General features: G+C 36.1%; 1 long non-coding RNA gene across 1 annotated transcript; it reads right to left on the bottom strand.

The window, feature by feature from the left end:
- Window positions 1-35420: 35420 nt before the first annotated feature.
- On the bottom strand, window positions 35421-70880 carry LOC112656137 (uncharacterized). The gene is made up of 3 exons (XR_003134145.2): window positions 70804-70880; window positions 69549-69626; window positions 35421-35792 (listed from the first exon to the last, which is right to left on the bottom strand). It is a non-coding gene; the product is annotated as an uncharacterized LOC112656137 (long non-coding RNA).
- Window positions 70881-72089: the final 1209 nt, after the last annotated feature.

The following is a 72089-nucleotide window of genomic DNA, read 5'->3' as shown; positions in this document are numbered from 1 at the left end:
CATTGTGGTTTGGATTTGTATTTCCCTGAGAGCAAGGGATGAGGAGCATTTTCTCATGTGCTTGTTGGTCATGTCTATGTCTTCCTCTGTGAGATTTCTGTTCATGTCTTTTACCCATTTCATGATTGGATTGTTTGTTTCTTTGCTGAGTTTAAGAAGTTCTTTATAGATCTTCAATATTAGCCCTTTATCTGATATGTCATTTGAAAATATCTTCTCCCATTCTGTGGGTTGTCTTTTAGTTTTGTTGACTGTTTCTTTTGCTGTGCAGAAGGTTTTAATCTTAAGTCCCAATAGTTCATTTTTGCATTTTTTCCCCTTGCTTTCATAGATGTATCTTGCAAGAAGTTGCTGTGGCCAAGTTAAAAAAGGGTGTTGCCTGTGTTCTTCTCTAAGATTTTGATGGATTCCTGTCTCACATTTAGATCTTTCATCCATTTTGAGTTTATCTTTGTGTATGGTGTAAGAGAATGGTCTAGTTTCATTCTTCTGCATGTGACTGTCCAATTTTCCCAGCACCATTATTGAAGAGACTGTCCTTTTACCAGTGGATAGTCTTTCCTGCTTTGTCGAATATTAGTTGACCATAGAGTTGAGGACCCATTTCTGGGTTCTCTATTCTGTTCCATTGATCTATGTGTCTGTTTTTGTGCCAGTACCACACTGTCTTGATGACCACGGCTTTGTTGTACAACTTGAAATCTGGCATTGTGATGCCCTGGGCTCTGGTTTTCTTTTTCAATATTCCCCTGACTATTCAGAGTCTTTTCTGATTCCACACAAATCTTAAGGTTATTTCTTCCAACTCTCTGAAGAAAGTCCATGGTATTTTGATAGGGATTGCATTAAACGTGTAAATTGCCCTGGGTATCATTGACATTTTCACAATATTAATTCTGCCAATCCATGAGCATGGAATATTTTTCCATCTCTTTGTGTCTTCCTCAATTTCTTTCAGAAGTGTCCTATAGTTTTTAGGGTATAGATCCTTTACCTCTTTGGTTAGGTTTATTCCTAGGTACCTTATGCTTTTGGGTGCAATTGTAAATGGGATTGACTCCTTAATTTCTCTTTCTTCAGTCTCATTGCTAGTTTGTTAGTGTATAGAAATGCCACTGATTTCTGGGCATTGATTTTGTATCCTGCCACACTGCCAAATTGCTATATGAGTTCTAGCAATCTTGGGTTGGAGTCTTTTGGGTTTCTATGGACAGTATGTCATCTGCGAAGAGGGAGAGTTTGACTTCTTCTTTGCCAATTTGAATGCCTTTTATTTCTTTCTGTTACCTAATTGCTGAGCCTAAGACTTCTAGTACTATGTTGAATAGCAGTGGTGAGAGTGGACATCCCTGTCTTGTTCCTGATCTAGGGAAAAGGCTCCCAGTATTTCCCCATTGACAATGATATTTGCTGCAATCTTCTTGTAGATGGCTTTTAAGATTCTGAGGAATGTTCCTTCTATCCCTACACTCTGAAGAGTTTTGATCAAGAATGGATTCTGTATATTGTCAAATGCTTTCTCTGCATCTATTGAGAGGATCATATGGTTCTTGGTTTTTCTCTTGCTGATATTATCTATCATGCTGATTGCTTTATGAGTGTGGAACCAGCCTTGCATCCCGGGGATAAATCATACTTGGTCATGGTGAGTAATCCTAATGTATTGTTGGATCCTTTTGGCTAGTATCTTGTTGAGAATTTTTGCATTGGTGTTCATCAGAGATATTGGTCTATAATTCTCCTTTTTGGTGGGGTCTTTGGTCTTGGAATTAAGGTGATGCTGGCCTCATAGAACCAGTTTGAAAGTATTCCATCCCTTTCTATCTTTCAGAACAGCTTTAGTAGAATAGATATTGTTTCTTCTTTAAAGATTTGATAGAATTCCCCTGGAAAGCCATCTGGTCCTGGACTTTTGTGTCTTGGGAGGCTTTTGACAACTGCCTCATTTCCTCCCTGATTATTGGCCTGTTCAGGGTTTCTATTTCTTCCTGTTCCAGTTTTGGTAGTTTGTGGTTTTTCAGAAATGCGTCCATTTCTTCTAGATTGCCTAATTTATTGGCATATAGCTGCTCATAATATGTTTTTAAAATCACTTGTATTTCCTTGGTATTGGTGGTGATATCTCCTTTTTCATTCATGATTTTATTAATTTGAGTCTTTTGTCTTTTGTTTTTAATAAGGCTGGCTTAGGGTTTACTATCTTATTAATTCTTTCAAAAACCAACTCCTGTTTTTGTTGATCTGTTCCACAGTTCTTCTGGTCACTATTTCATTGAGTTCTGCTTGAATCTTTATTAACTCTCTTCATCTGGTTGGTGTACGTTTTATTTGCTGTTCTTTCTCCAGTTGCTTAGGTGTGAGATTAGCATGTGTATTTGAGTTTTTTCCAATTTTTTGAGGGAGGCTTTTATTGCGATGTATTTCCTCCCTAGGACTGCTTTTGCTGTATCCCAAAGATTTTGAACAGTTGCATCTTCATTTTCATTAATTTCCAGAATCTTTTTAATTCTTCTCTAATTTCCTGCTTGACCTTTTCATCTTTTAGCAGGATGCTCTTTAACCTCCACATGTTTGAGTTTCTTCCAAATTTCTTCTTAAGATTGCGTTCGAGTTTCAAAGCATTATGGTCTGAAAATATGCAGGGGACAATCCCAGTCTTTTGGTATTGTTTGAGACCTGATTTGTGACCCAGTATGTGGTCAATTCTGGAGAAGGTTCCATGTGCACTTGAGAAGAATGTGTCTTTTTTATATATATCTTTAAAGATTTTATTTATTTATTCATGATAGACAGAGAGAGAGAGGCAGAGACAGAGGCAGAGGGAGAAGCAGGCTTCATGCCAGGAGTATGACGTGGGACTCGATCCCGGACTCCAGGATCACACCCTGGGCCAAAGGCAGGCGCCAAACTGCTGAGCCACCCAGGAATCCCCAGAATGTGTATTTAGTTGCATTTGGATGTAAAGTTATATTTACAATCTGTGAAATCCATCTGGTCCAGTGTATCATTTAAAGCTCTTGTTTCTTTGGAGATGTTGTGCTTAGAAAATCTGTCATTTGCAGAAAGGGCCGTGTTGAAGTCTCCTAGTATTAGTGTATTATTATCTGAGTATGTCTTTACTTTGGTTATTAATTGATTGATATACTTGGCAGCTCCCACATCAGGGGCATAAATATTCAGGATTGTTAGGTCCTCTTGTTGGATAGACCCTTTAAGTATAATATAGTTTCCCTCTTCATCTCTTATTACAGTCTTTGGGATAAACTTTATCTGATATGAGGATTGCTACCCCTGCTTTCTTTTGAGGACCATTTGAATGGTAAATGGTTCTCCAAACTTTCATTTTCAGGCTGTAGGTGTCCTGAGGTCTAAAATGAGTCTCTTGTAGACAGCAAATAGATGGGTCTTGCTTTTTTAATCCAGTCTGAAAACCTGCGTCTTTTGATGGGATAATTTAGCCCATTCACATTCAGAGTTACTGTTGAAAGATATGAACTTAGTGTCATCATAATACCTATTCAGTCCCTGTTTTTGTGGATTATTTCTTTGGGCTTCCTCTTTATTTAAAGAGTCCCCCTTAATATTTCTTGCAGAGCTGGTTTGGTGGTCACATATTCTTTCAGCTTCTACCTATCATGGAAGCTCTTTATCTCTCCTATTCTGAATGAGAGCCTTGCTGGATAGAGTATTTTTGGCTGCATGTTCTTATCATTTAGGACCCTGAATATATCCTGCCAGCCCTTTCTGACCTACCAAATCTCTGTGGAGAGGTCTGCTGTTTATCTAATACCTCTCCCCATGTAAGTTAGGGATCTCTTGTCTCTTGCTGCTTTAAAGATTTTCACTTTATCTTTGGAATTTGCAAGTTTCACTATTAAATGTCAAAGTGTTGAATGGTTTTTATTGATTTTACAGGGTACCTCTCAATCTCCTGGATCTGAATGCCTGTTTCCCTCCCCAAATTATGGAAGTTCTCAGCTATGATTTGTTCAAATATGCTTTCTGGCCCTCTGGCCCTCTCGGCGCCCTCTGGAACCCAATTATACATAGATTTTTCCTTCTGAGGCTGTCATTTATTTCCCTAATACTTTCCTCATGGTCTTTTAACTTTTTTTTTCTATTTTTTCTTCAGCTTCCTTCCTTGCCATCAACTTGTTATCTATGTTGCTTACTCTTTCTTCTACCTCATTAAACCTCATCATCAGGATCTCCAGTTTGGATTGCATCTCATTTAATTGATTTTTAATTTCGGCCTGATTAGATCTAAATTCCACAGTCATGAAGTCTCTTGAGTCCTTTATGCTTTTTTCCAGGGCCACCAGTAGCTTTATAATTGTGTTTCTGAATTGACTTTCTGACATCTTATTGTAATCCAAATTCTGTAACTCTGTGGCGGAGAGTACTGTTTCTGATTCTTCCTTTTGTGGTGAGTTCTTCTTTCTAGTCATTTTGCTTAGTGCAGAGTGGTTGTATGAGTGGGCTACATCAAGAATATCAACCATGACCTAAGTCAATTTCACCCTAGATTATTCTGCTGATGTCAGAGACCAGAAATTGAAAACAAAGATCAGAATGAAATAAAACAAAAGGACCACTAACGTGAAAAACAAATTTAAAACAATGTAGTACAAAATAAAACGCCAGGAATCCTAAGGAAGAAGAGAAAAAAAAAAAGAAAGAAAGAAAGAAAAAGAAAAAAAGAAAAAAAGAATAAAAAAAGAGAAGGAAAAAAGGGGGGACTGAGAGATTGTGGTGGTGAAGAAGTTGTAGTGGAGGGAGAATGTAGTCTACCTGAGGGGTTCTAGAGAGTGATCCTCTTGTTTCTGAGTATATTAATTTCATTATATTAGAAGACACTCAGTCCCAAATTTATATAATCCAGAAATACTTGTAGAGGGCCCCAACATTGACCACCAAAACATAAATGAGATAAAAGAGGGGGGCAGAATGGGAATGAGGAGTCTCACAGAAGGAACCAGCATGGCATACCACTTGTTTCTGGGTATATAATGTTCATGTTTTAGAAGGTATTAACTTCCACCATTGTAGAACAAAATGAGGCAGAGAAAACAAAACAAACAAAACAAAACAAAACAAAAACAGAAAACAATAAACATATCTTGTATATCTCCCAAAATTAAGTTGAGTATGTTGAAGGGATTCTAGAAGTGGAAAATATATCTAGGACCTGTAATTGTAGAAATATGAAAGTCAGAAAGGAAGAATCTTAAAAATGAAGAGGTAGTAAAATATCGTAGTTAAGGTGGGAAAAGAGAAAAAATACGGAAATTTACAGTCTGATATAAAAATGAGTTGTACTGGAAAAAGGAAGGAAAAAAAAAAGGAGGGGTACTCTCTGGTCCTATGCACTGTAAATCCCTTGCGTTCCCCTGGAGCTTTCCAGCACTGCTCAGTCAAGGACTTGCTCTTCCCCTGTCCTTCCAGCTGGTCTTCTGTGGGAGGGGCTGCTGTGCTGATTCTCAGGTGTGTGCACCTGGGGGAGCTGCCCCTCCCCCGCCCGGTGCGGGGCTCAGTGGGTGCTGTTTACCCCGTAAGGCCCCTGTTCGCTGGCAGCCCTACTCCATCCCAGACACCAGAAGCAACAACACCACTGGCAGCAGCCAGCTCTCCAGCCCTGGAGTCAGCTCCCACAGTAACTACCGCAGCCCCCGTTCCGCACTGGTCTGGATGCTCCCAGGGGCGGAGAAGGGGTAGTGTGGGCTCTGACTTGCACAGCTTGGGGGCGCCCGGCGGCAGGAGTGTCCTCGCTGTCCTGGACCCTCCCTGCCTCCGCCTCTCCCGGGGGCAGCGCAGGATCGTGGGCTGTGTCCCCCAGCACCCTGAGATCTGGGACCTGTGCTGCTGGAATCATGCTCTTGGGCCGTGGCTCCCCAAGGTAGCAGGATGCAGCCCCCTCCGCCCGGAGCCGCCGCCTGAGCTTCCCCCCAGGCCCGCGGGGCGCGCTCCAGCCTTTACCCAGCTGGGCCCGGGGTGTGCGGCGCGCTCTCCCCCCCGGCGCATCACCTCTATTAGTGACTCCGGGAGACTGGAGGCTCCACTGCCCCTCCTGAGGACCTGCCGGAATTCCCTGCTGAGCGCCTTTCTGTCTGAGGAAGAATCCGGAGTGGATTTTTAAAGTTCCCACTTCTGTGAGGCTGGGCTCTCCTGTCCCGGAGGCTCTCGCCCCAGGGCCTTAGCCCGGCTCCTCACAGGGCCCCTCCCCCACTGGATTCTTTTTTATTTTTTCCCCACCTTCCTACCTTGTTAGAAGTGAAAACGCTTCTCTCTGTAGCTTTCCAGCTGTTCTCTCTTTACATCTCAGGTCGAATTCGTAGGTTTCACGATGATTTGAAAGTTATCTAGGTAAGTTGGTGGGGACAGGTGACTTGGGGACCCTACTCCTCCATCTTGCCCCACCCCACTTTGATTTTTTGGAATCCCCACTGATGTATAATTAGAGTGGGTCCACTACAAGTTCACTGGTGTTTGGTTTTCCTACTTGTACCACCACTGCCATTCAGAGGGTCAAAATACCACTTCATTCTCCATTATATTGTGAATAGGGAGAACTTAATAATGTCCTGAGACATTTAAAGAAAGCAAAGGCCATACATGAGCAAAGTGCAGGTGACATACGACAAACATTTCACTGCTCAATTAGGTATCTCCTGCAGGACTAAGTAAGAATCCAAGAGAAGACCTTCCTACCACATCACAGGGTTAGGGCTGATTTTGCTTCTCTGTGCTTGTGGTCCTGTGGGTTCTCCTGAATGGCAAAAACATAGTAGTTACAACTATTATCTCTGCTTCCCGAGGTTCCTCCTTATAGACCAGAAAAGGACCTCCACATTTCTGGATACCAACCATTACCTACCCTTCTGCACATCTAGAGCTCCCTGCAAATCATGTCCTATTTCTACTGCCTCCTCACCCAATTCAGGTAGTCTCCCATCTGTAAACACATAACACTAATCTTGCTTCATTTTCTTTCCAACTTGTTTGTCATTGTTCAAACTTAGGTTAATAGTTAAATGTTGCTTTTTCATTTACTGTTTCACTTTTCAATGTGACAATCCTAATTTTTCAGACAATATCAATGCCTTTAAACCTGTTATCCTATGCAAGCTCAGTTTTTGGAGTTGAGTTCCTTTGTTACAGACCTAAAATAAATTTAACACCAGAAATTATTAACATTGATGTATTCTAAATGACGTACAGAAACCATCTACACACTGTTAAAAGCATTCATTGATATGAGGATCTTTCCCTAGGGCAAACATAGGTAGTTTATTAAATTCAATCTAAAGTGGCTGGTATTTTAAAGACCAAACCATGTAAAAATCAGAGGACTTTAATAGATAGAGTCCCTGAAAATAAAATATTGGTATAATAGAAAAAAAATTAAATATTTTTGTCACCTTCAAATGATGATTTGTTGGAAGACAAATCTAGAAAAAAAATCAGACTTTCATAGAGGAATGAAATATTGTTTTAAAGTTATCATGTTCTGCAAAAAAGAGGAACTGGAGAACTAAGGTTTTATTATGAAGTAATTCTGTACAATGCTTTATATATAATTCTTCCCTTTTTAAAAAATATTTTATTTATTTGAGAGAGAGCATGTGAGAGAGTGAGAGAGAGCATGAATGTGGGAGAGGGGTGAAGGGAAAAGCAGACTCCCACTGAACAGGGAACATGAAGCCTGGCTAGATCTCAGGACCCCTGAGCCAAAGGCAGATGCTTAACCGACTGAGCCACCCAGGCACACCAATTCTCCCCTTTTTGTTGAAACTTCTGTGAACTATACCTATTTAAACCTTTTTATGTATGTTTTTGCACATGTATACCACTTGAGTCTTCAAATTTCACCTACTCAGTTCACAGGACTATTACTGAATGTCTTAGGTGATGATCTTATGTCTGTCGTATCTTACCTTCTATCAGGCAGATGCAGTTATATGAAGCAAAGGTCAAGAGAATGATCAATGATAACTCTTTAAAAGGGTCTTTTCAAACAGATTGCTCATTTTAATTGTGACTTCACTGCTTTTAAAAAGAAAGTTATCTGTTTATTCTCCACGGAGGTAGTACTGTGTTTGTTGCCCTGAAAGAATATAAGGTAATTTAATGTATTTCCCCCTACCTTCCACTTGTAAACACTAACACTTGGGATATTTCATTTATAAGATATAAGAATTTTTCCTCAATCTCTCTACTTATTAGGTTTCTATGTATACTACTATCAGTTGAGCATGCATTTATTTTACTGAAGAATATTGGAAATCACAGGGTATTGTAATTACTGATAAATGTTTTTTTATTTTTCTCTGCCTGAAAGCCTTCTCTTGTACTAATCAGTTATTTCAATGGCTGTTTCCTTACCTCCTCAGGACTTCTCAAATGTAATTTTGTCATTGACACATTTCCTGATCGCTCAACTTAAAATGACTAACTTCTATAATGAAATGTTCTGAAAAATGTCTTTTTTTCTGTGGTTTTGTTGGTCAAAAGTTATGATTCCCAAATAAACTCCATACTCCATTGAGACACAAGCCCTTCATCAAACAAAAGCTTCCTCCTTAGAGTCTTTTTCCAAATTGGTATTAATGGTGTTCACCACCTCTTTGGAGTTTGCCCCATATGGAGGATAAGCCATGAGTGGATGGGAGATGTCAGCTGCTACTCATCAGGAAAGCTCTAATGTTTCATTTACCATGGATGTGTAGCCAAGTTACATGTACTTTGTACGTTTATTGGATGGGAAAAAAAAATGAGGTTCTAGTCTCTCTTTGACTTGATACAAATAATACTTCTGTTATGCCAACATGCTCTGTGGACACATTCTTCTACTCATCACCAGTCTTTCAATGTTCATAGTGTGAATGAAAGAAGTAAGCCAAGTTTATGTTGTATGTATATATGTATCACATATATGTATGTGAATGGATATACACATATATATCACCAGAAAAGAGCCCAATAGAAAGTCTCACAAATAACTTCAAAGATGTTGTTTTCTTACGTATATTGATTCACTCGTTGTTTTTATTTCTTTTTTTAATAAAGATTTCATGTAAATTTGAAAAGAAAATACATTTCTCAGAAGCCACATTTAAAGAAGGAAAGATGTTTCCCCCTGCCAAAACTGTCAGGAAGGCATCCTGTGTGAGATGAATTTTGAATATCATTTTGAAAGAAGTATTAGGAGAATTTTAATGCTAATCTTCAAATACTTTCATATTTCATCCTGAGCTTGCCAAGCAGACAATTACATACATTGACCAATGTGTCTGGAATGTTACCCAGACAGACATGAACTTGCCTTTGGATTCCAGTGATCAAAACTCTATCAAATCTCTTATGTCAGCTATTTTATTTTGTTTTAGTCTCATATTTCCTGAAGATTTTGTCTTTTGTAGATAAACTAGAATGTCCTCAAAAAGGAATAACTTGATACCTGATTAACTGTTTTACATACAAAACCAACCCAATAAGTGATTTTAATTATTTCATCTATAGTATATTTAAAACCACTGGTAAGCTAAAAAATAAAAATAAAAAATAAAATAAAATCACTGGTAAGCCTTGATGAAGTTCACATTTCCAGGCACCTATGTCTACACACTTATGTATATTCTGTCAACTGTTATTCATGTGTATCATACAATATTATTTGAGTTATTTTCTTGTTTGCATTATTTCTGTATGAAGTTCATAAAATCAGAGCAACTCTGAGGTTTTGAAATTTGTACATCTTAAAATGTCCTAATAATTTCTCTTTCTGTACCAAAATATACACTTTGCAAAAGAACATAAAAGATAAAAATAATTCCTTAGTCTAGAAACTTAATATATGTGTAGTGGTACTCAAAAACAAACAAACAAACAAACAAACAAACAAACCAAAATCAGGGAAAAAGAGATAAGACCTGTGACAATAATATTGAGAAAACATTTTTAAAAATTTTTTTATAAGAAAATAACTCCAGAAAAAATGACTAATTATGAGATGTTTAATTCATTTCACAATGCTTTTTAGCTTTAGTCCTCTGTGAGATTTCTCCTTTCCTCTAAAAAAAATAGCGTCCAGTTCCAACAACTGTAATATATAGCTTTCAATGGTAAAAAAACAAAACACAATTCTTAACATGGCACCACTATTAAGATTAAAGAATTGATTAAAATATATATTTTCAATATTTTATGCTTCATGTATATAATGAATAATAATTTGGAATTATTTTGGTCACATTTGTTGTCATGAGATTTTTTTTTTTTTTTTTTTACTAAAACTTTAAATCAATGCAGAAAACAAAGGAAAAGATAAACACTTGGAATCAATACAGGCAGAATTGAGGGATTAGGAGCCAGACAGATTTGATTCAAAGCATCCTTCAAATGTTGGCTGATGCCAAATTATTTAACAATTTTTAAAAAATAATTCTACAGCCAGCGAGGGGCTTGAACTCACAACCCTGAGATACTCTACCAACTAAGCTAGCCAGACACCTCCAACATAATAAATTTCTTAGTTTGTCTGTGGTAGGACATGGCCAAGACTGCTGTATACTCAATGTGGTAGCAAACAATTGAAAAGAGAAGAGTTAAACTCTGACCCAAAAGAGATACCCTCATAGGATAATAGGATTGATACTTGAGTCTGGATGTGGGCTCTCCAGCAGCCCTAAAAGTTCACTCTACTGGAAGATTATCGTCATCCATATAGACTGCCAAACTTAGGACAGGCATCTGGGAGGGGCAAACATCAGGGAGTCTTGTGAGTATATTCTTAATTATGAATATATATGTTACACTACCATTTATTTGGTTGGTAGTAAATCGACTGAAAACAGGTCCAGTTGACCATTTCCTTCAATTTTCAAGACTGGACAAATCTATCTCACTCTCAAAACTTCATACTAAAATGGTGGCAATGATTCTTTTCTCATAGTGTGAAAATGAAGGTTAAATGAGATACTATATTTCTAAAGCTTTGTTTAGCTCATACATATCACCATTATTGATTACCTAAACCAATTCAGCAAAATATTATAGTGAAATTGTTCCTTTGTGTTAAAAATTAGTTAGTGAAAGAGTGTAAAAGTTAGTAAGAGAATGTAAAAAAATTAGCAAGAGAATATAATGGCAGATGTATAGCCACTCTTCCAATTTTCTAAATAATAATTTTAAGAGAAGCACACAATTATCTTTTCCCCCAAAAACTCTTAATTTTCTCTTGCAACTTAAATAGCAAATATGGAAATAGTTATGCTCCATTGTTCTGAAACATAAAATTGGATTAATTTAATTTAATCTAAATGAGTAGGAAATTTGATTCAATTCTAATTACTGGGACCCATTTTTTGCAAAGCACTCTTATTGGCATGGTGGCAAATTAAAAAAAGGAAAATATTTAGTTCCAGCCTTGAAGAGGTGTACATTTTAGAAGTGAAAATGCCCTGTAAAAAGCAAAGGAATATGTTCTGTTATTTTGAGTGAAGCTAACAGAAACAACTTGACTTCTATTGGGTTCTTGCTACTCAATAGTTTTTGAGAACATTTACCAAAATCATGGAGCTGAAAATTAATATAAAAGAGTATCAATTCAATGTCAAGCAGGGTGATATTCTCTCACCTCCCTATCTATCTGTAGAGTCTTCTATCATCCTACTATTGCTCACTCTCTCTCTTTTTCCTGATCTCTGCAAGGGTTTAGATTTGAAATTACACTCCGTGGTTGTGCTTCAGTGGATTTAAAATTGCGGCTTTCATATGTTATGATTTCACATGGTCAGTCCTCTATGGAAAATTAGTTTATCCTCCATTACCTTCAAAGTGAACTTTGACTAAAGTATCCCTAATATAAAATCCAATGTAAAACCACAGCTTTTTCCATTATTTTAAAGAATTGTACCCTCTTACTTTTCTCTTTTAGTTCCTGTTAGTTTAAATGACCTCAATACCATGGTCACAAAGACACTAGCGTCAAAAGAAAAAGAATTTTACTTTTCTTACTAAAATTGGATTCATTTGAACCACTTTGCCATGGGTTAATGGTATTAACCTAACAAGTTTCACTTGATTTTTGAGGTTATTTTACAAAATAAATTCACCTGATTCATATTGTTTAAAACTTTTTGGAGCTGCCCTAACCTCAAGAGTTAATACACCCTAAAATACTCTAAAGATTTTTTTCCTACTTAATGTCACAACTATAAAGCATGCTCTTTCAGAAATGAATTTGGAATCTGTCTTCATAACTTACAGATTGAGAATATGTTGCTATTGATCTATGAAAACTCTTGATTTTGTCAATGTACTATCCGAAAGCAAAATTTCTTCAAAGGTGAATAAAGAAATTTGTAAGTAATAGGTTATTTGGAAAAAATCACTGATGAAGTGTCTTCTCTATATGTGCCATTTAATTATAAAGAACTACATATGAGATGACAAGTATAATGGGTACACTTTTGTAAGGTTAATTTTTATCTCTTTTGCAAGATCAAGTTATTTTATCTTCAGGAGCATAAATTAAGTAAGATGTATCAAGTAGCATCCTTCTCATTTTATCAGCTAACTATAATATGGAAGGTTTAAATAGCCCCACATAAAGTCATAGTTTGGTATAAGGAGGAAGCAAAGGCTGGGTTTTAGGCTTGCTACATAATGGCACCTGCAATTAGGTGCTGAATCAATGTTTTTTGCTGAAGAATCCCAGGCTAAAGCCTTTCCATTAGATGATGGCACTTCTCAATTATAGTGTTCACTCTGTAATCTGACAAATCCTTCTGCCATCTGATAGATTACATCAGTAGCCAATCCCATACCACAACTTCTAAATTCTATTCCTAACTGGTGTCTTTAATATAAACTTATTGATATATTTACACACCATTAGGAATAACTAGGATGCCTGCTATGCCTTGCATGATTTAGTTAGAGCACTGTATCCTGAAATTCATTGTCCTAACAGAGGCATGTCTGGAGGATAAGATCCAGAAGGACAGTTCACTCTTGGGCCATACAGAAAATTTTTGATATGGTTGTGATTTATTTCATCCCAACTATTACCAGACTATCTCACTTTAAGATAAAAACTACAAACTTTTAATGGTAAGACCCTCCATTATCCTTAAAGACTAATCTGGCAGCTGTGAATTTGCGAGTTGATATTGAAATCAAGATATACAGCTGCTGATAACACTGTTGATGATGTTACTGTTTCTGTTGAAATGTGAGGAATGTAAGGCCAATTTCTGTAGAAATATGCAAATATCATTCCATGTTCTCTATACCATTCTCTTCTGTGTACAAGATGTTCTCAGCATCAACTATTATTATGCCATAGCCTACTTGATGTTATTTTTTCCCATTATTTTTACTTAATGTTGTACAGAAACACTAATATCATTAGGTATTTTGTAATATTTAGTAGAATTTCCTGTCCTCAAATTTCGTGAGTCCCTCAGAAAATTGGTTAACAAGTTGTAATGAGAACCATGCAGAGAAAACCAAGGTGGTTCATAAAAGTACAAGTCAGGTCTTCTTTCAATGCATATGTATTGATTAAATTAGGTTTTGAAGTGATGTAAGATTTGGACAGTAAGTTGCCCACTGGTTGTTTGGGACGACTGAATATAAAATAACCTTAGGAAATAACCTTTCAAATAACCTTGAAATCATACTTTTATTTGGAAGAAGAGAAAAACCCAGGTTTTATGAATCAAGAATAGCAGGACAAGCATCTCCAAATGATCAAAGAAAATTGACCAGGAGAGAGCAAGTTGTTGGAAACCAGGATCTGCCCCTCAGAATGGGAACTCAAGACACACAAAAAAGGGTAAGACCTAAATAAATTTCTTTGGAAGAAGGCAGAGAGAGCTTTGGTTGAGTTTGAAACTTTAGTTTTTAAGCAGGAGTTTAGAATTAGACTGGAATTTGGCAATTTAAGATCACTGATTTACTTAAGCAACCTGGGACAACAAAGAAGAATCAGGTAAATTACGACAAAAAAAAAAAATGATCTAACGGTATCACATAGGAAATGAAATGACCAGAGGATAAAAACAGAAAATTCAAAAACACCACCATTTGATGTTTTTAATTTGTGAATGTGGATTTGAGTACTAACTGTGTGTCTGTCACTCATCTAAATTACATCTTTTTCGTATATACACTGGTTATTAAATCAGATTCCATTTACTAAAAAGTCATTTTTACAATAATAGTTTCTTACATGTTGCTATGTAATGAACAAAGTCAAGGAAAGCATGAGTGCCATGTAAGAGTTGTTAGAAGGTAGAATACCTAATAAAAGAAAATTACTGGTAGTAAATAATAAAAAAAATTATTTAAAAGTTCATTCATTTTCTAACGAAAAATGTTTGACAACATAATGTTTTCAATGTGTTTTTTTTCACTTAGCATTCTAGTTTCCCCCCACTTCAATAATTATATATCTACATCAAAACTGTGATAGCCCCATAGTATGTCATTGTATTCCATAATAAATTTAATCATTTTATTATTGAAATATTGGGTTACTTTCCTAGTTTTCATTCTTAAAAGCCACACTGATAAACATTTGGTAGATGTATCCTTATCCACTTACCATATTATTTCATATGGACATGCATTTTAGATGATTTAAGACAACAATCACAACAACATGAATCTCACATGATTATTGTAGTTTTGGCGTTCACTGATTAAGAAAACAGCCTGAAAATATAGGATAGTCTGGTACATAAAAGGAGCTCAATAAGCATTTGCTACGTGGATGAATTAACCCTTAAAATATTTTGACATTAAAGCAGCATATATATATATATATATATATATATGAAAATTATGACCTTTATTTCCCACGTTCTTTTTTATGAATTAATTTTAACAGCTTTACTGAAGTGTGATTGATATACAATGAGTTTCCCATATTCCAGTGTGTACACTTTAATGAGTTTGGACATACGCAAACACCCATGATAGATCACCTGCCTTCTTTTCTGTCTTCATCCTCATGTGAAGAGTTTGTTGTTATTTTTAATAATAACTTGCTAAAGTTTTGCTATGTAAAGAAGTTATTACTGACAAGAGAAAGGTGCTTGTATTACATATGCTACACTCAAGATTCTGAGAACTGACCTTCCTCCTGGAAATACTGTAAGGTACCATTGTGTTTGAGGACTGCCTGTGACCTCCTTTAGTCAAGAATAGTGGTAACCATGCATGAAGTGGCAAATGGGGCAAGACATGGTGGGGAGGAGAAATGTCTAGATACAGAAAGAGGAAGAGACATGAGAATGTTGTACAGCCAGATGCCCATGGAACTCACCAAGTCTGAAATGTGACCTGATGGGCAAATAAACTCTGTACATCAAATGTGTTTATGATTCACTTCTAGTAAATAATGAACTTTTTTTATTTTGTGAATGGAGAGTCTTCATGCCTTTCTAGACAGATCAGAGATGCACAACATACTCTTGTCTATTCTATAACTCCAGCACTTAGAACAGAGGCTAGAGCATAATCAGAAATCAATAGATATCCATTGATTGATTGAACAGATGTACTATTTATTCGATCTGCACGCAATGATATGTGGACGTCTGGATTTGCCACATTGCAATAATTCTAGACTCCTACAGTGAGCCCAGGGTCATGGATGTCAACCACGGGTTTAACATCTTTGGAGACAGTGTTTCCAGATTCTTCTTTACATCATCTTTTAGCCTCTACCCTGCTTCACTTTCCTGGACTGAGCTCAACTTGACACCTTTGTTTTACAAACCTCTAGACCAAGATGAATGATCTGAGACAGAATAACCCCCAGCAAGGCTCTCTATCCAGCTGGCACCATACACACAATAAATTTTAGAATAATAATAGTATCACAACACTCTTACTGTCATGCTACAATGTAGCCTTAATTATTATTAATTGCCACTGGTATGCAATTTCAATGGTACACTGAAAGATCCAATTTGGTCCTAATGTCTCTTGCTTATTTTACTGCTATGTATTAGTATTAGGGTCCCTTAATTAATATTAAAGTCAAATCCAAATATAATTGCTGAACTATTAACACCTAATAATAATTAAACCAATCAGTTTGAATAAGAGAGCATGGTAAAAAGTGCCCTTTAGCTTAGATGACTATTTCTAAAACATAGATCTTTATCTTTCGTGGTCATTTCTTTTCTGTATTATCCCATTTATCTTCCTCGCAAATTAATTTCCATCAATGTTCTGCTCTGAGAATTTCCTCTGACCTTGGCATGTTCTTTTCCTTCACCAGATTGAACCACTATGACCCCAGATGAAAAAATATTGTTGATTTTACAAGCTATGAAAATTGCAGCCTTGCATTTCCTGTGTAATACCTCCTGTAAGCCAAGAATGCACATACTAATAGTTCTCAATAACTTGTTGGTTATATTATCAAAATGATAATGTACACAATAAAAAGGGACTTAGTGAATGAATGACTACTTCCTTTTTTCCAGTAGGTTAACTCTGGTTATTTGATAAGAGTATTTAAGTACTTTACCATGTTACCCCAAACTAAATTAATTTATTTTGATTAAAAAATTTCTAAAGATGCATTAAGAAGAAAAATAAACACCTCAGTGTATCTGGCAATTCTGGTTTTTCTCAACATCACATAAAATAACAAAATTCAATGTTTACTTGGTTGTTTTGTTCAATTTCTGCATAATTAATAAAAGCTTTCATTAATGGTTAAAACTTATTTAATGAAAGTATTTTGGTAAAAATTGTATTCAATATTGTCTGTTTAGGACTATTAGAGCATTAGTACATGCCTAGCATATTTTTTTTTAATTTTCAATATAGTTAAATGGCACCTATGCCTTTTATGCTTAGTAATTATTAATTAAAATGATAATAATTATGAGATTAAGATTTAGTTCTATTAATGATACATTGCAAACTGTTTGCAAAATTCTACAGGCAAAGGAAAACTTTAAATAGGACTATTTAATGAAGTTAGAATGACATTAATTCCTTCTATATATATATACATATATATATATATGGAATTTCATAAGGGAAGAAAATATCTCTGAATTTTTGCAGAAGTTTCTCCTCTGGTAATGCACTGATGGTGGCATTGTGTTTGTTCAAGTTTATACATGTTACTGCAAGCCTGCAAACCCTGGGTGGTGGGCCTGGAGGGGAGCCATCTGCTGCTGAGCACTCATGGTTTGCCTTGGATTTATTCTCCTCCTATCTCCTCCTCCAGTTACTCCACAACTGTAGCCAGCTTTCCCTCGTCCTCATTTTTATATATTTTCATGCTCATATATATGACTCACTCTTCACCTACTTCGAAGCATGTATTACAACATAAAACATTCAGGAATAAAATAGCAGCAAATACATGAAATGAGTTTAGTGCAAAACATAAAATTATTTGCATTGCTGTACTTATTGGGAAGCAAAAGTGCCCGCAAAAAAATAAAAAGAGAGAGAGGGTTAGGAACAAAAGAAAAAAGAAAAAGCAAAAAAAAAAAAAAAAGATAAAAGGAAGAGAGAAATAAAATAAAGGAAGAAAGAGGGAGAGAATGACAGAGACAGAGGGACGGAATGGAAAAAAGAGAGAAAACAGAAAGAATCCCCTGTCTGGTCTGGACACTTTGACTGTGCTGGGCACCCCTTCAACAGTAGCCAGGCCATTGAGGATTATGTCTCATCCCTTACCTCCTGTTTGCACTGAACATAAAAACCATCCAGTGGTGAAAGTGTAGGGTTCCTTGGGTCTTCTCTGGCCTGGGCCCTGCCTGGGCATGCCTGTGCCTTCGCTAAATGCAGGTGTTCAGGAAAGCTTTCATTTCCCAAAAACACCCTCTCCCATTGTTCCTGCCTACATGGTGCTTTCTGTTATTATTTTACCTAAAATCCTTCACCTCAGGCATCAGTGGGGTGAGCCTGTACCTTGCAACATTTTTGAGGATGTCTGCAGCTTTTCTGCCCTGATTGAGTTCCAAATTAAGCAAAAAAAGGCAAGCTCCTTGCGTCAGGCCTTCAAATAGCACCCAGACAGGCTGGAATGCCAGAGAAGCACATTAGAGAGGAAGGGGCTGTTCTGCTCTCCCAGACCCAGGAATCAGGGCCCCATACTGGAAATGTGCCTATTGCCTTTAAGACAACTGCTGGCTCAGGAGCAGGTGCAACAGTGAAGTCATTAGGCCACAAAGCCTTCCTACCATTTCTGAGTTGCTTTTCCTTGATTCATTGATTTTCTTGGTTCTTGAATAGGTTTGACTGCTTTCTTGACAAGTTGATTCTGACAGTTTTTGCTTGATTTTTAAAATTCCTGTAGAAGGATGGGTTTGGGGACTGCTTACTACCTCATTTTTGTTGCCATCACTCTTGCAGGAACAATAAGACACTGTACACATGTACAATTATAGATATATATATATAACATATTTAAGATGTGTGTATATATAATTGAGTATATTTATATGGGTGATTATATATCTATTCAACATTAAGTATTAAACACTCTTTTAGGATATGTAGTTCATAATAATGAAATATTTTATTGCTGAATGAACTAGGGAGACGCTGGGCCCTGAGGCCTTCACTCAGTCCATCCCAAAGATGTTTAAAAGGCTCTTGGTCTCCTCAGGAGAAAGAATTCAAGGACAGACTCAGCATAGCAGATGAGTAGTACAAGCAGTAAATTTTATTAAAGTACACTCTCCAGATGTGAGAGCGAGTGAGCTCAAGAGAGAGAGCATGAACACCTGCATTTAGGCTCCTATCTTTTATTGATAATTGTTAACATGGAGGTGGAATATTCATTACTTGGGGGTGGGGACTTCTAGGAAGCAGAGTTTTGCATTTTTTCTTCCTTATTTCCTGTCATGGCACCTGCCACCTTGGGTCCATTTGGTTTGACCCTGCTTCTGGTGCCTTCACTTTGGAGCACTGCCAGGTCATAGCAAGCCATGACTTCCTCTTTGCTAGCTTTCAGGCATCTTGTTAGAACCTAACCAACTGCCCACTCTAACCATTTGAGATAGGGAGAGAGGTTTATGATTGTGGAACTACAAGTACCAGGGAATTTATGGAAGAAAAATTTCCTTTTGAAATGACACTTCAGTCCAATTGTTCTTTAAAACAGCAGTTATTTATTTTGTCTCCAAACTCTTAGCTTCAAAACATAACAAATGCCGGAAGTCAGAGGACTTGTGTGATAAATTTCAACTTGTCATTGCTCTTTTATACCAGCCATCCTTAGCATTATCTTCTCTTCATTCTTAGCAATAAATAGCAGTATCTTTGCTTCATGGCATAATTTTAAAAGTCCATTAATTCTATTATCAAATATTGAAAACAGTTTCTTCAATAGATTGGCAAATAATGGAGAGAAGCATTATAGGTGCCTGTGATTGCATGACTTCTGGAAATAGAAGAACTAAGTAATGCATTCTGAACAAGCTGCTCCTAGTGGTAATGACTATTCATTTATAAAAAGTGGTACAGAGAATCCTGTGCAACTCATTTAAACCATAAGTAAACTTTCAATAAAGGTCTAGTTTACATAAAGCATTTTAAAATAAACTCCAAAGCAATTTTCTATATGAATCATCTCAGAGGTTTACTTCTCCTTCTTATCATTTTAAAATTTTACTGCTACATCTCTGCTATACATCAGTGAAGCAGTATCTAGCATTAAGAAATAGCGTAAGAAACCAATTTAGTCTTTCATGTCTCTTCATAGACATCCTGTAAAGTGTTCTTTAAATCATATCTCATTTAGAATTATGTTCCAAAAACAACATTCTGAGGTTAAATATTGAATTGAGTTCCCTTAATAATATTAGAAATTATGATAGTCTATTTGAATTCCATTGTTGGAGCATTTTCAAAAACATGCCATAAAAAAATTATGACAGTTGGAAGAAACAGCCAATTAAAATTCTGCACCATCAACAAAAGCATGCAGTATTTATATTAGTAGTATAATAGCAAAATATTTGATTATGAATAGGGCATATGTGTAAACCCTGGCCCATAGTAAATGTTAACAAATGCTCCTGAAAGAATGAATCAATAAATTAAAAATGAATGAACGGATAAATCAATAAATAAAGACAAGAAGTACATAATTCTCACCAAATTACCTTTTTAGTAAAGAAAAATCTACCTTTCTGTATATCCTTTCTTTCTGCTTACTACCCAAAGATAATTTTTATAATTTTTATAGATTGTAAATTATTTCATATTGATTAACTTAAACTGAATTTCTTAAGTAGAGCGGTTTTTATCTACACTATATGTAGAGGGAAAGGATCTACAGTTTGGGAAGTAAGATAACTTCCCCCAAATAAAATATTGAATGTATTATAAGTACACAGGTTTTCTTCTCTATGACAGTTCTATTGTATTCACATAAAATAAACAAAATATTTATGAGACAGCCATTATGTGCTAGTGAGTGTTTCAGCTGCCCTCCTTTAAATGAGAAACTTGCAACAATCTAAGATAAAAATTATTGCCCTCATTATATCATTTTATGAGCCCAGCTACATTAAGGGAATTTCCCAGTGTCATCTAGTTAGTGATTAACCAATATTCAAATGTCTCATACTTTATTAAGAAGGACAACACAGTCTTACAAGAAAAGCTCATATTCTTTCCACTTCAATGAGATGGATGCAGTAACAGAAAAAAAAATACTTTTTCTCTACCTTTAAGAAGTTTTTAGATGAGATCCCCCTATAATGAAAGACAGATTACAAGGAGAAAAAGAATCAAAAGTTCAATAATGTGTATACCTCCTGTGTGCATGAGAGAGACCTGGAAAACTGAGTAACTCCCTGCAATGGCTCAAGCCACCACCTTAAATCCCATGTCCAGCTAGAGACAAAAGTGTTGGAGGGATCAGGAAGCAAGTTGTGAGAGGTGACCAGGAAAGGGAGAGTAAATTGAGGGTAAGGTTGTTCTGCAGATTTAAGTCTTTGCCATCTCTGGGATGCCTGGGTGGCTCAACAGTTGAGTGTCTGCCTTCTGCTCAGGGTGTGACCCTCGGTCAGGGATCAAATCTGACATCAGGCTCCCTGCATGGAGCCTGCTTCTCTGTCTGCCTATGTCTCTGCCTTTCTCTCTGTGTCACGCACGAATAAATAAATAAAATCTTAAAAAAAAAGTCTTTGCCATCTCCATTGACAAAGAGTTTCTAAAGATTCAGTCATCCTTCTCTTTCTGGTACAGAGAGGAGGACACCCTTCCAAATGGAGAGTCCCCTTACAAATGCAAACATCTCTTATAAAATGGTTACATTCATGTGGTTTTCTGACCTTCTTTTGTGCCTGTAGTTTCTTAAAAATAATCAACTCAAGATAATCCTTATGCTAAAGAGATATATTGTAGGGTGTCATATTCTCCTCTTCAGTATTACACATGATGAGAAAGTGTAAGTTAAAGGAATTCCCATGTTAGGAATGAAGGAAATAAAATGAGTATATAACAGGTCAAACTTCAATGTAATTAAGGAAGATTGAGTTGATAAATGGTTAATTCACACTGAGTCTTCTATTCTGGATCTACTATATTTTACACAATTCAATGTGAGTGAGACTTATCAGAACTAAAGGAAAACAATGAAATACTATTTCAATGTGTCAAAGTACTACTTGTTAGATAATATACAAGGAGTATGTAAAACAGAAAAAAGAGGTTTAGAAATATGCTCCCACATGTGTGTCTATCAAATGAAGAATTCACTGAAGCTGGACTCCATCTTGTAGTTCAGATGGAAGAATGAACACTAGAGATCATATCACCCCCAGGTATAGCTGAATGGCACGTTGGCCTAGTCTTAAGGGATAAGAATGCTTGCTTATCATTCAAAGGAACCTATAGCATGAGTAGTTAATCAGCACTACTAAAATCTCTGGTATAGAACAAGGATATTTCTCAGATTCCCAGTCTCTCAAGATAGAATAGACCTCCAGGGGACCAGGCAAAGTGGCACCAGAAGTTATTAAGTAACAGCTGTTAACATGACCTTATAGGCCTCTAATCAATGACATTCATCTCCTCAGGGGACCCTTGTTCCTAAATTTATCCTTAAAAACTCTCACTTGCAAGCCATTGGGGAATTCAGGACTTTAGAGCATTACCTCCTCCATTCTCCTGGTGGCACCACACCAGTTAATAGTCTTTCTTTCTTCTTTGTAAAAGCTGAATGTCTATTTTGTTTTTATTGGCTTGCTGAGTATGAGGTGCATGAATTCTCATTTGGTGCAGTTACTTTACTTCAGTGAAACAGAATCAAAGTTTACATTCAGTTATCTAGAATTTTACTTCTAAAACATTTTTTTGGGGAGTGCTTTTTGCTATTGACTATATTATGCTGGTGTGCTTACCAAGAACTCCATTCATTCACTCGTAGCATAAGATGTATGTTTAGCATTTACTTTGCAAAGAAATTCAGTCACTGGTGCTGGGGCTCTCATCCTGGGTTGAAACCCCTTATAGACTCTCTGACGGGTAGTCCCAATCTTTCTTTGAACGTGGTGAGTCAGTTCTATCACTCGACACCTAACATTGATTTTATATGAATTGATTTTACATGAACATTCTTTTTCATTTATCATTTCTGCCCATTTTCTAGTAGTTTTATGCTGAAGGAGAACATAAAGTATGTCAAAATATGCCACTTTTGCGTGTGGGTTATTTTGAGCCAAAAGCAATCAAGAGTCAACAGACAGACTCAAGAATAACTTTTATCTCTCCCTTAACTACCTAAAAGAATTTAGATAGGGGGCCTGTCTCAGAAAAAAAAAAAAAAAAAAAAGGCTATTACCAGAGATAACTTTTATCTTGATGATCTATCTGTATGGCAGAGCAAACATCTAATACCAAACATCTGCTGTTCTTATTGCGAGTTACACTCTGTCTCTTTGAAGCCCCAGGCCTCAATTCCATTCCTCAGCTCATGATGGCATACAAGCGTCAATCGCTCAACTTGTTTTGGGGTCTCACATTCTTATACACCATACATATGTAATTAAATTTGTTTTTCTCCTGTTAATCTGTTCTGTGTTAATTTGATTACTAGATCAGCCAGAGAATCACGGACAGAGAATTTTTTCCTCCCCAACCACATATGAAAGACATACAATTTCTAAAATAATCCTTTAAAATACTTAAAGTCGGGATCCCTGGGTGGCGCAGCGGTTTGGCGCCTGCCTTTGGCCCAGGGCGTGATCCTGGAGACCCGGGATCGAATCCCATGTCGGGCTCCTGGTGCATGGAGCCTGCATCTCCCTCTGCCTGTCTCTCTGCCTCTCTCTCTCTCTCTGTGTGTGACTATCATAAATAAATAAAAAATAAAATAAAATAAAATAAAATACTTAAAGTCAGTTATGTAAACCTTCTCTTTTCCTTCCTGTTCTCTATATGCATCTAACCATTTCTGCTTCCTTCAAATATTCTTCTGATTCTGGACGCTGTCTTCTAAATTTATTCTAGAAGTTATGACATGTATACCTATGCTAAAATTCCACGGAAAATACTAAGAAAAAAGAAAGGGTCTTTGATCTCAAGGTTTCGAGAATAATTTCTTTTTCTAAAGAGAGATAGGTTTTTTTGTTTTGCTTGCTTTGTTTTGCTTTGTTTTGTTTTGTTTTGTTTTGTTTTAGAGATGTCATTTTTAAGTAATCTCTATACCCAACATGGGGCTCAAACTTACAACCCAAAGATCAATAGTTGCATGCTCTACTGACTGAACCAGTCAGGTGTCCCTTAAGATTTCATTTGTCCTTTTTTCCCTTACTTTTATACTTTTTTCCTCCTGCCTTATTAAAATATAAGCCCCATCCATGCACTCCCACTTTCAATTCTTCAAATACTTGGTCTTAGCACTTCCCATTATCTCAAATAATCTTGTGTTTTTCTTCACTTACTTCTGTGTTTTCTCTCTGATCCCCTTTGGAATATAAACTCTGTATGGGAGATGATCTTATTTCTCTTATTTGTATATATTTAACACCAATAACTCTTCTTGAAACTCATTCAACATAAACACATATTTACTAATTTAATGGATCTACTTAAAATATAAGATATGATCACACACTGCCACAATATAAGAGCTTTTGTATTAGGTACTACAAAGAAAGTAGCAGCATCTTACAATTTTAGTGGAAGGAATGGAGCTGTGCCAGTGGTCAAAATTTCAGGGCCAATTTCAGTGCCAATAGTTTTAATCTGTAAAAGGGTAAAGAACAGTCAACTGAAGCAAAGGAAATAGGTTAGAGACTGTTGCTTAGAAAGGGCAAAATATTTAAGAGTAGCTTCTGTGAAGAAAACAATAAGGTGATAAAGATGTACCCAACAGGAAAGGTGGACAAGAGTAAAAGCTTAGGGGAGCAAATATAGCAAGAATTGGTAGTGAATCCTCTCATTCACTTCTTCAACATTCATTGGACATATCCTTTGTTAGCTGTACCAACCAATTTCCTGTTTCTTTTTCAGGGGTTTAAATCTATATCCAAAGTCCATCTTATTTGTTAGGCAGCCACTCAAAGACTAAAGACTAAGGGTATTGAAAGACTTTATTTTTATGCATAAATATGTAACAGATGCTCTATCATCTCTTTGGAAAAGATTCTGAAACGATGAATGATTACTAAATAATTTTATGCACTGTATTTTTACAAGCATATAAAATTTCACTGAGTTTATTCTCTAAAATACTTCAGAGACTCTAAAGCAGAAACCCTTCTTACGATAATGTGGCTTTATGGTTCTTTCTGTGAACATAGATGTATCTATTTGAAGGCTCCCCTAAAACAAATTTATTGGTATTCTGCTATGTGATGTATATTTACTACTCTGTAACACTTAAGTAAAGAAAAGTTCACTAAGTCTCTCTTGCTCTTGCTCTACCAGGTTCACAAGCTTTAGGAAATCATGATAAAAAGTATATATCGCTTAATATGTATGCTAACAATAAGAATTTGGAAAAGCATTTTAGGGATGCCTGGGTGGCGCAGCAGTTGAGCATCTGCCTTTGGCTCCCGGCATGATCCCGGTCCTGGGATCAAGTCCGACATCAGGCTCCCTGCGAGGAGCCTGTCTCTCCCTCATGTCTCTGTCTCTGTCTCTGTCTCTCTCTCTCTCTCTCTCTCTGTCTCTCATGAATCAATAAATAGAATCTTTTTTTAAAAAAAAGGAAGAGCATTTTAGTAAGAGAAATAGAAACAGGGAGTACAATTTGAAAGGTGACAGGACAGGAGGGCGCAATAGTATGTCAAAATAGAAAGAAAAAGCAGAAAAAAAGAAAAAGAAGAAAGCAAAAGTGCTTCTGGTGGGCAGAGGTAGTCATGTGCGGATACTAAGGAGAGAGGTAAATTTCCTCTCTGAACTCAGATATTCTGATGCTATGTCTTCTCTTAATCGTACATGATTTATTAGCAATTTCAAATTTTATACAATTCTCTGCTACTAAATCTTTTTACAGACCTTGAAAGGAATGCAGAGAGCAATTGTACACAATTGGGTCCTTATTACCTTTGATCACTTCTCTTCCTCTTTTTCAAACCACTCTCAAGCACATTGCCTTCTTGCTATACCTAGTATATGAGAGCCAGGCTGCATAAACTTACTCTACCCTCTGCCTGGAATACTCCCTCTCCCAGTAGCCATATGGATATCTGTAGAGGCTCCTGCTCCTTGAATTTATAATGGCCTTCCAGTGTATTCATCCTATAGTCAATTCCCTGTTTGCCCCTATGTCCTTTCCCCTAAACTGTAAGCATCTTGCTCATTGCTGGAGGCATACAATTAGAATGTATTAGGAAGGAAGGAAGAAATAAATGAATAAGCATCTTCCCCTTTAATCCTCTTGGTGATACATGTGTTACCATTTTGGATGTTCTGGTTATGCCTTAGGGAAGTATGAATAGCAATTGATAGTAAAATCAGGGAAAGTTTCCAGTGTCCTCAAAACAACTGCAAATTATTGTTGAAAATTCATTATATGAATCAAACCCCCAAAATGACAAACTATTAGTAACACAATTCATAATAGTCATTGAAAAGATCCATGAAACGGAATTTCCCTTGTGTTTGATAGGAATAAAATTAAAGCAGACATCTCTTAAACTATAAAGGTCTGTGACATATGTGTATTTATGCAATTATAAAATAGTGATTATTGTGCCATTTAAATGAATGGAGGAAACACAAAAGGAGCTGTTTCATGGAGATAACACATTTTCTTGGCCCAACTGTGAGGAAACCCTACCACATGATATGCTCCTGAAGGAATGCACAGTAGTGGCCCACCATTGGAGGGGTATTTCACAATATCTAGCAGAATGAATTTATTCCTTGGCATAGTAACACCACTTTGAAGTCATAGCTCAACGATATTTTGTCCAAAATGTAAAATGTCCAATGCTTGAGACAATTCTTTGTAATAGTAAAAAATTGGAAACTACCCAACTGTCCTTGACATGTTGAATAAACTGTGGCACATACATAAAATAGAATGCAATGTAGCTGTAAAGACAATGAGAAAAATCTCCTTTTATTCCTATTAAATTTTCTTCAAGATAATTATCGAATTTTAAATGAAAAAAAAGCAAAGTGCAAAATTATGCATAGGATGATTTTATCCAAGAAAGTACTTACATTTTTAAAAACAATTTCTAGATAATTAAATTAATAGAAGTTGCTTAAATGTACATTTCTCTATACACTCTTCAATTCACTATAAAGAACAAGAAAAAGAACCAGTAAAAACCACACAAATTCTGTAGCAAGAAGACGGTGAAACACTACAAATTTAAATTTCCAGAAAACTGTCTCTCATGCTTCTACTGTAACATTTTGCAGAACATGGAATATTTCAGAAAAATTGCATGGAAAAGAGAAAAAAGGATTATGCTAAATCATCCCCAGAAAGTCTACCCTAAGCATAAAAATATTGGAAAGGCTCCTCAGGTGACCACAGCACCAACTGTAGAAAGGGAGGGATACCACACGGACAAGGAAGTGGTCTCCAAAATACAGAACTCCTGGAGGGAAGGTGAAGTAAGGAAAGGGAGAAACTCTGAGCCAGAAGGAGAAATTTAAAATTCTGGAACACAAAAGAAAATAGAAAAAAAATTAAAGGACGCACAACCTTGCCCTCATGCCTACCAGCCTCCAAGGTAAAAAATAAAATAAAATAAAAGCCAATAAAAAAAAAGTCAGGGAGGGCACAAGGATGGAAGTTTGACTTCTCTGAAGGTCATGTATTTGTAGTTTTGCCTTTAGAACCATGAACATGTTTTATATAAGACAAAATTAAATCAGTTTCAAAAAATAATCTGTAAGGGGCAGGGGGCGCCTGGATGGCTCAGTGGATTTTCACTCAGGTTAGGATCTCAGAGCCCTGGGAATGGCACCCAGCATGGATCCTTCTTAAGATTCTCTCTTTCCTTCTCTATTGCCCTTCCCCCTAACCCCTCTTTTAAAAAAAATAAAAAACAAAAACAAAAACAAAAACAAAAAACAAAAAACAAAAACAAAAAAAACAAAAAAAACAAACCAAAAAAACCTTATATATCAAAAGCAAAATAAAACAATTTTGTCCTTTCTTGGGATGTTGGTGTCCTAATCAAACTAAATGATTTCAAAACACAGTATTTCAGCTATATATATATATATATATATATATATATATATATATATATATATATATATATATATATCTGGTGATATGTGTCCCAAGCACAAGTGAATCCAAAGAAATCTTAAGCTTTTTCATCATTGATATCTTATAATGCAGTCCAGGTGATACATAAATGATAGAAGAGGATGGATACATATATGATAGAGCAAATAAGTGTGTAGTTAAAGTATTCTTTAAGTATAAGAAAGAATTGCCCAAATATAAACAATATTTCCTTTTTTTTTTTAGATTTTATTTATTTATTCATGAGAGACACAGAGAAGGAAAGGCAGAGAGCGATATAGGCAGAGGGAGAAGCAGGCTCCCCTCAAGGAGCCCGATGCAGGACCCGATACAGAACCACAGGATCACGTCCTGAGCCAAAGGCCAACGCTCAACAGCCACCCAGGTGTCCCATAAACAGTATTTCCTAGCTCTGCCTAAGGAAAAGACTACAAACAATGACCAGACCAAAAGCAATAGCAATCCTAATGAGTTATAAGTAGAGAACATAGGTAAGTATATGAGATCAATCCCACGATATTTAACTTCAGCCAGCTGAGCTAACTTAAAATCTCAATGTTATATTTCCATCTTAAAATCAATAATGATGAGTTAACTTTATGTAGATTCATTCAGAACTTAATGTATTCTGCATATCTCATTATGAATTTGAACAATTTTCAAATCATATTTGTACAAATGTTTACTAATCAATATCAAGGAGATCAATAGGCAAGTTTCCTAGTGTCAAAGTGCATGATCTTCAGTGTTTTAGATACAATGAACGAGCAAAGACTAAAAAGAAAAGCACACGAGACATATATTGCTGCTTTGGATCTCATTTTTTAACTCGCATTTGTTTCTGTTTTATCAATGAATTCCAGCTGAAGTGTCTGCTAATAGCAATTACCTACAAGATTAATGTTTGTACACTTACAGGACTTATCCATGTTTTCTTTTGTCTTGTTTTTTAGTTTTAATAAATACAAGCTAATGAAGGAAGTGAGAACTTAGTCTGTGCTCTAAACAATGAATCTAATACTGACACAAGCCTAATCCCAATTCGCTTTTAAAATAAGCATTGTCACACAGGAAGCTATATCCTTATTCTAGCATACTGTTGTTGAATAGGACATTTTTGCAATTCCGCTATGGAGTTGATTTTGAAGCTAGTTTATGAGTCATAGAAATTGTTATTATTCCATTGTATATACACATATCATCTTGTTACCCAGAGATATCCTATTGTTCTGCTTTGAAATAAGAAAAGAAAAAAAAAAAACCTTCCATAAATCATAAAGAGATAAAGGACCTTAATATTCCATCTGCTGATAGGCTTACCTACTTCTTGACTTATTTCATGTTATATAAAGGCACGTATTTCTAGCTTCTGTTTAAAAGAAATTGCAAAGGAATCTTTAAAAACTATGAGTAGCAAGCTGAAAAGCTGTATATAAAAACAAAACAGATTGAGAAGCAAATTTAATACTTTTTATAAAAACAGAAGGGATCTTGGGGATCCCTGGATCTTGGCGCCTGCCTTTGGCCCGGGGCATGGTCCTCCAGTCCTGGGATCGAATCCCACATCGGGCTCCCTACTTGGAGTCTGTTTCTCCCTCTGCCTGTGTCTGCCTGTGTGTGTGCATGTGTGTGTCTCTCCTGAGTAAATAAATAAAATCTTAAAAAAAAAAGAAGCAAGTTGAAACACTTTATGTAAGCATACCATAGCTTCAGAAAGTCCACAAGCAAAAAACTAGGCAAGTATTAGATGTCCCTATTATTTAATGACAAGGAGTGGCCACTGACCTTGAGAAAGACTACTTGGATTTGTACCCAGTCTCCAACTCTTGCCAGCTGTGGGACTTTGGGTAAGTAAATTAATCCATTGATACCTTAGTTTCTTAGTTGGTAAGGGGTGCCTTCCCTCTGAGGTATTTCGAAGATTAAGTGAATTAATAATGATACACATAGCAGCACATTTAGAGGACTGTCTACCACGTGGAAAGTATTAAATAGGTTAGAGTCTCCCTTGCTTCCTTTGCTGTGTTGAGCTGCCATGTCTTCATTGGCTCAACTTTGTCCTCCTATTTTCAGGATATGCTGGAGTCATTGATTTTTCTAATTAGAATGCTTCCTAATGAGGGGTAAGAAATCACATGATTTCAATGCTTCTGATGGACTTTTGAGTTTCATGGCAGCAGAGGATCCATAGTTAGCAGTCCGATTTGTTATTAGATTCACCTGAGTTTTGCAGACCAGCAGCATTTCCCTAGAATTGCTCGTCTTCTACTTTGCTGCCTCAGACACACAGCAAATGTTGGCTGATGTTGATGACACCTTCAGTGATCACATTCCCGACTGCTCACAGCCGGTGCCCCTGAGCTCTTTATCAGTCAGCAGAGCCAAGATGGGAGCCGCCTTTTCCAAGGCACACCTGGCACCTGGCCACTCTCCTCCTCACTGACCTATTTCCGAATATATCCTTGACCTTTAAAAATATTGCAGATAACTGCTTTTCCTTTTACATGTATAATAGCATCTAAAAGTTATGCCCTTGTGTTCAATTTTAAGATTCCCTTCTCACTTTTAAGGGCAGTTGATATTTTAATAGATTGCTTTTGTTTTATTACTTTGCTTTAAATCTGCTCGTCCGTCTCTACCTGTTCTTGTTTCTAATTGAGTTTTTCTGCATATTTCCTCCAATTTTTATTATGAATTGAAGACCTTTTTCTTTAACAAGTTATGGTTAAATAAATCTAGAATTGAGAATTAATATCCATGTGGTACTGGCCTCATATACTTGATTCCATAAATTTTATGAGTGTTATATTGTACTTAATGGACGTATACTAATGGCTTCATATACCTGATTCTACACATTTTAATGCAGTATCCTGGGCTTAATGCATTACTGCCAATACACACCTAACAAGCTTTTAAACGGTTTGAATCAATACAGGATTGATCTGTAGGTCTTCAGAATTCAAGTTTCATATATGCTTTCAATGCTATTTCATATCTGAGTGTTATTTTGATAAGCATTTAAAATCCTGTAAAATAACTATTTTCCATTATTTTCTTTAGAATACCATAAACAACAAATCAGTAGAGAGAAATTACAGGAATAGGAGGGCTTATGATCAGTATTTCTTTTTTTTTTAAGATTTTATTTAATTATTCATTAGAGACACACAGAGAGAGAGAGAGGCAGAGACACAGGCAGAGGGAGAAGCAGGCTCCATGCAGGGAGCCTGATGTGGGACTCGATCCCGGGTCTCCAGGATCACACCCCGGGGTGAAGGCAGAGCTAAACTGCTGAGCCACCGGGGCTGCCCCAGTATTTTTTTATAAGCCTGCTATCACTCCTCCAGGAAATAATGAGTGATGTTCAGGAAAAAGAATTAGGGACACACTGGCACATATAAGGTGTTACTTTTTAAAAGATTTTATTTAGTTATTTGAGAGAGAGAGAGACAGAGAGAGAGAGAGAGAACGAGCAGGGGAGATGAAGAAAGGAGAGGGAGAAACAGGCTCTCCACTGAGCAGGAAGCCCAATGCAGAACTCCATCCCAGGATCCTGAGATCATGACTGGAGCCAAAGGCAGACACGTAACTGACGCAGCCACCCAGGAGTCCCTTTAAAGTGTTATTATTAGACCTCACACCTCTCCTTCAGGGGTGTGGAAGGGTCCTTGTGTTGCACCAGACACTGGGAGCAAAGCCACTTCTTTACCTGGTGTTTTCTTCTCTAGGTCTAAGCCAGTGTGTTTGGATTTTAAAACTGGATGCTTACCAGATATATTGCACTCATCACTTTCTTTGTAGGCACAGAATCGGTAAAGCCCTGGTCCTCGGCTTCAGCCCAGAATCTGAATTGCTAAAGTTCTTTGTCTGTTGTCCAGGTTTGAAGGAGTTCCATGGGGAATCCACTCTTCCTTTTTTTTTTTTTTTTTTCCCCCATATTTCCCTGATGTATTTATTTCCTAGGCTGCTGGAACAAAGCACCACAGATGAGTGGCTTTAAAACAGGAGACTTTTTCTCTCACAGTTCTGGAGGCCAGAAGCCCAAAATGAAAGTGTTGGCATGGCCGAAGTCCCTTAAAACCCTCTGCTGAGGATCTTCCCTTGTCCTATGCAGCTTCTGGTAGGCTCCCGTGTTTTGGGGGCTGTGGCTACATGAGTCCAACCTCTGCCTCTGTCATCATTCATCAGTCTGCCTTCCCTGTCTTCCTCTCATCTGTTCCTATACCCAGCATATTGCATTAGAGTCCACCTTAATGACTTGATCTTATTAGTTACCAATTACATCTGCAAAGACTCTACTTCCCAATAAGGTTATAGCCATAGGTCTATGGGTTAGGATCTCAACATCTTTTCAACATATTTAGTACCAGGATACCAATTGATTATTTTATCTCTAGCAGGATTTGAAACTTCTACAACATAAGAAAAGGGTAGCTGTACTTGTTTACCAGTAATCTGATTTCAATGATAATTTGTTTTGTATGGTTTTGTTATATTTATGAAGATGGGTACATTCATTAAATGATATTATTTTATTGATCTCTTATAGGCAAGGTGCTGAGTTGGGTAGTGAAGGTTATACATGTAATTCAGACACAGATCTTTAAAAAAAAGCTTACATTTTAGAAACAGGGAGAGGAAAACAAGCATACAATACTACAAATTCAAGATAGAAAATAATAGTGCTCTAAGAGACAGGGATAAATGCAAGCAGGCAGGCAAATACACAACTCTGAGCTTCTAAGCATCATCTCTGCGTGCATCACAAACTCCTCAACATTGGTGGCCTGGATATGCCCTGACTTAAAGCAATCCTCATCAAGGTGTGACCTGGATCACTGATATTTCTGTTTTGGTTCCATGGTGACACACATTATAGAAAATGTGAGTAAGCAGGAAACCTGGGTGGCTCAGTGGTTGAGTGTCTGCCTTTGGCTCAGAGCATGATCCTGGAGCCTGGGATTGAGTCCTGCATTGGGATCCCCGCAGAGAGCCTGCTTCTCCCTCAGCCTATGTCTCTGCCTCTCTGTGTCTGTCATGAATTAATTAACTAATTAATTTTTTTTTAAAAAAAAGGAAATGTGAGTAAGCATTGTGACAGTTCTAAAGTAACTTTAAACTTTAAGTAAACTTAAAGTAACTTTATGTTTGGTGAATGCAATAACAGAATAATAATAATAATAATAATAATAATAATAAGTGTGTTTGTGTTTTGTATGCTTTTTCTCCCCTTTTCTTATTCTAGTAATTTAGTTTAATTGGATTTTGTAAAAGTGTAGAGCCATGATGTATTGAAATTTTAAAAATTAAACTAATTCTTCTCCTCTCATACTTGAAATTCTCTGAAGTGAGGGCTCTCTCCCGGAGCAGGGTGATTTTGAAATGCCCAGCACAGGGAGGCCTTGGGCCAAGGCTCCTTGTCACCCACTCATCCCACAGACACCTTGCTGCAGAGTTCAGGTGACTAGTAAGAAATTTAATACTCTTTGTTTGGATTCAGACTGGCCTAGATTATCTAGAAAGGTATCCCAGGTATAAAGGTAATTGCCTTTTTAAAGACTGATTCTGTTCTCACAATGCCCAGTTTCACAGCAGCGATGACATGGCTGAAGGAACACTGAGCTATTTGCCAAAACACTGCTTTCCACATTCAACTCTCCCACTTCCAGGAGGAATGCCCTTGAACTCTTCTGCACTCCACTCTCTAGAAATTGCTCTGCATCCGCCAGAATATTTTTGCCACAGAAAGAAAAGATTTGGCATATAAACATTTTCTGCAGTAGTCTGAGTTCTTTATGTATGGAATGAGTTATGATTTTATGGCCAGTTGATTCTCCAGGGATATGCCAGTAAGAAAACTATTGTTTAAGTGAAATCTTAGGGAAAACCAAAAACATGAACTTTTCTTGAGTCTTTCTATAAGGATTTTTTTGGCTAAGACATAATGGAGAATCTTTACAAGGTAACTGTTTTCAGATTTTCAACAGCCTGACTTCAGGATGGACTTAGACATATTCTTCTACCACTCATCAAAGATGAACTGTAAAAACACTCAAATACTTCGATATTCTGAACCTTTTACCTTATTAAAACTAAAGAGAAATTGAACGTGATTATTTTTTTTTCTCAGAAAGGCTTTAAAATAAACATGATACAACTGGTCTGTTTGTAGTTCCTCTCAAAGTAGAAACTCCATAGTAAATATTGACTATAGTAGTTTCTTGTATCTATGAATATGTGTTCGGGTTTGTATAAGTATACTGGTAGATAGCTGAGAAGAATTTTCCTTAATTTTTTTACACTTCTCTCTAAAAACATATAGGATGCTAGCCTAGGTCAACTGAAGACCAAGGACATAAGTCAGCGTAATTCCTATCCCCAAATTAAACAATACTGGCATACTTTCTAATGTTTTCCTATACCAACATCAAGCAAAAATAGCTTATCTTTTTGCTCCTGGAATTACTTGCTCTGGAAGACAAGACCAAAGCAACTACTAACTTATTAAAACTAAGTTTGTGTGAGACTTGCTTCAAGATTTTCACCTCTTTGATGCCCCAGCAAAACCAAAACTGTAAACTATGTCCATTCCCAACTGCTCCCATACCTTGAATTATCCACCTTAAAACTGCCTATCCTGGGTTCTTAAATCATTGACTGGTGTAAAAGTCTATTGGAGTTTGCATAATTTCCTCACTGAGAGACCCTCCTAAGACTCAATGTGATTTTCTTCCTACCTCAAAAGTCTAACCAACAGGTTTTTCTTCAATTGTTTGGGGAAAAGACAGTGAACAAGGTGCACCAAAATAATTTAATTAAAATAGAATTCTAGGTCAACACATAAGATAGTATTTTTCTGTAAACTCTTCTCATATTTCCCCTATATGTCCTTTAAAATCAATATTAGAGACATTGTTTAAGCTGTTTTCTTTGACGTGTTAGTTTTCTCCTGCACTGCATGGACACATAAGTCCCCTTTCTTAGGTGGCTGTGACAGACCTGCATTCAATCCAAGCAACATCATTTATTTCACCACCCTATTCCTCTTCCTATGAAAAGCAAAGGATGCAAGGGACATACATTGTGTCAATACTTGGATGTGGGGGGGGGGGATCCCTGGGTGGCTCAGCAGTTTGGCACCTGCCTTTGGCCCAGGTCGTGATCCTGGAGTCCTGGGATCGAGTCTCGCGTCATGCTCCCGGCATGGAGCCTGCTTCTCTCTCCTCCTGTATCTCTGCCTCTCTTTCTTTCTATGTCTATCATAAATAAATAAATAAATAAATAAATAAATAAATAAATAAATCTTAAAAAAAAAAAACAAAAACTTGGATGTGGTGCTTACGTTGAGCTCAGGCACAAGTCTCCCATAGAAAAAGAACTTTGAGAGTAGTTGTTGGGGATCCAGATTAGGAGCAGCTGCAGATTGAAATAACAAAGTGGGAAGACCCTAACCCCAGAGGCCTAAACCCAGGATACAAGAAGTATATGTTCTTCAAGAAGACTGATTCAGGAATGAAGGCAGCCACTGACTGGTTGGGAGCATTAGTGCCCTCAGGGATAAATATGGCGATTCAGAAGTCAAAAGCCAGTAGTACCACAGAGCAATAGTTTCCTAAGGAGAATGTATCCATGAATCAAGTCCCCAAAGCCAGTTGTATTATTCACCAAAGAAAATTTAAGACCAAACTAATTTCCCAACACAACAACAGAAGTTTATAGCCAAGGAGGTAGCATTATGTTAAGTCTAAGAAAAATTCCCCCATAAAGACTAGGTTGCAAACGATTACAGAAATTAAGGGATCCATATTAATCAACTTGGCATTGCTTTTCTCAGCTTTAGGGAACCAGTAGATTATATGTAGACACAATTTTTTTCATTCCTATCATTACTGTCTCCTTGCACAGAATGATCTGGATGATGAGACCACATTGAGCAGGAAGCAGACTATCTGGGGTCCTTCTGATACTACCGTTATCTTTTGAGATCCAAGGATTTGTTAGTCAGACATTCAAAAAGATGTATCCTCTTGAACCGTGTGCCATTTCCCCTTGTGGAGCCTGTCTGGAAAAAGATTTACACAAAATTAATTGTGGAAGTTACTAAAAGAAAGATCAGTAGATATTATTTAAAGTCACTAAAATTATCATAAATTCAGATTTTTTTTTACATTTGAACTAAACACATTTTAACGTCTAATTTGAACTAAGCAAATATATATATTATATATAAATATATATATTTATATATAATATATATATAGCTTTCATTTTTTTAGTGAAAATTTATGTCTGTCTGGACACTTTAATTTGAGTTACGGTGGAGTAACTCATTATTTTAGGGATTCAAGGACTAGCCTTAGTAAGACAATTAGCCTTATTTATTCTTAAAAAAAAAAAAAACAGAAACAAAAAACTGTTCAATTAATTAAGAACATGGTCTACTAATCTCCAGCTAGGAGAGTTCATTTGAATTTTCCATTAAAAAGGAATCCAAATTCTTGCCAAAATGTTAATTATCCTTAACTCAACATGTAGAATTTTATCAAGGTCAATTAATTCATTAGTTTATTCAAGATTTGTTGAAGCTTATTCTAGATCAAACAGTTTTTACTACCAAAAAATACATAGGTCTAAAGACTGTCTCTGTATTTATGGAATAATAGATGTTTTAGATACCAAATGTGAGAAGTTCACTTATGGCTTAACACATAATTTTATGTATTAACTTAACTGGGCCATGTGGTGCCCAGATATTTAGTCAAACATTATGCTGGGTATTTCTGTCAGGGTGTTTTTGGGTTAAATTAACATTTAAGTCCGTTGACTGAGTGAAGCAGATTATTCTCCTTAGTATGGGCCCCATCTAATCAGTTGAAGGCCTGTCTAGAACAAAAGCTGACCATCCCTCAAATAAGAGGAACTCCTTATACCCAAATGCCTCCAAAGGGATGTTAGCCTCTTTCTTGACTTTGGACTTGAACCGAGACACTGGCTCTTTGGTGTTGATACCCAGCCTTTGGACTGGAACTATACCATCAGCTCTGCTGGGTATTCAACTTGCTGGTTGTAGGCCTTGGTACTTGTCAGACTTCATAATCACATGAGCTAATTCCTTATAATAAATATATATTATATCCTATTGGTTCTGTTTCTCTGGAGAACCCTGACAAATAAAAAGATTTACAGAAGATGTCATGAGATTGTGGAGAAAAGATCACTGAATGAATCATAGAATAATTATAAATGGCTTCTCAATGAATTAAAGTGTACTATGAATTTTTAAATATCTTAGAACTGTGTGCAAATTGTAGTCTTATCAGTACACTTTAGTATCTTCAAATCTTTTTAACACCAGAAATGTCTTTCAAGTAACATTTTATAAAAATGTCCATTGAATAAAACAGGTGCAACTACAGGTGCTCTACTAGATACAGAAATGCTGCTGGGCATCCAGTCTTATCTGCAAACTCTCCAGAATCTTCTTCACAGACCCCTCAGTCTCACATAGTAATTCACAGTTTAAAAATCCTGGCTTGACTTCCTCAGAGAAAATGTGTATAGGGAGAGATCTTCATCTAATTATTTTTGACTAAACATCATACTACAATTTAAACAATCTTACTTTACAACAAATTATAATACCAAAAATTTATAAGATAACATTTTTTGAAGAGTGTTTTTAAGTACAATTACTCCACTTGTGTTTACTGCTGTTATCTATTCCATCTGTGACAGAAGAATTAGATAAAGCAATTAATCATACCTGTTTTTCTCCAGGTTAGTGAGGAAAAATGAAAGGTATTTTGCCCCTAACAGGGGAGATAAGCAGAGATTTATGTCTAGAGGCCGAGAGTGGGGTTTGTTTTTGTATTTATTTATTTATTTATTTTTATTTATTTATTTTTTTTACTTGAAGATACTGTTTTGAAAGACTACATAGAATGATCATGGAAACAAAAGACAGGCTGGTCCAAAAAGTGCAAAGTTTGAAGTGTTGAAAGGGAAGGAATGTTCAAAATATAACATAGGTTGACAGTTCAAATCAATGGGAAAGATGCATTTTCAACAAATGGGGAACTGGGTAGTTATCTAAAGGAAAAATAAAAATTTGGAAATTTATTTCATATCTTCCATTAAAATAAATCCAGATGGATCAAGGATTGAAACAACTGGTTAAAAAAATAGAAATGCACAAAAATAAAGCATGATAGGTAGATTTGTTTTTAAAATTTCATAGGGGGCATGGCATCTCTAAATATAAAACAAAAGACAAAAGACAGCAAATAAAGCACTGATGAATTTTAATAAATGAAAATTTAAGATTCTTCCCAGAAAACTTCATAAAACTAAAGACTAATGTTAATTTGGGTAAATATTTTCATTTCACATCTTAAACAGCAAGAAAATTTTCTTGATATATAACTACTCTTGGGGCATGTGGGTGGCTCTGTTTGTTCATCATCTTACTCTTGATTTCAGTTCAGATTGTTATCTCAGTGTCATGAAACTGAGCTGCCCCATCAGGCTCCATGCTGAGCCCAGAGTCTACTTGAGATTCTCTCTCTCCCTCTCCATCTGCCCCTCCTTACCTTACACTCTAAATAAATAAAATCTTAAAAAAATAGTTTTATAAATCAAGAGGAAAAAGACCAAAAAAAGCATCAAGATAAACAAAGGGTAGTTTGTAGTAAAACAAAAACAAACAAACAAATAAAAACACACAAAGTGTTCTGAAAAATATGTACATTGATGGGAATATACATTTTTATAAGTTCCATGAAAGATGATTAGACAACAACTATCAAAATGCAATGCACATGCTCTGTGACTCAGCGATTCATTTTCTGGAATTGATACTACACTTTTATAAAGTATTGTATGAACAAGAGCATTCTTTGCAGCCACCGTGTGTTATGTAAAACTACTTCTATGCCTACAGAATGGGACAAGTTAAGTATGCTACATTCAAATGATAGGATATCTTACTGTTTCATATAGAATGCAACATCTCTAGGTGCACTGTTAAAATTAAAACTGAATCACATGTCATTTCTTCCTGTGGGAAAAAGAATCCGTATATGGTGCTTGAAAATTCAGAGAAACATCTGGCAGGGCAGTATCAAGAATCATGATTGCATCCAGCGAGGAGTTGTAGCTAGTTGCGCAAGAAGAAGTGTGACAAATTTTCACAGTATTTTTTTTTGTATGTCTTAAAACTTAGTGAATATAAAAATTCTTTGGTAATACATAAATTTTAAAAAAATTGTAATTCCCCAAGTACTTGGAAACAACACTAAACTCATCCTTCGTAATGCATAGGTCAGAGAATAACATAATAAAAACTACAAAATACCTAGAATCAAATGATAACAAAAACAGTTTATAGAAAATGTGGTCAAATACAGCTTTATCCGTACTTATATGAAAATTATAGCCTTAAATGTTTTTATTATAAAACAAGACACATTGAAAATAAGTGTTGACTAAGGAAAATAATTTAGCTTGAAGCACAAGAAAAGATTTTAGTAAATTCAGATAAATGAAGAAAAATATGAATAATACATGAAAAAAATACATAAAACTGAAACAGAATGTAAGCAAACAAACAAAAACTCCAGAAACCATCAACAAAACGAAATAGTCTTTTTGAAATAAGCTCAATAAAATAGACAAAGAAAGAAAAAATAGTAAAAATAAAAAAGGATATTATCTCCTGAGGAAAAAAATATCATGTGAAGAATATTTTTATTGTAGTAACAAGTATAGATTTAAAAATCTAACTTTAATAAGTAAGTGATTTGAAAAGTGCACGTCCAATAGAAAAGTTAATCTAACCACACACACACATTTATGAGCACACACTCACACATGCACACACCCCTGACTAGTCCAGTACATAGTAAAAAAAAATAAAAAATAAAAAAACTCCCCTGTGAATATTCTACACTATCCCCAAAATACAGAAAGTAGAAGCATAGGCTGTTAAACATATGCTTTCTAACTTTCAAGGAACGGGAATAATGAATTTATGCAAACTCTTCTTCAATCTTATGTACTTTCTCCTTGAAAATGAAAAAAGCGGGAAGATTCACAAAGCTTCCAATACCAAAGAGAATAAAAATTTTAACTAAAAATATAGCTATTTATAAGTCAGCAGTATGTTTTTTAAAAATGTATCCTAACCAAATAGCGGCAAGATTATTTTAGAAAATTGAGTAACACAGTGTGCAATTAATAGATAAAAGAAAAAATGTGGTCATCTTAATATATCCAAAATATGTTTTATAAAATTAAAACTTTCACAATAAAAACTTAGCAGAGTGGAATTAGACACGATAATCATTAACCTGGTAAGTGGTATTAGTGAAAAAAATCTTTTTTGGAACTTTATGCATTCCATACAGGGGGGAAAAAAGAAAAAAAAATCTGATAATATCATAATTACACAACATTATACTGGATAACCTAGCCAATAAATAATACAGTAAAAAGAAATACAAACATAAAATGACAGGTCACTAGTGATATCATTGTCAACATTAAAAACTAAAGAAAATGAGTCAAATAAAATCAGGTTTATGAAACCAGACTACAATTTGAAATTTTAGAAACTTTTAGCAAACATAACTAAGTAAAGAATGAAACAGAAAAAGAAAATCCACTCAAAAGTGAAAAAAAGAAACTATAAAATTACCTAGAAAATACATCTATTCAAATGTATAATACCTTTGGTAAAAATTCACAAAATTTAACTGAAGGACATTCAAATGATAAATGCAAATACAGATAAACTCTGAAGGATATGAGAGATAACTTTTTATACAAAATATGCATAACCTCAGATGTCTATATCAGATGCAAATTTCCCACAAGAAATAGTGACAAAGAAGTTCATTCTGGTGGTTCTAGGGGTGTGCTTATAGCTACGATGTGAATGTTTATGACCTGACTTTGAATTAAACAAGTAAAGTTGGTAAAACTGTCCTCTCTTTTTCCATCAAAGGGAAAGGGTAACGTGAGGATGGAGGAACCGCGAAATCTATACCAAGCACAAGCAATATTGGAGTGAAACTCATTGCCACTAACCTACCCTCAGGTGGGGGCCCCCAAAATCATGTATCCTGTGGAAGAGCTCTCATCTCCTAAGTGCAGTTTTTAGTTCCGTATGAGGACACATTACTAATATGAATAGAGACAAGTTGTAGGTATTGTAATATAGGAGAACTATAACATGGGACAAACTCCATGTGCAAGTTCTCAGGGGCCCTGGTGGGGGAAACTGGATTCACAGGGCCACCACTGTAAGAGCTTGGAGACTGATGCCAGCTTTATTGCCCTTGTCACTTCAAGCTCTTTTGAAGGTAGCTGGGTCTATAAAGAAATAGTTGACATAGTATAAGAAATAACTGATCCAAATTCTGCCTTTCAAATTTATTATATTCCCTGAAATGCAGGGCCGAATTCATAACATGGAGCATGTTGCTTTAAATGTCAAACTGACCGATCTGTGCTTGTCCTTTCTGCTTACTCCCTAATCAATGTATTGGTCCCTTAAATTAAAATTTCTGTTTTAGAGAGATTTCTTGTAAACACCCATCTTTACGACAATGAACACATCTCTAAGCTTATCCTCTGTTAGATCTTTCAAGACCCCAGTCTTTGTTCATCAAATACAGAGACCACAAACCTGATTGTTCACAATCAATAGGGGGCAATCCCTAGTCACCATTCCTCATTTCATCCTATAGTCTGCTTGGAAGCATACAAAGAGGTAGGCTATGTATTTAATTCCAGAATCATTGTGGTGTTTCATTTTCGTATTTAGGAAACCCAAACCTTTAAAAACAGTTCATGAATAAATAAGCTATATATCAGGTAAAATGATTTTTTTTTTGAGAGAATAGACTACCCATCTGAGACTTGACCATGCAGAGTTCTAATCTATAACTATTCTGCTGCATGCTGACCAGGTGTTTTCCAAAGGCTGCCAGTTACTCAGGCAATCTCCTATTTCAATTTACAGATGAAAATTAAATCAGTCCTATAAATTTAAATATATAAGGATTCTCTTTCTTCTTCACAAAGGCATTCTTTTTCCTTTCTTTCTAACAAGTTGAAAGATTGAGGACTCCATATTCATTTAGATCCCCCTTCTCTACTGGGTCCTTCCTGCTCACTCCAATTATTTGTGTTGACAGCCAGAACAGTGAGGCTTGTTTTACGGTAATACTCCGACAGTCATATTTTCTCTGGGCTGAGTCATCTGCACACTTTATTCATTCTCTAGCTGCATTTGAAATTTGAATTTTGTCATCCTGCCTTCCAAAGGCAATGGACTGGGAGAAGTCAGGCGTGTTAGATAGTGGAAAGTCTGCTAATCTTTAATAAAAAACTATAATCCTATATAACATGGTGTCAGCCTGCTTTTTTTTATCCCTTCATTTTTAATCTGATGAAGAATGGATCAGCACACTTAACTGACATAACATATTCGTGTGCTTTTTAAAGCATATACCTTGAGTGATAAACACCATAACTTAACCAATATTTTTGGAACATGTGGCAATGAAATCCATTTTTCCCCTTTTGTGTAATTTTGCTCACTCTGTTCCTGGCCTTTTCTCATTTATTATTGACAGAGAGAGTAGCGATTGCTCAGGTGTGTATCTGATTCAGCTGATATGACACCAAAAAAGTAATGTTAATGCTTGTGGTTAGCCCTTCACCTCCTTCCAAAACCTCTGCATTCAATACTGGTATTGAGAAAATATACTCCAAGTTTTAAAAAAGGAAAATGAAAATAAATACCCATTAGTTGTGGATCTAAGTAAAACCTAGAATCTAGAATCCCTAATCTGAATACTATAGCCATCATTACCCTGCTAAGTTCTCAAGTAAGGGGCTAACAATTTAAACAAGACATTATAATTACTAAAAGAAGCTATATTTTCTGTAAGGCCTATCTGGTCTCATATCCTGTTTCATAAATCCAGATCACATATAACCTTTAGTGCTTCTCTTTTCCAGTAGGAGCAGAAAGAGTCTTGGGCTGTCATTTCTTTTTACTATCAGGGATCTTCCCTGTTCATACTCTGCATTTTATAAAGCACCTTACAATCTGGAATAAATTCCAGTTTTCATTTTTCCACATCAGCTACATGAGTTGGAAGAAAAATGTTACATAAAGAAAACAATATTGCACCTGTTCAGTTCAATATATAATAATCTATCTCATTCATAAAAAGATCACCTTTCCATGTGTTGCCTCTCTGTGGACTAGGGAACTCCACTTTGCCCTTGACATCTGGCAGAGCATCTCTTACTTGAGGTGGAGTGGACAATCTGGATGGCATAGCATTTCAGCAACTTATAAATACCAGAGGTTCTCAAGTATGACCCATAGTCCCCCAGAGGGTAGTGGATCCAGGTTGTGGTTCCCATTCATTTATTTTCCCACTATACAGTGAGAGTAGATAGGGTAGGTGAGCTATGGGCCTTCCACCGGGCTTATGTTGACTATATTAAATAGATACAAGGCCACTATCCTGCAGTTAGGGTGAGATGTGCGATCAACACACTCATACAGGTTTTCTCCTTTTCTTACAATAATTGTTAGTCTTGGACCCAATTAACTAGGCTTATTGTACTTCCCCACATAGCAGAAGGAGCACTGAGGGAAAATTTTGCTTGTCCTTTTGGGAACTGATAATTTGTTACTCCTATATATCTATGGCCAAAATAGTAGGTGGATCAGCTCCTATGGACTTTTATTTATTCTGACTTATTATCTCTAGAAGCCACATATCATCCTGGTTACTATGTGCAGAACTGTCAGGTAGTAAAGTAGAAGCAGGGAGGCTTGGTACAGTGTGGTGCAAAAATCTAAGTGAGAATCTATAGCTGGATGGTGATGGCTTGGATTAATGTAGTAGTAGTAGAAATGACAAACAGATCAGTGGATTCTTGCTCTATTGTGGAGGTGCCATTGATAGTATCTGCCAATCAATGAGATGTTCACTTTAAGAATTGGACACAGGAACTTCCTACTGTTCTAACCTAAACAACTCAACGGATGGTGTCATCACTTGCTGAAATGAGATTAGGAAAGGGAAAGTCTTTGGGAATATGGAAAGAAATAAATTATTTTGCTTTAGAGATGTTAAGTCTAAGACATTTACACAGCATCCATGTTCAGATATTGGGTAGGCAGTTGACGCATGAACTCAGTGTATAGACAAAGGATGGAGATATAACATTAAGGATCACCAGAAAGGAGACTGAACCTAAGGTCATCAGGTGGGGATGCGTATAGGAAAGCATGTGAAAAAATAGAATGTACCACTATAACTTCCCTCTCCCCAACCAAATCTGTTCCTGTTCTCATTGTGAAATCTGGAGTGCTAAGGGAATGAAAGTCTACTTCCATATTCCCACATATCAACTTAGAGCAATTTCAAGTACTTGCCTGCACACACACACACACACACACACACACACAATAATGTATGTGCCACATGGCTTCTTTCAGCTCACATTCAGTTTGAGGAATAGCAGTCAAATGAATGAATGGAATTTCAGGCATTTCTTCAATATCTGAAGCCTGGGATATCTTCCCATTGAAATCATTTCAGCACCTCCCAAAATAGCTCTCACTAGCCACATCTTTCTATAGTTTTAGGAAACACTCAAGACACCCAAGAATACCATAGCATCACTCTCACACTCAAACTGTGTGGAAACAACCAAAATATCAATTAAATGTGACAAACAGCAGTTTATAATCTAAGTTCCAATTACTCTATTACAAAATTTGCTACAAAACATGTGTGTCAAAATCAAATATACATTGTAAAGTCTAGACTTGAATTTTCATGAACAGCTGCAGAAAATTATTGCAATTTAGGGGGAAAAGAATATATAAGGAGAATAAAACAAAAAGATTTCCAGATTTCAGAGTCTTCAGCACATTCTTCCCTCTATGCCAGTGAGTTTCATCGCCAACCTGTAGAGTTGAACAAGTTACTTGAGAGGTTGCTACAAGGTTAGGCTAAAAATATAATGATTAGAGCAAGGATACCAGTGTTCAAGTCTTAGCTGTGCCAAATATTTGAAATTCTGCTTAAGCAGATACATAACTTCTTTCTTTTTGAAATTATTCATCTTTAAAATAGTTAAAATAGTTATGATAATAATGCCTAACTTGTGTCTCCATGCAATATTTGCCCATGGAAACACAGCTGCTCAAAACCCATCCATGAGTTTATATTCACTCTTGCTTATTCCAAATATGCCATAAATCCATCATTTCTCTAAGATGTAACCAGAATTTATTCTGCTTTTGTTTTTTATATTTCTTCTTCTAAGGTAATTCTAAAGCCCTCAATAAAGATTTAAGTGTGCCAAACAAGCCCAAAGAAAGGGGGAAATCGTGCTTAAATAACTTCTATTTTACACAAAGATTTTCTTCATGCAATTTCTCCTTATATATAAGACAATGGCTTATGTAACACTTATTGTGTGCCAGGCATTATTCTAAGTGCTTTGTAAACTTTATCTCATTTGGTTTTCATTGCTACCCCATGAGATTGGCCTGGGCTCTTAATTACTCTGCTGTGCTGTCTCTAGTTTCAAACATAAGGCATTGTACATTTATTTAAAATGCTTGGTGAAAAATAAGATGGGACCCTACCATTGTTGAAATCTCCTCCCACTCATGTAAGTTTTGTGAACTTATAGTGCATCTATCATAATACAAATTAACATATTAGTGATTCCAAGATGACCCATCTAATTTTAAAGCCCAGCCTTTCCCAAACTAACCATACTTTGATATTTAGTAAGCTCTCATGATGAATTGTCTTCTAAGGAACTGAGTTCAGGAAATGCTAATTCAGATACTCTTTGGAACATGTGGACTCTTTTCTTTTATAAAAATATTCTGAGAAGGAAAGATTAAATTTTATCCAATGACTCATTCACGTAGAAATAAGACAGATCTGTTTTATGTGTAAAAGGAGACTCAGGTCTTTCTGGGAGTGGAGATGAAATAATTGGTCTATATAGTAACTTACTTAACAGGTTTCTGATGACTTTCATGCTGTTGAGAATTTGCAAAGTAGGGAGAAGTCTGTCTTGAAATACCCTGTATGGGCCATGTTCCTTTTACCCACTCCACTTGTCCCCCCAAAATGTAGGGAGTCTTGCAACAAAGTGTCCCCCCCAACACACACACATACACACACACAATCAAGTAATTAACTTGTGTCTCTGACCCTCCTTCCTGCATAACACCATGCATTATTATAATTATAAGGTGAAGACCTTTAAATATTATGAGGATATCTCTCATATACTTTGAAGTGACTGTATTCTAAACATTTACTGAATGCACACACTAGTTTTTCCAGTTACAAAGTGCTCCTTTTTTCCCAGCTATATTATTTTGTTGAGTCATTACACCGATTTTGTAGGCTAAGAATTAGCATGTCCATGTTATATATAAAAAGAAAGAGGCCCAAAAAGAAATGTCAGAAGAACCCAAATCATAAATAACAGCCAGATTCACTGCTTGGTCTTCTGCACCCAGCCCTACAGCAAAAGATCAGTTAGAGCCCTACAGCAAAGATCTCTGTCAGAAGCATGTGTTTTGTTTGTTTGTTTGTTTTTGTCTTTGGGATTCTTTCGCTCTCCAGACAGACCTGAGCTTCTGCGTCCTGGATGCCCCTGTCATAGAAATTCCATATGTCCTTTATAGTTTACTAAAACATTGCTGGCTAAAAGAGATCATACCTGACTCCATCCTGCAGCTCTAAATATATCTTCCATTGAAATGTTGGATTTGGTGGGATGCTATCTATTCCATCTAACTAGACAGATTTTGGGGGCAAACTGCTGTGTTGGTTTAAGCAAACCAGAGAACTGGGAGCAGACAGAAGATAGATCTCGTTGTTCACGGCACATTCTAACCATCGGAGCAAAAACTCTCAGAAGTCTGTGAGTGAACTTTTTGGATTTACTGGCCTTCTCAAATAAAAGGCAATGTTTTCTGGGGACCAAAGCCAAAGGTATAGTCAATGTTTAAAGGGCTCCTCTGATAAAGAAGCCACACTAGCCATTCCTTTCTTCACCCACCACATCTATTCTGGTCCCAAGTATTAGAATGGCATACCCATGCCAAGTGCGAGGGCACACAGTTATTATCAGACCAAGATACTAAGGGAAAGGATCCCTGTGAAAGACAGAGAATATGCCCATCCCTCATGATTCCAGTACTATTTTCCTTTCCTATTAAATTTCTCCTTCTTTCTTTTTGTTTCTCCCTGCGCAGCTTGTGTTGAAAATTTGGCTCATTTCAATCTACCCTTTGAAAGAACCTATCTGCTACGGAAAAATTCTGAGGTGGCCTACCTGGGAAAATTCTGCTTTGGACAAATGGAAATTCTCCTGTATTTTGATCAGGTTGTCTTTAGATTCGCCTCTCTCTCTTTCTCTCTTACGTAAGATATTAATTGCTAAAATTAAGATGTAAAACTAAGAAAAAGAGGTCAAGTTAGAGGTAAATAAAGTCCTTGTTTCCTATACTTGTTTTAATTGCATTTGCTAAGGTCAAAAGTCCAATAGAGAAATTTGAAGACAAGTTCTCCAAAATTTAGGGAAAATGGGAATTTAATTGGAAATATCTCCTCTGCATACATTCCTTTGAAACTGTGACAGCTTGAACACCTGGAAAAGAATTCATGATCTCAGATTCCTGTCACCTCCACCATCTTTCCACCATTGAGACAGGAAGATCAATGATAGCTATTAAACTGCTTATGTGTGGGGAGGGTTGAGTAGCCGGTGGTGTGGTATGACAAGTGTGGAGCTTACATCGACCATCTGGGAGGAAGGTTTGTTCTGTGTTAAAGGCAGGGAGGGTCACCCAGGAAGACAGGAACTCAATATGAGAAAAGGACTAGTCTAGGACACAACCACTTTCTAGCATCCATTTAGAGGTTAATTAAGAAAGCCTCGTAAGCCTCTGAGACAAACCAATGGGGAATTAATTTTATGTCCTTGGACACAATTGATTTTCAGGAGGCCACAAAATTGATGCCTAACTGTTAGAACAGCATGGCCAGAATTCTTTTTCCATAGATAGCATTAGCTGTTAGACTCTGGTAGCAGCAAAGCAACAAAATCAAATTAAGATCAGTAGCATTAGTGGAAGAAGAATCAAGGTCACAGTGTCAGTCAAGTAGAAAAACAAAGGCTGCCATAAGTTTAAAATAATAAAATATGCTATCCATTTCAAAAGACATTGCAGCAGCTAATTGGTCTTCTGGGATGGATATAGGAACTTTGTTGTGGGTCTTCCGGGACCAATGAGCTAAGGTACACAATGGGGACCATTTTCACTCACCCATTATCACACGATGGAAGCAGCCCAGGTTTGGACATAGAGGATACTGGGAAGGGGTAGAGACAATTGGTTGGCTGAAGATAGGAACAAAGAAGAAAACTAAGAATGGCTTCAGGGTAACAACTTTGTGATTGGAAGCAGAGTCATTGATTTTCTCAGCATCTTGAATCACATGGGAAGTATGACTTATACACACAAAAGGAGCACTTGCTTGCTTGTAGTTTGGAAATGGAAGCACAAGTGGGTGGATTTCCTGCTTAAAAACCATATTTCAAACATCTATATATTTGATATTTTAATATATTACACAAATGGCATCTTTGAACTATTTTATTCGATTTAAATAATCTGAGATAACGAACAGAAGAGGTTTAATTTAACATGCTTAATGCAAGTGAATACTGGGAGCACACTTGCTCAAGTTAATATTTTATATGCAATTAGAAGTTGTAGAAGAACTCTTGCGACCTTGTGGTTTCGAGTTTAAGAACAAAAGGCACATGATGCTGAGCACTCAAAACCACAGGGGGTGAAGAGCAGTCATCAACTGAGGAGAAATGGCAGCCATAAAACAAGCAGAGCTGTCAGAAGGTCCCACAGCCCATTTTCAGGTACCTCTTCCTAAGTGTTTGACCTGGATCCAGTTGCTTAAAGCCTTTAAGCGTAGGCTTCTCTCCCTTTCGGTGAAGATGATTATAATTATTTCTATTTTATAGGGCTTTTGTGAGAGTAGATGAGATCATGTGTACCAAGTACTTGGCACAGGACCTGGCACACAAGTATTCCTGAAAAGAGCTGCTATTGCAAAGGCTACTAGTTGCTTATCCACCATACATGCCTCCCTTCTTTATTTTTTTATTTTTTTATTTTTTGCTTTTTTGTGGGTTTTTTGTTGGGAATTGTATTTTGCCCACTAAAAGCTGTTTTCCAATCTGTTCTGTAGATAAAGATGAGCATATAAAATAGATATGGGCAACAACAAAACCATTTTGCTTTTACTCCTTCCTTCAATGAACCACCAATATGTTGCCTGAATATTAGCAGCCATCTTGTGACCATGAGGCAAACTAGAAGATGAAAGTCATTTATACAATGAAGCTGAAATACTGAAAAACTTTAGGTCCCTGATGATAGCATGTAGCTGTTATAATAGTCTTTGTCCATCTGTGATAGTTAATTTTACATATCAACTTGGCTTGTCCATAATACCTAGGTATTTGGTCCAAGATTATTCAAAATGCTTCTATGAAGGTATTATTTTAGATAAGATTAACAGTAAAATTAGTAGACTTTGAGTAAAGCTGATTGTCCTCCAGAATGTGGGTGGGCCTCATTCAATCAATTGAAGACCTTAATAGAAAAACACTGACTTCCCAGGAAAGGAAGGAATTCTGCCAAAAGATTGCCCTCAGACTCAAACTCTAACTCTCCTCTAGGTGACCTTCTATACCAATTTATCTATCTATCTATCTATCTATCTATTTATCTATCTATCTATCTATCTATCTATCAATTATCTATCTATCTATCATCTATCTATCAATTATCTATCTATCTATCTATCATCTATCATCTATCTATCTATCTATCTATCATCTATCTATCCTATTCATTATGTTTTCTCTGGAGAACCCTGACTACTACACTCACTAAATAAAATTAAAACTTAATTAAATACCTATTTTCTAGATCTTCTAGAAATTAAGCACAATTCTTTGCACTACATGAACCATTCTTAGTAATTGATTCAATGTTATCATGATCATCATTCAGTGTCAAAAGGCACAATTTGTTTCCATGCTTAGATTCTTTTGGGGATAAATTATCTTTAAACTTAAGACTGGCCATAGAAGAAAGAGGTAGAAACATTTTTTTTAAAAAAAATAGCAAATGGGAATGTGGACTCACATTTGATTTCCACAAAGCATTTATTACCATGAACTTTTCACTTGAGCCCACTATTACTCTGAAGTCATGTCTTAAGACATGAGGGTCACAGTTATGTAGCAAAAGTTGTCAGGCACTAAAGAGGAGTCATATATCCTCACTGTGACCAGCCCATTACTCTCCTACATGGAAGGCTGTGCTAGCAATGAAGAGCAAAGCCAAGATGTTCACGTAGTTCTTTGAATTCCATATCTACCCAACATAGCTCAAGGGGGATACTGCTGACCACATTGCATATTCTAGCAATTTCATTAAGGCTATATCAAAAAGTGCTATCCAAACATTTTTAAGCCTCAGCTCCCTTTTTTTAAGCAGTTTTACAGATTTGCACAGTATAGATGATATTCTTTGATTTTTTATTTTTTTAAATATTTTATTTATTTATTAGAGACAGAGAGAGAGAGGGAGAGAGAGAGATTGAAAGAGAGAGAGGCAGAGACACAGGCAGAGGGAGAAGCAGACTCCATGCAGGGAGCCTGACGTGGGACTCGATTCTGGGGTCTCCAGGATCATGCCCTGGGCTGAAGGCAGCATTAAACTGCTAAGGCACTGGGGCTGCCTGGTGATATTCTTTTAAATGGCTTTGTTCTAGAACCCTTTCTTGGTGAAAAGATCTGCCCACCTGACCCCTCTGTCTCCTTCATTATCCCTGAGGTATCTTGTTGGGCCACCCTCGAGTTATGCCTAGTCAAGAGTTTAAAAATCCCTGATCTATAGATTCTACTGAAGATGTATGCACTCTGAGTTCAGTCTGTGAGCATTGCAAAGATTAGACTCATGCCTTTTTATCTTGATCCCAATTCAATTTCATGTCTACTATGTACCTCGTTCTATTTATTATTACCTCTAGATTCTATACCCAAATTGTGCTCATCTTCAAAAACTTTTCTCTTTTTTCTACTTTCATATTATTCATCCATCCATTTGTTCATTTTTATAATAGCAGTAACAATGTATGTCTCAAAAATGATTCTCATCATACAAGTCATTCTAAATCATACTTGTTGAAAAGGCACGCTACTTGCTCTGAAGGAGGAATTAAGCCTATCACAGATCTAGAAATGCATGGTGAGCTACTTCTGTGAAGGGCAAGTTGACCAGAAATTTGACAGTGATGAATACTGGTGATGGGTTTTGATTCTTTCAGTAAATTCCATCCTTCTCTTTTTGAAAGATAGTGTAAAAGGTGGCTCATTGAAACATTGTGGGTTTTTTTCCAGTTTATCATATGTTGAAGAATACCTTAAGGAGTAGGTTTTAAGTTTGAATATTTTAATGAACCTATCAAAATACCTGACCCATTATCATATGGAACTGCAAAGATGTCATCCTTGAAGGTTGCAGGAACATTCATATCATTATGTTACTTTGTGATAACATATGGAATAAACATATGAGGATATTAAAATGATATTCACATAGATGCATCCATCCAGACAGACTTCTTATACAAAATATTCTATGCCATTAATTTTAAGGTATATTGCTAAAGCTTACTTTTATGATATTCTAAAACACGGGAGCATAATAAGTTACTTGGTACATTTAATTAAGGAAGTAGAAAGAGTTGTTTTCAGTTTGAACATGATCGTAAAAATTTAGTTTTTGTTATCTCATCTTAGAGGTCATTGAGAAAATAGCAAATACAAAAGAAAAACTCATTTTCAGTGAAACAAGGAGACAGCTGGGAAGCCAGACACCAAAACAGATGGAGTGGCTACCAGGAAAGAAACGGATGAAGCTGACACCCAGCAAACAGTGGAGCTAATACACCAATAGAGAAGACTCCATTCTGATGGATCCAAGCAAAGAAAGAGGAAGTACAATGCTAAGAAGCAAAGAAGTGAAGCACACACTTATTTGCAAAAATGCTAGGTTATCATTGAGGGGGCTAGTTCAAAGCAACAAAGGAGGTGGAAGTAAATGAGGATTCTTGTGGGGGGATAAAAGCTATCTTCACAGAATTTGTGTGATCTCTGTCTCAGTAGATGAAAAGCAAGGTTTTGGGTTATAGTTTTTCACAGTGAGCTATTTATCTCATTTAAGTAGGTATAAGAAAAGCATGATCAAATTCAGACAAAAAAACTAGAACTAAGAAAAGAAACAAACAATAACAATCAAAAGTCCAATCAGCTTAGAGCATGTCCAGGCAATTCCCAAAACAAATCACTTGCAAGTAGCTGCTGGGGATACAGGGGTAATGAAATCTCTTCTTGCCATGATGCATAATAATAAAAAGAATCAACATGGAGTGTATGCAACTATATTTCATGGGTGGAGGAGGAGAAAAGGTAAAGGAACAAAAAATGACAGACTGTTTGCAACCCATAGTCTTGCCACTGTGAAAAGTAAAATAACATGGAGTTACTTTGTCAAGGGGGTTTGAAATGGAGCCAGAAGGCCAGTCAGGAGGTGAGCCTTATGCATGTCCTTACTAGATAGAAACATGAACTTTTGAACTGGGTCAAAATACTAATATTCCAAAGGCTCTGCACAGACACCTGCAATTTTCTACAGTACCACACTTTTGCTTAGTAAGAACCTCAGCAGCCAATTATGTTTCTTTTGAGGCATGATGGAAAATAAGAATACTATATTGATTTTTAGTTAATACTTTTTGAACTTATAAAATATCTTTACATAAGAAAGAATGACTTTAGCTCTATTTCTTTGAAGGCAATAGAAAGTATTGCTTAATATCAAGAACTCTGAGGCACCTTGGTGGTGCAGTCTGTGAAGCATCGAACTCTTGGTTTCAGCTCAGGTCACAATCTCAGGGGTGTGAGATTGAGCCCCGTGTCAGGTTCCACACTCAGCTCAGAGTCTGCTTGACTCTCTGTCCTTCTCCCTCTCCCCATCCCCTCAAGTGTGCTCTCTCTCTCTCTCTCTCTCTTTCTCTGGAATAAATAAATAAATCTTAAAAAAAAAAAAAAAAAGAAAGAAAGAAAAAGCAAAAGGACCAAGGTTTCTAACCGTCTGTTGCCTGAGGTCATGCCCAGTTCTTCCATTACTTCTGTACCATTGGCAAGTTCCTTAAACTCTCTGTGCTTCAGTTTTCTCATTTTTAAGGTGGAGATAATTATACCAGCCTACATTATAGGTCTGTTGTGAGATTAAGTTAATACAGATAAAGCACTGAAAACACTCCCTAGTACATACTAAATTTTCATTGAATAGTCCCTATTGTTATTATTTTTAATGTTAAGATAATCTTAATGGTTGAATAAGTTAGACCTGTATCATGTAAGTCGTGGCCACTCTTTGCCATATAAAAAAATCAAACCATAAATGCAGAAGGATAATGATTTCATAAAATTTTCAATCACAGGTTTTTTTTTTAATTTTATTGATGTATTCATGAGAGATACAGAGAGAGAGAGAGAGAGAGGCAGAGACACAGGCAGAGGGAGAAGCAGGCTCTATGCAGGGAGCGATAAGGGGCTCAATCCCCAGTCTCCAGGATCATGCCTTGGGCTGAAGCCTGAGCCACCCAGGCTATCCTCAAACACAGGTTTTGATAGAAATTCTGTAAGGTACATAATTTAGTTTTGCTTTGATACATATATGCATCTAGTCACTCATTACATGATTTGTTGTCTGTCAAATCAACTTGCAAAGAAAAAAATTACCCTTAGTAAAGATTTTACTTGAACATGAAAAAATTTAAAGAGAAATTAACCAAGATCACAATAGATGGTATAGTTCTCTCCATGTGATAATCCTTCCACACTACAGGTGAAGTATGGATACATTTGATTAATAAGCTCTAGGGGAATAAGTAGCCAACAATTACATAATTAATTTCATAAACTAATATGTTTTCTAGTAGAAGCTATTTATTTGATTCATCCTTGGAGTCCAGATACATTTTATATCACAGATTTCTGCACAGAAAAAATTGTGAAGGCAGATATCTACATTTCTTTTAGCTTGAACTATCCCAAGTCAAGTCAGGCCCTAGCTATCCTCTCTTTTTTTGACACATTAAAAAGTATATATATATTTCTGAATTCTTTCTCAATCTGTATCATTCTGCCTTGATTTATTGCTAGAGCAGTCCCTTCATTCAGTCATGGAACTGTCTATACACATGTGGGTTGTGTATCTTTCTACAAGTGACTGTAGAAACTGAGAGAGAAAAAACTGTTTTAATCATGTTTTTCAGGTCCCCCATAACTTCAGAGTTTTTCTTTCCTTTTTTTTTTTTTGCATGCCTCACCCTCAATAAATGCTTCAAAGAAATACCAATGACTTCCTATTGCTATCTACAAACAGCATGAAAATAATTTTTTAAAAAGATTTATTTATTTATTTATGATAGACAGAGAGAGAGGCAGAGACAAAGGAGGAGGGAGAAGCAGGCTCCATGCCAGGAGCCCGACGTGGGACTCGATCCTGGGACTCCAGGATTGCACCCTGGGCCAAAGGCAGGCGCCAAACCGCTGAGCCACCCAGGGATCCCCCAAAATAATTTTTTTTAATCTAAAGCCTCGGTCACTGGATGCACAATTAAGCTGGTGTCTTCCTTAAATATGATATAGCATTGTCGTGGGAGTCTGCTCTCTTCCCCAGTTTACCACTGATCACTTGTTAAAAATTGTAATTATTTAATAGCATATTATTTTATTTTATTATTTTTAATAGCATATTATTTAAAAACAGATTATCCCATGTTAAAAATAAAATAAAAAGTTTTATCATGTCTTCATTCATTATGATTAGGGAAAAGTACAGTTAAAGACATTAATTGATAATAACACTGCAGAAAAGAATTGGCATTTTCTTTTAATTGTATTGATATTAACATAATTATTGTAATAAACTCTATTATCCTGCTTCAGATCAGGTAATTGTGAGTCTACAGCAGAAATGAGCAGGGGTCCCAAGAGTCAGATTTCATGCCAAATATGGCTGAAGATAAAGACATAAGGGTGTTTATGAATGGGACAAATGAAAGAGCTTTCAATTTGTTCTTCCAAATACCTAGTTCGTACGCTTATTCTATCATTTGTTAATTGCATGAGTTTGGGCAATTTCATTTATTCTTCTGTAAAATTGAATTAACGCTGGCTTTATTATTGGGATATTGTGTTAATATAATGAGGTTTTTCCTAAGGCAGCTTTACTGAAGTAAAATACAATAAGATTTACCAATTTTTCATGTACGACTGATGAGTCTTAATTAATATACAGTGTCACATAACACGACTACAATTATAGTATAGATCATTTCAATTATTCCAAAATTTCCTTCTTGCTCCTGTACAATGGATCCCTTCACCCTACACTCAGCCCTAGGTGATTGCTGATCTACTTTTTCATCACTTGGACTTATGTCTGATCTAGAATTTCATTTAAATGGAATAATTTACTTTTTTTTTTTTTTTTTTTTTTTTCTTTTTTTTTTTTATTGGTGTTCAATTTACTAACATACAGAATAACACCCAGTGCCCGTCACCCATTCACTCCCACCCCCCGCCCTCCTCCCCTTCTACCACCCCTAGTTCGTTTCCCAGAGTTAGCAGTCTTTACGTTCTGTCTCCCTTTCTGATATTTCCCACCCATTTCTTCTCCCTTCCCTTATTTTCCCTTTCACTATTATTTATATTCCCCAAATGAATGAGAACATATAATGTTTGTCCTTCTCCGACTGACTTACTTCACTCAGCATAATACCCTCCAGTTCCATCCACGTTGAAGCAAATGGTGGGTATTTGTCATTTCTAATAGCTGAGTAATATTCCATTGTATACATAGACCACATCTTCTTTATCCATTCATCTTTCGTTGGACACCGAGGCTCCTTCCACAGTTTGGCTATAGTGGCCATTGCTGCTAGAAACATCGGGGTGCAGGTGTCCCGGCGTTTCATTGCATTTGTATCTTTGGGGTAAATCCCCAACATAAATGGAATAATTTACAATAGAATTTATGGTATCTGGATTCTGTCATTTGCCATAATGTTATTATGATTCTGTTTGTGTATATCAGTGCTTTCTCTAATTATCTGTCTGTTTGGTGTTTATCTATGTTTAACTATCCTACCGTATAGATATACCGCAGTTTGTTTACCTGTTAATTCTTGATAGCTGAAGGTTGTTTCTAATACAAAGATATCATGAAGAGCATTATGTTATATCTTCTTATAGACATGTTTTCATTTCCCTTGGTTAAATGATTATAAGTAAGGATACTTATCTTGGGTTTCATGATAAGCATGTTTACATTTGTAACAGAGGAGGGATCCCTGGATGGCGCAGCGGTTTGGCGCCTGCCTTTGGCCCAGGGCGCGATCCTGGAGACCCGGGATCGAATCCCACGTCGGGCTCCCGGTGCATGGAGCCTGCTTCTCCCTCTGCCTGTGTCTCTGCCTCTCTCTCTCTCTCTGTGACTATCACAAATAAATAAAAATGTAAAAAAAAAAAAATTCATTAAAAAAAAAAAAATTTGTAACAGAGGAGTTGTTTTCCAAAGTGGATCTGCCATTTGGAATAGCCACTAGCAATGTAAGAACTTTTTAAGTGCTACATTCTCAACATTTGGTTTAAAAAAGCAACTTTTGGTGTGAAGTGATATCTAATCGTGTTTTTAATCTTTCATATCACTAGAGATATTGAAGATCTTTTCATATGTGTATGTGCCATTTGTGTAATTTCTTTGGCAAAGTGTTTAACCCGAACATTTATCAGATAGTTTGCCTTATTATTAAGATGAAATGTTCCTCATATAGTCAAAACACGTCTTTCATCAGATGTACATTTTTTTATGATTCTTTTTAATCTTTAAGAATCTAGCATATGGGGATCCCTGGGTGGCGCAGCGGTTTGGCGCCTGCCTTTGGCCCAGGGCGCGATCCTGGAGACCCGGGATCGAATCCCACATCGGGCTCTCGGTGCATGGAGCCTGCTTCTCCCTCTGCCTGTGTCTCTGCCTCTCTCTCTCTCTGTGTGACTATCATAAATAAATAAAAATTAAAAAAAAAAAAGAATCTAGCATATGCCTGTGCATTGTAGATATTCAATAAATATCAAGATGATCTGATTTGGGGGCACCAGGGTGGCTCAGTCAGTTGAGCATCTGCCTTCAGCTCAGGTCATGATTTCAGGGTCCTGGAATTGAGCCCCGAGTCCAGCTCCCGCTTAGCATGAAATATGCTTCTCTCTCTTTCTGCCTCTCCCTACCACTTGGGCACATGCTCTCTCTCTCTCTCTCTCTCTCTCTCTCTCTCTCCCTCTCTCTCTCTCTCAAAAAAAAAATATGATTCTGAAGGAACTTGAATCTGAAAGAATCTAACACCAAAGTAGTCCCAACACACTTGACCAAAAATTTTATGAGGATATTGTTGTATTTATGTCAAAGTTGTTTAATGTGCCTCATTATGAAATAATCCTATTGATCTGTTTGCCGAATCAAACCTAGAACTAAAATACCTTTATTTTTACCCAAATTTAATGAGAAATTCCAGAGAAATGTTTTTATCTTTATCCATTATCTTGGAGGGTACACAGAATCACATCCAACATTTATAAAACTCACTTTGTATCCCTTATTTAAATCTCATAACATTGTTGCACAAAAATGAAGCAAATAATATAGCATTTAACAGTCCAGACTCTGGAGTCAGACAAGCATGCTTTGTTCTGGCACTACTGTTAGTAGCTTTGTGACAATGTACTCAATCTCTTGAAGCTTCAGCTCCTTCATCTTCAAAATGAAGAAACAAATACTTCTGACCTCATAGGATCATTGTGAAAATAAGAGACAAGATATGTGAAACACTTGGGGGTGATGGTTGCCACACCTCAAGTGCACAAATCATTTAGTGGATTATTTATTGTATTAATATCAGGTTCCATGAATATGTGAAAATCAGATGCTATCATAAATTATCTGCAGACCTGAGCAGGTGGGCAATGAGATACAAACCCACGCCTTATTTCTGTGGCAATGTTATTGTGACAAAGATGTCTGAGATTTGACTGTTTCATGACATGCAAATTAACCTATGCCAAACCTCTTGGATCTTACATGAGCTGTGGTGTCACTTTTCAGGGTGTTAGGTTAGTGGCTTTAATAACTCATCTAAGTACAGATGAATAGACTTTTCCTCCTTTTCTGTGTAGTATGCACTGATTCCTTTTGTTTTCTACTCCAGAAAGAAAGAGAAAGAGAGACAGAAAGGAAGGAAAGAATGAAGGAAGGAAAAGAAAGAAAGGTGAAAGGTTAGAGCTAATGTTATTTTCGAACATTTCCTATTTTGCTGTAGATTTTAACTTATTTAGGTAAAGTAGAGGGAATTATTCCTTAAGGATTATTACTGGCACATGCACAGAGCTTAGAGCAAAGAAGTTGAGTGGGCTATGAATATGAGTGTGGACTCCCAATGTCATGCAGGCACACAAGTAGCAGTGTCTAAAGACAGTTGGAAAACCAGGCTTCAGTGTCAAGGTCACTCACTGTGGACAACACTCCCCAAGAGCCAGGTTTACCTAGGTTGCATATTTTTGGCCTGTGGGCTGTGATTACAGGTAAGGTTTGGGAGATGCTCCATTAAAAATATCTGGATAACTTACATAATCTAAAATAATTCATGCAACAGATTAACTAAGGATACCTTAAAGGATATCTTTATGTGTTTATATGTAGGAACACAAAACATATAAGATCACATATCTTATTTGTGTGTATGTGTGCGTATATATCATTTTTATAATGCAAATTGTATGTATATTGCTAAGTTATGTGCCTGAGATTAAATATCAAGTCCACCACTGGATTGGTAACATCTTTAGCCAAGTGTGATGAGGAATTTGGGCCCAGATTGGCCCTCTTCTATTTTCATCTGGTTCTGGCCTCTCCCATCTGCTCCTATGTCACTCATTGGTTCAATCTCCTCCCTTAACGTCCAGACATTTTCTTGGCTCAGGGCTAATACATTATTTGCAAGCATTCTCAGACCCAATAGCTAAAATGCTCCCAAGTTAAATTTTGAATGCACATAGACTTCATCAGCAGTATTTGCAATGTGTAGTGACATTTACTTCTCTTTCCTTTTGCTCGAGTATCTTTAAATGTGTACACTGCTGGGGATGTTTTGTAAATGCCCTCAAGAAAAATGTCTGGCTCAAAATTTCCATGAATTCCTGTCTGCAGCTGAAATGGCCGAATTTTTAGAGCTCCATGGCTTTGGGCAAGCAAAGAAAAATTTTCCAACTAGTTTTCTCTTCAAATGCTCTATCCAAATAAACATAGCACTTTTTATGATTGTATCCTATTAACCCTTCTCCTTCCACCCACCCAGAGTGCATCCACAGCTTAAGGGCCTCATGTCCAATTACTCATGGCCTGTCCAGTCAAGGGCACTGTTTCTTGCATCCCTGAATTCTCAGGAAGAACGTGGTTCTTTTCTTTTCCCACTTTTCTTTTTTTTAATTGTGGAAAGAACACTTGATATGAGATCTACCTTCTTAACAAAATCCTAAGTGAACAATGCAATATTGTTCACTATAATCACAATATTGTATGGCGGATCTCCAAAATTTATTCATCTTGCATAACAGAAACTCTATATCCATTGAACAACTCCCCCATTTCCCCCTCCTCTCTCCACCCCCTGCCCCAGCCCCAGCCCCTGGCAACAACTATTCTACTTTATGCTTCTATTCTAGATTGGCTTTTTTGATACCTCATATTACTAGAGTCTTGCAGTATTTGTGCTTCTATACTGGTTTATTTCCCTTAGCATAATACCCTACAGGTTCATGGTGTTTGTTATTTGTTTGTTTTCCAATGTACAGAAGGAGAGGAAAGATCTGTAGCCATCTGTCCTAATGGTCTGCCAACATATGATCTTGCTACACATTTTTATTTGCCCATACTTACGCAGGTCTCCTGCTGGGCACCTCATCGGGTTTTAAGCTCACCTATTCCTCCTTATTTGAAAAGATGGAATTAATGCTGGGGGCAAAGTGCTCAAATGGAAAATATTAAAACCCAACAAACAAATCAACCTGGATTTGGCCCAGTATAAATGACAGCCTGAAATAAGTCCTAAAGCAAGGATGATTAGAATTTAAATGTTTTCTTCTCCCTAGCAGCTTCACTTTTTGATGTATAAGACAAGGCACATGCAAATCAGTGGCAGTCAGCTAAAACATCACTGAATTTTCATCAGTAAAACAAGAGCATTTCACTCTTATGTTTAAAAATCTATATGGAGTTTTAAAAATAAATAGTTGAAAATCCTGATCAAGCAAAACCTCAAGCAAGACAGCGTCTCATGCATAGTGTTTACCCTATTGGTTGAGCACCCTACAGTGAGGTCTACCAAGAATAACAGGACCATTGATTTAATCCCTTTCTGGCAGGCCTTTAACTGAAATTTAATTATGTTGCTTTTTGTCTGCAACCTTCCCCCAAGGTTTCTGCGATATTAGAATACCTCCTTTAAGTGTTATGAAAAGCGCATTAGAGGGTTTTTCCTCTGATTATTTCATAACATAACATAGCAGTTCCTTCTGCCAGAGAGCCCACACAACTGTTTTCAATAAATGAAACAGTTTTCTTTTTTTACATTTTATAAAGTGTAGATTAAACATTAATTAGTTGTAGCTGACTTTCAGCATTTTCCTTTTACAGTGATCTTTTTAGGGCTAGTTCTCAAACAGCACAAATAAGGTCCTATAATGTGTGAACAATGGTGCTGCCTTAGGCTTCATAAAGGGTGAGGATACTTGCTTAAGTCAATCTTAAACTGTTTTGCAATGAGTTCATGCTGAGCAATTATTTCTATATTCCTTAAGCGGTGGGAGTTTCAAAGGCATGGGGGAGTGTGTATTTTTATAGCTAGAAAAATCTTATTAAATGGGTATGGCTTTCTGGGTTTCTTTCCTTCCTCTTCTCCAAACTCATAAAATTGCAAGAGGCCAACCCAAATGTGTACTAACCACAGTAGCTTCCACGTCTTATGGTCACTGGTGTCAATTTTTTTGTTTACTATTATTGGCACGTCATAGGCTTCATAGCTCCAAAAATAATTGAAAATGAAAACAAACTTTTGTGTGTGTCCTTTTTCTCCCCAGCAATGTGTCAGCCTGGGAAAATGCTCTCTTTGAAAAGAAAGCAGAGCTGACATATAATTGTTGCTTTTACCCCAGCTGTTACTGACATTACATGCTGAACCTTCCTTGGAGACGGAAAACCAATTTTGATGTGACACTCTGAAAAGTCACCACTGGTACTTTACAAATAGTTCAAGGTCACAGAAATCATGCCCGAGACACTCTCAGGTAAACCTCGGGAGGACTTTTCTTTCTTGGGGAAAGCTGTGTTTTTATTGATTTTGCAAATTGTAGACTTAAAGTCTAACAAAGGGAAAGCTATCAAGAGAGGAAAAAAAAAACCAACTGAATACAAAATCAATGCTTTTACATTGATATTTTAAAAAGCAATTCCATACAAGTATTGTGGCAAAAGAGAAGTTCATGTCATGTTCAACTTTTGAAACTTGTATGTGGATAGAGACAAACTTAATATGACTATTATTAATGGGACGTTTGTAAAGTATTTAACTTTTATTATGTAAACATAATTCAAGTTCTTTCCCTAAAAATTCTTGTCATTTATAGTATCCTGCCCATTACATAGATAGTTGAATTTGTTACTTTCATTTGTTAACTGTAACTTTCATGATTCAATCAGCAATCTATCACCTAACAATATTCTAATCAAAGTTTTTGTTTTTTCTGTTTTTTCTCCTTTTTTCCTTTTTTTTCTGCCAACATGTGATCTCGTTACACATTTTTATTTGCCCATACTTTTGCAGGTCTCCTGCTGGGAAGACCTTCTTTATCTTTTATTCCTTTTTTTTTTTTTTTTTTTTTTGCTATTATCAGCTAAGCAAATAGTACTTGTGTGAGTTTCATTTCTAGTTAGTAATTTCTGGGATAAACAACTGCTCTCATTTCTTTCTTGCCTTTTGAGTTTTCTTATCAAAGCTAAAATATCTTTTTAGTTGCTAAGACATTGTTGGCCAATCCTCTAAGGAAACTCAACATTATTAACATAGCAAAGGATCAAGACCCTGGTGTTCATATTTTGTTTTTGAACTTGCTGACCATTGAAGCTACACTGGCCAGTAACCAAAATGGTTAATCTGTATTCAAAAACTAAACAAAACTGGCTTCGTGATCATTCTATATCCCTGTATTTCCATCTTTTCATTCACTCATTTCAATACAAGAAGGAATTTACACTGACTCACATGGGTTGGGTTAATAAAGACCAATTTCCAAACAAAATGCCACTAGGAAAAAATATCCATTTGAGAAATAATGGACTCTTATGTATGTTCTCTTTTATAGTCATCTTTTAATAATATTCTCATTATTTGTGAGCTTCAGGGCAAGAAGCAGCACATTTAATTTGTAAAGTTTATGACTCCTATTCACATTACTGCTATTTCAGAGACAGGGCTATCTTTTTATGCATCAAGTAATTTTGCTTTGTTCTAAATTAAGGTAGAATGATGGATGATAGATAGATAGATGATAGATAATAGATAGATGGATAATAGAGATAGATACATGAGAGATGTATCAGCTATGTTATTATATACATTTTTATCTTTATTGCAATCTTAAAAAAGTATTATAACTCCAATTATACAAATGAAGAAACTGATCGCAGTAAGATAATTGGCTCAAGTTCATATGGTAATGAGAAGTAAGTGAAAAAGTTGGAATGTGGCCTAAAAATCTACATTTGGTACATTAGCCCAAACTAATCTATAAAGGAATCTGGCAATTATACAAGTCACTCCATTAATGAGCAAGATGTAATCATTGTCATTTGAGATATAAATGGTTTTACAGAAGTTGGTATCTGTACCATGGACATTAGAGAAACATTTGGGAGAAAACATTAGCTTTATTACAAACTTGAAGGAAAGGTAAGGAGTAGACATAAGAACACTGAAGCAAGACAAAATCCAGATGAATAGAGCAATGGATGAAATGTGATCCTAGAGACCATTCATTTTTTTTTTTTTTTAGATTTTATTTATTTATTCATGAGAGACACAGAGAGAGAGAGAGGCAGAGACACAGCAGAGGCAGAAGCAGGCTCCATGCAGGGAGCCCGATGCAGGACTCAATCCCAGGTCTCCAGGATCACACCCCGGCTGAGGGCGGCACTAAACCACTGGGCCACCAGGGCTGCCCCATTGTTTTTGACCAATAGCTTACCACCCACTTGGTTTAGGATGTCATGCCAGGTTAAAAAAAAAAGAAGAAGAGGAGGAGGAGGAGGAGAAGGAGGAGGAGAAGAAGAAGAAGAAGAAGAAGAAGAAGAAGAAGAAGAAGAAGAAGAAGAAGAAAGAAGAAGAAGAAGAAGAAGAAGAAGAAGAAGAAGAAAAAGAAAGAAAGAGAAAGAAAGAAGAAAGAAAGAAGAAAGAAAGAAAGAAAGAAAGAAAGAAAGAAAGAAAGAAAGAAAAAAGAAGAAGAAAGAAGGAGAAAAAAGACAGACTAAAACCAAAACCAAAAGCAAAAATTTGCCCAATGAATTAGATTGGCATTATTCCAATGATTTTTGCATGAGAAGATTGATTTTTTAAAATGAGATTGCAATGTAAAGTTATCATTTAAGAAAGGAGAAGGAGTGAATGCCAAGGTTAATCTTTAATTGGAAACTAAAGAGACTTGAGGCAGAAAAAATGAGGAGGTGGTTGCAATAGTTCAGGCAGTATGTAAAATGGGTATAAACAAAAATGCTTGGTTGTAGAAAGTAGGAGCAATGGATGGGTATGGGTCCAAGATATGTGACAGGTATAATGTTCCATGTTATGGAGAATTATGACAATAATAAAATGGGGAATTCAGCTGTGAGGGAGAATTTTTCACTGAAGAATTCAGTTCTTTCCCTCCTTTGTGTCTCATGATATTCAGAACATTGCTTGTTCTTCATACACACCTCAATATGTATAATTGATTCAATTAAATAATTACCATAATCAGACTCCTCCATGTAGAACTCCAGAAATGAAATAACATAGTGGACAAACATGAAGTCTCGTCAGTGAAAACTTTTAATTCCAAGCCTATCCACATGACTGGGAGAGTTTACTCTAATTCAGCTATAATGTTTTCATGCAGAAAAAAAGGAGATGATGTACCAATACACGTCTATTTTGAGAGTTAAAGGAAATAACAATAATAAAGAGTATAGCATGATGCCTAATAGAAAAAGTTGTTTGGAAAATACCAAATTTCTTCCTTCCTTTGAGGGAAATGAAGGTCACAGTTTTATTTAGATTAGGGGTTGGCAAGGGCAACCTGGATGGCTCGGTCAGTTAAGCATCCGCCTTCAACTCAGGTCATGATTCCATGGTCTTGGGATTGAGCCCCACAGAGGGCTCCCTGCTCAGTGAGGAGTCTTCTTCTCCCTCTACCCTTCTTCCTGGCTTATGCTCTCTCTTTCACTCATTCTCTCTCAAATAAATAAGTTAATAAAATCTTTAGATTAGGGATCTGCAAAGTTCCTATAAAGGGGAACTGTCCTTAAGAGTTTGCTCAGGACGCTATAATAAAATACCATATAGGGCTTGTAATTAGCAAAACTCTACTTCTCTCAGACCTGGAGACTGGAAGTTTGAGATCAAGGTGCTGGCAAAGTTGGTTTCTGGAGAGGATCTTCTTCTGGTTACAGGTTGCCCTCTTATTGTGTCTTCACTTGATGGAAAGAGGGCAAGAGCTATCTGTGGTCCCTTTTATAAGTTATGAATCTCATTCATGAGTACTCCAACTCTGTGACCTAATCACCTCCCAAATGCCCCTTCTCCTAAAGCCATCATCTTGGATGTTAAGACTTTAATATATGAATTTGGGGGTAGAGAATAAACATTCAGGCCATTGCAGTTAGATAGTAAATACTTTAGACTTTGCAAATACAATCTCTGTTATAATTTCTCAATTCTTCTATGATAGCCCAAAAGCAACCATACATAATGCATAAACAAATATGTCTGCATCCTAATAAAACTATCTTAAACAGGAAGCTTGGTGGATTTGACCTGTGGGTAGGATTTTGTTAATATCTAACCTATAGTTAAATATCCTAGGCCAGTAGAGCTTTGTGTCCTTTGATCATAGGTAATGGAAAGATGAAGTCAAGTAAAACCATGTTATAAGGGATGCCTGGGTTGCTCAATGGTTGAACATCTGCCTTCGGCTCAGGTCATGATCCTGGAGTCCTGGGATCGAGTCCCACATCAGAATCCCTGTGGGGAGTCTGCTTCTCCCTCTGCCCATGTCTCTTTTTGTCTCCCGTGTCTCTCAAGAATTAAATAAATAAATAAATAAATAAATAAATAAATAATAAATAAATAAAATCTTTAAAAATATTTTCTAATGTTATCGATTAATATTAATAATTTAATTGATGTCATAGAACCTAAAGTCTACATAAAAGACCCTAAAACAACTATATATTTATAACATAGTCAATGACTCAAAATAAAGCAAATTAGTTGAGTTGGAGAAGTTAAGAACGATTCTCAGAAGAATTGAAATTTGGCATATGTCTTAAAGAATAATTCTAAGAAAATTAGAAAAAAGAGGAAAAGAAGGAAATGTCAGACATAAAAACCATGTGAAAAATCATGACGACAAAATGCAAAAATGATATGTTGAGAGAACAATGGGAATTTTGACATAATGCCCACAGGGTATGGGGAGCAAGATGGAGATGAGGCTAGAAATGTGGTTTGAAGATAAATTAATAACAAGTTTTTAGACAATAGGCTTTTGTATATTTTCTTGAGATTCAACAAGGGGAAAGCAGAAATTGTGGTGGTCATCAGCATTGCTCATCAAATATATCTGGTTTTACCCTCTGCAAGTCCCCATTTCCTTGAAGTTAAGTGTGGCCATATACCTTTTTTTGGCCAAAGGATAAGAGCAGAAATGGCACGCATCATTTCTGGGAAAGACCTTCCAAGGCCAAGATGCAAATTCCATAATGCCTTTCTCTGTCCAGGGTGATCATAGAATCACAGAGACAGAGCTTCCCTGGTGTGGGTATCTGAGTGAGGATGACTATAAGGCAAAACACACTACCCAACCCGTTACAATTATCTCGTGGGAGGGAGCACTGGGGTGCTAGGTCTTTAGGATGTTTTAGGTCTGAGCTATTCTCTTTTCTTACCACAAACCTACCTCTTCTGACCAATACGAATGTCTTTAAACAATGAAGTAAAATAACTACACAAGCAATCATTCAATGTCCTTATACCTTGTGATTTAGAATACCCACATTAAAATTTGCACAACACAGTTATTTAACATTGCAAACCTTATTTTTTAATAAAATGCCAAAGAAGAAATATACCAGACCACTAGTGGTCTGAAGTCCCTAATCCTAGGTAACATATCAAATATGCTGGATTTGGTCTGAGTGAATTAATAAATCATGATGTCAAATGCGATGACACAGATAAACAAATAGCATATTAAGAAGTTATTTGATTTCATTTTCTTTAGCACTAAAGTTGAACAAGATCATTTATCTGTATCTTTCTTTGTCCAGTTTAGAAAAGTCCTAATATTTCAGAGTGATATAACAACACTAAAACTGTTATTTTTTGCAAGTATATATTATTTTATGATAAAAATATGTCTTTTTTATCATAAAGATAAAAAGATGAAAAAGATGTGATCACCATGTTTGGTATAGATAACATAGTCTGTCTCTTGTTTGCCAGGGAAATCCTCAAGGGAGACCAACCCTTGGCCATGTGCATAATAGCTTAAAGAGAGGTGCTAAGGAATGGCAGATGTATATAAGGTGGCTGTTTTATTTTATTCTCTCATATGAGGAAAAGCTGTAGTGCACCAGAATTTTTATTCACTGTAAATCTAACTCCTTAGTGTTTATGTTTTTAAAGTTTCAGCAACTGAGGAGAAAAAGTCCAGGTCAACAAATTAAGTTATGTTCACACTGATTGGCATGGGCAGATGCAATCCTATTCTTACTTTCCATCAATGGTACTAGAGGTCACATCTTGGAGGAAAATGGAAATCTCTGCATCACTACCTGACACTTTCCATTTGGTTCCCAAACACGATTTACCTAAGTAGTTATGAGTATGACACAGTCAATTTAACAAACACGATGGTTTGTTCAATAACATTAGCCATCTATGAAAATATCCCCACCTGTTTTCTAAAGTAAATATTGTTAAGATGTAAGTATAATTAAAATTTTAGACAGTGTTTGATTCAATAGAATGCAAAAAACCCAATAAAATAAATTATATATATTTTTTCATATATATACATTTATATACATATATATGTATATATATGTATTTTTGCTCTTTAAGTTATAATGAGTTAAGAGTAAGAAGATATCTGTGTTTCTCAGGATACATTTGTTTTATATTATGTGGAAATAGGCTGTGGTGGTCAAAGGCTAGACAAATATTATTTTTAGCTTAAGGACAACAGTATCTTAATAAAACATTAGAACAAAGCTGAAACACCCTAACACAGCCTATAAGACTCTACATGAGCTCATTCCTTTCCGATTCAATTTTGTGCCATTTTCTCTCCTTCATTTTTATAAAAATACATTAGTTTCTTTCTATTTCCTTTAGAAATCAACTCTCATTTCCACCTGAAGGCATTTGCATTAGGTATAGCCTGAAATCTCTTAATTGTCTTTTGGCATTTTATTATCTGCTCCAGTGTCCTGTTGGAAGGACTATGACACTCAGTTAGAGTCCCTCTCCTTTGCCTGTCCACTCTCTCACTAGGCAGGCTGTTTTGTCTTCTTTTGATCAATTATCACTATCTGGGAAAATTTCATGTTTATTTAGTATCTTATTATTTGCCTTTTCTTACTAAAATAGCAAATATTACAAAAGCAAGAATTGTCTCTGTCTTGCCAACCATTCTACCTTTATATTTACTTATATTTGTTGAATAAAAGGAAAATATTTTTCCCTTTATTTTTCCACTTTTTTTTTCTTTTTCCTTATATTCCCATGAATTTATTTTATTAGTGATTTTTAAATATTTTATATTTTCTTACCTTTTAAAATATTTTATATTTCTTTACCTTAAAACCACCCATATGAAATTTATATCACTTTGTTTTTATACAGTATTAACATATATTTTCAGAAAGCTCATTTGGCACATAATACAGCCAAGTATGTAACTGGTGTGTGATTCAAAATTCTGCCTCATGTCTTAGAGGTGACTTTAACTATAATTTAAAATAGGATCATTATCTTTTATTCTTTTTCATTAAAAGCATGAAATAATTTCTGAATTTCCTGCCTTTGTAGTATTCAGAGCATCAAGGTAATTACCTACATAGATCTTGGACTTTTTTGTAGTGATCATATTTATGTGTGTTTGTTAACTTTATGTTGGATATTTCCATTTAACATAGTGGAAAAGAGAGGATCAGAGAGTGGATATATTATATCAAAATCTATGTTCTTAATGAATCATAAAAAATTATTAATGCTTAGACAATATCACTATGATATGTTTAGTACTGTAATAACCAATGAGACTTTTCTGAAAGATACAAGTACAATTAAATTCTATGTGTGTTCATTGTACTTAAATGACAAAAATTGGCATCCATTCAGAATTAATGTAGTAATATTCTTCAATAATTTACCTTTCATGAAGCATAACAAGTAGCAACTTCATATAAATTATTATACTATTTTCTGAGATAGTAAGATTATAGGATTAGAAAGCAGGGAAATAAAATCTTTAGAAAGTGAATGGTTTTCTTTATTCCCATAGTCAAAAACTGGTAAAGTTTCCTCTTGGAATTAGACTTCAACTGGAAAATGCAGGATATGGTTTTTATACAGATGATGGAGGAAGGCAACTCTAGTGGAAGAAATGCCATAAATTGATGTGTAGAATTACTACAGAAAGTTGAGAAATGTACTTTTGTCTAAAACATGGGTTGCATGGAAAGATAGTAACATAGTTAAGATACTTTGAAACAAACAGGTTTCGAATTTTATTTTTCAAGAAAATGGGGAGCCATTAAAGGCCTTTGAGAAAGAGAACTTAGGAATAGTTTGAGGATTTTAAATTAATAAATATATGTTAAATTGCTATACCAATAAAGGAAATGTAATTTATATAAATGTACACTCCCTAATCTTAGGAAAACCAACTTAATAAAATAGTGATATGCAAAGACAGTTAAAGTAACAATAATAAAAAATATTAAATTAAATAACTATTGCTTTGTAGAGAGATCTCAGACATGACGGGTGCACTATAGTACTGAGTGACACAACTAATCTGAACAGCACTAGAAAACCCATATTGTGGATTAAAATCAGAAACCTATTGAATAGCAGTCCTTTCAAAGACACTCTACAACTATAGCAGGTCTTTTGCCTGAGGATGAAGAGGTAAGAAGTAGATTACATACCTAAGGATTTTGAATAGAAAAGTGTCTCAGATGTGAGCTGTGGTTTAGTGTGGGATCCCAAGGGGAATGCTTGACAATCTAAGAAGAGAGTAAGGAGATGTTAGCTAATCTGAAACCAAATCCAGGGGATTGAGCCAGATTTGACTCAATCTGCCATGTGTGACTGAGACTTTTCCATGAGCTAGAAAGAGGAAAAAATATTATCTGCAAATCTGTGAATGGATCCCAGAAAGATAGAGTGGCTTCTAGCTCCAGTATCTGCCATAAATTATGGGCTTCATGAATGATGTTCAAATCTTGTCAGATTATGAGGCTAAAGGTCTTAAAACATATCCTATATCAGTCTGGATTGCTCTAAGAACTAGGATTGAATGATGAATATGGGTGGAAAATTAAAAGAAAAACAATGTGGGAGCTGACAATGGAGACAATGGGAACAAAAACAGAAGATCAATGCCTAAGGATCATGTGAGGACATGAATAATGATCTTTAATCAACTGATCAAATAGGTGCATGTTTGCAAGAGGAGGACTGCGAAGAGACAATAGGCCCCTTGATGTCTTAAGCTTAGTTGATAGAAAGAGTAACCAGATATAAAGAGTCAACAGGAGAAATTGGTCTGGTGGTGGAATGTAATGAGTTAAATACTAGATATGGTGAGTTAAAATATGTTTCTGCTTTCTAGTGCAGTGCTAGAACTACAGAAGCATAAGTAAAGATAGAGCTTTGTAGAGAGAAAAAGAGAGATCATAGATACAAGGACAAAATATGGCAAAGAAACTTATGATATGATGTCATTTAGGGTTGAAGAAGAGTAAGAAGAGTGAACATTGGTATAGAGAAGCCATGTTCAGAATGTCACAAGGATAAATTGGTGATACAGCATCAAAAGAGAATTTCACTCATGATTGACTAATCAAAACTGATAAATTAAGGGAGTAACTGAGTAAGACTCAGAGAAATTACTTTTAATGTGGTATTTGTAAGGCTATTATTAACACATAAAAATTAATTTTTTGAGGTCAGTGGTGATCAAAGTCAAATGTTAAAAGGTTATCAAATGAGTTAAAAAGGTAAGAGAATATATACAGCAAGTGTGTGCTGTCCTTATTATAAGATTGGGTAGGTCAGGGAAAAAGCAAGAAGGGTAAGCTATCTGAAAAATGTGAATCTGATCAATGGTATTGGAGCATGTTATTGGGCAGGAAGAGAGAGAGCACCGACCAGGACTGAAGACCAAACAGAGGGAATTACGTTTAGAAGGACGCTGGTGGTTGAGATCCAACAATGGTACTCATATATGAAGTAGTCTTGGAGAGGAACAGAGCAGCTGAGAAAGAAAAGAAAGAATGGTGGCAAGGTGAGCAGAACTTCTGAGACAGTGGAAGGAAACTCAGACACCTTTCTCTGGATAGCACCTGCCTTCTTACTTAAATAGAGGCCAAGGAGGAATTTCTTATAGGAGTTGGGGATCAAAGTTTGGGAAATTGAGATTAAATAATTGTTTTTTGGAGAAGATACTTTGGTAAATTTAATTGGGAATTAACAAATGATAAGGAAACTACAGGCTAGTGCTAGCAAATGTATTATACATTTCATTCTTAAACACTTTGGCTACTTTTTAAGATAATATTACATGGTCAAGGTAAATTGAGTCTCATAATGATAGTCTATGAGTTGCTCAAAATGACGGTTTTTGTTTTTTAAGATTTTATTTATTTAGTTGAGAGAGAGATAGAGCACAATGAGAAAGGGGTAAAGGGAGAAACAGAGTCCCCACTGAGCAGGAAGCCTGATGTGGGTCTTGATCTCAGGACCCTGGGATCATGACCTGAGCTAAAGACTGATGCTTAACCAACTGAACCATCTAGGGACTCTCAAAATGAAGTTTTAAGTTTTCTTTAAAGTTATATCATAACCTTCTTAGAGCCTTTTATTTGATCACAACTGATGAATTGAAGTTTATCTTGAGGTTTATAGTTGCTTATTTATTTACTTAGTATCATTTTTGTTTAAGTAAGCAATTTCCTGGTTTATTTTTATGGACTGTGCCATATCAATTTTAGATGGGATACAATAGTCTCATCTTATGTATGGGGAATATGTTCCAAGATCCCCCAGTGGATGCCCAAAACTTCAGATAGTACTGAATTCTATATGCATTGGGCTTTTTCCTATACATACATACATATGCTGAAATTTCATTAATTAATCAGGCATGGAAAGAGATTAACAACAATAACTATTAATAAAATCGAACAATTACAACAATGTACTGTAATAAAAGTTATGTGAATGTGATTTCTCTCCTTCTTAAAATATGACTTGAGCTGTACTCACCCTTCTAGTGATTATGTGAGATGATAAAATGTCTATGTGCTAAGATGAAGTGAGGTGAATAATGTAGGCATTGTGACGTAGCACTAAGCTACTGCTGACCTTCTGGTGTTACGTCAAAGGAAGATCATCTGCTTCCAATCTGACCTTGAATAACTGAAACTGCAAGAAGTGAATCTGCTGATAAGGGGAGACCACTATAC

This window comes from Canis lupus, chromosome 22, assembly GCF_003254725.2.
Source record: "Canis lupus dingo isolate Sandy chromosome 22, ASM325472v2, whole genome shotgun sequence".
Classification (NCBI taxonomy): domain Eukaryota; kingdom Metazoa; phylum Chordata; class Mammalia; order Carnivora; family Canidae; genus Canis; species Canis lupus.
This window is presented reverse-complemented; position numbering and strand designations above follow the sequence as displayed.